Source organism: Candoia aspera, chromosome 2 (genome assembly GCF_035149785.1).
Source record: "Candoia aspera isolate rCanAsp1 chromosome 2, rCanAsp1.hap2, whole genome shotgun sequence".
NCBI lineage: Eukaryota > Metazoa > Chordata > Lepidosauria > Squamata > Boidae > Candoia > Candoia aspera.
This window is the reverse complement of record NC_086154.1, coordinates 107,629,256-107,701,344: the sequence shown is the minus strand read 5'-3', so window position 1 is coordinate 107,701,344 and position 72,089 is coordinate 107,629,256. Positions and strand designations below refer to the sequence as shown.

At 41.5% G+C, this 72,089-nt stretch overlaps 1 protein-coding gene, 1 long non-coding RNA gene and 1 other non-coding gene across 5 annotated transcripts; 2 read left to right on the top strand and 1 right to left on the bottom strand.

The window, feature by feature from the left end:
* Positions 1–2,046: 2,046 nt before the first annotated feature.
* On the top strand, positions 2,047–8,387 carry LOC134490037 (uncharacterized). 2 transcript variants are annotated; one of them, XR_010067181.1, is made up of 5 exons: positions 2,047–2,754; positions 3,009–3,198; positions 4,015–4,067; positions 5,921–6,037; positions 8,115–8,387. It is a non-coding gene; the product is annotated as an uncharacterized LOC134490037 (long non-coding RNA). The 2 variants fall into 2 exon arrangements; XR_010067180.1 differs by having other exon boundaries at positions 2,047–2,776.
* Positions 2,854–2,936, top strand: LOC134492658 (small nucleolar RNA R38). The gene has a single exon (XR_010067513.1). It is a non-coding gene; the product is annotated as a small nucleolar RNA R38 (small nucleolar RNA).
* Positions 8,388–21,782: 13,395 nt separating the features above from the next.
* ST6GALNAC2 (ST6 N-acetylgalactosaminide alpha-2,6-sialyltransferase 2) lies at positions 21,783–69,042 on the bottom strand. 2 transcript variants are annotated; one of them, XM_063293024.1, is made up of 10 exons: positions 68,343–69,042; positions 40,300–40,392; positions 36,372–36,411; positions 30,202–30,376; positions 25,989–26,154; positions 25,648–25,786; positions 25,097–25,200; positions 23,983–24,066; positions 23,398–23,497; positions 21,783–23,009 (listed from the first exon to the last, which is right to left on the bottom strand). In XM_063293024.1, the coding sequence occupies exons 1-10, from the start codon at positions 68,462–68,464 to the stop codon at positions 22,842–22,844; spliced, it is 1,191 nt and encodes a 396-aa protein (XP_063149094.1). In that variant the 5' UTR covers positions 68,465–69,042; the 3' UTR covers positions 21,783–22,841. The 2 variants fall into 2 exon arrangements, with proteins under 2 accessions (XP_063149094.1, XP_063149095.1); XM_063293025.1 differs by lacking the exon at positions 40,300–40,392 and having other exon boundaries at positions 68,343–69,019.
* Between the last annotated feature and the right edge of the window lie 3,047 nt (positions 69,043–72,089).

The following is a 72,089-nucleotide window of genomic DNA, read 5'->3' as shown; positions in this document are numbered from 1 at the left end:
TTAAAGGCAAAACTGAAATACTTTGGCCACATAATGAGAAGACAGGACACCCTGGAAAAGATGCTGATGCTAGGGAGAGTGGAGGGCAAAAGGAAGAGGGGCCGACCAAGGGCAAGGTGGATGGATGATATTCTAGAGGTGATGGACTCGTCCCTGGGGAAGCTGGGGGTGTTGACGACCGAAAGGAAGCTCTGGCGTGGGCTGGTCCATGAAGTCACGAAGAGTCGGAAGCGACTAAACGAATAAACAACAAACACCCTTGCTGAGAGACTTCTGTAAACATAGTAATAGCCTATTTACCACTTCAGCAAAGGATCGTTACCTTGTCGTGGTGCTGGAGCTTGAGCACCTCAATGATGCCATGAGCTAAACCATGAAGGGCCACCCAAGACGGGAAGGTCATGACAGAGAGGTCAGACTAAATGCGATCCCTGGGGGAGGTAATGGCAACCCACCCCAGTATTCTTGCCGTGAAAACTAAATGGATCAATATGGATGATATTCTAGAGGTGACGGACTCGTCCCTGGGGGAGCTGGGGGTGTTGACGACCGACAGGAAGCTCTGCCGTGGGCTGGTCCATGAAGTCACGAAGAGTTGGAAGCGACTAAACAAATAAACAACAACACCACTCAGAGGAGGAGAGAGTTTCCTTCCACTGAAGCAAATTAAAGGATTTACAGAGTGCTCAATTTGAGCTAGATCTTAATTTTTAGCCACAGCTGCATTCCAACTTTGCCTCTATTTACACGTGAACCTGTCTGGATATTAAGATCATCCCCCTAGACCACTTGGTTAAAGAACTGGAAACAGAAAGCAGGAATAAATTGACAACTCTTGCAATGAAGCTGTAAACACAGTAAGGGCTTTCAAGAACCTGCACTGAGAATAGTTGAACATATTCACAAACAATCTGGAGTTTGAAGTCTGAGGTGGGTTAAGTTTACTGACTGTACTGTATTTACGGTGTTTAAAAAATGGGGACTAGAAAGAACTCCAAAAGATCTGTTTGGAGTGGAATAATGGGCAATGAAATTTTAAAAAGCATAGCTCCATCAAAGTATACTAAATCATATGGCATAGCAGTTTGGTGTTCATGCTGCTTTTTCTTGCTGGGAAATCCTTGTGAGGTCCAGCAGTCGTGATGTTGTGGGAAAAGCAACCCTAACATTCATATAAACTGCTGAGATCTGAGTTAATAGAGGCCTTGAGGACTGCAGTGGATTCTGTGACAACGGTAAGCCAGTTGGTCGCAGCTGTGAAAAATGTGACTTCCTCACTAGGGATCATTAGAAATGAGATCAAAATAAAAATGTTCCCCAAACAATTTCAGATATGAATGCATGATATGTTCATACTTAGAATAGGGTTGTTGCTAAGGGAAAAAATGGGAGGAAGTGTTAATAATGCTGCTTTGAACTCCTGAACAAAAGACGGGATATAAAATCTAACGAATTAACATTTATTTATAAATATGCTTAGATTTTACTCTAACGCAGAGTGTCCTTCAGGATTAAATAAATCGCGATCCGAGAAAACTCACGTCATAATAAACAAGTTAACCTTTATGATGCCTTAAGGTTCTTTGTGGGGATTTTGCAAAGTATGAACAGGGTTACTCCCTCAACCCACCGTGACAATCTTAAAGAACATCTACTAAAAAGAGAAATGTCTGCCGAAGGTGAAGCAACCATCTACAGCTTCTACAGCAGAAGACCCGCCTTGCAGGTTTGCAGACGATCAGATATTCCTATTACCGAAATACCCTTCCCAGGACAATCAGCGACTGAACGAGCCACGCGCTTCCCGGGAGAGTTCTTGGAGTCGCGCGAGAGAAAACGAGACTTCCCTCCCGCGCGGAGGAAGTAGAAATCAAATTTTGCGCAGGCGCAACTGAACTTCTACTGCTTTCGCGGTGTAGCGTGGTGGCGCTTGGCGTTGGTGGTAAGCGGTTGAGTTTCGTTGCATCGAGTGTAATCCTTCGCGGAGTTTGTTCCTGAGAGGATGCGGGGCTGACGTTCTTGTCCTGTGAGGATGGGGCAGCGGGAGGGAAGAGAAAGTATGAATTAGTTGACTTGCGCCGTTTGCCGCTTTGCTGCTGTAGACAGAAGAGTTTCGCTTCTGCTTGCTGGAACACGTGGGCATGCGTGGATTTTAAGATGGTGTATGATGCGGTCAAGGTAACAGACCTAGACTACAAAAATCCCCGATGGCCATTAAACGGCAGCAGACAGAGTTGGAAAATTATTACAATTATTTGTCTAACTTGGAAAATCCACTGAAAATCTTTTTATTCTGTATCTATTGTCCTTCTTTTAAATGAGACCGGTATTTGGGGAAGCTATCGTTCCACAACACTTAAGGGAGATGATTTGTTGGGGGGTTTTTTTAGTAAAAGGGGGAGGCTTACACAGAACAATAGGGGACAAGCTTTTGTTCATTTTATGAATAGTTTGATATTTGCCCACTCTTGTACATTGATGCGTGGATTCTTACCACCGTCTTCAGTTTAACTCCATTCCCATCCCTTGTGTGATGGAACTGCTGCTCCAGAACTCTGTGTACTTGAAGGGTGTTAACTTGGGGAAGCCTTGTTTAGAGGGTCCATGATGCTCAGCATGTCTTAGGTATCTATTCACAAGCACGACTGATATCATAACTTATTTCCTAACGTTATAGCACATAGTACAACATGGAAACGGCTCAGGTCTCTGTGGATTGGAGGACATCACTCTCCACCAGCCAGCGTGCAGAAAGTATGCTTAAAATTCACTAGAGGTCAGTATTAGGATTAATTTGCTGCTCAAAGGACAGATTTGTGTTGGTTTAGTGACTTTCATCAAAGTGATAAAGAACTGAGCTATTGATGATACAGAGTTATCCCTGTCTGAAAAGAGAAAGTTGTTCTTTTTGTGGAATTGTGGATTCTGAAGCTCAGTGCTGGAAAAATGTAAAGGCAAATGCTGGAAAAATAAAGCTGACTCTGATTCTGTGTCTAACTGATCCTCAGGCTGCACGTGTTGCTTTGCCAAAGGAGTCAGCCCAAGCAAGGTGCAGATACCACATATCTTCACTGTAAGCTATAACCCTAAGAAAATCCCTTCTTGGAGAAGAAGGTGTTAGTGATGCATCTCTTCTGATCTACGTTCCAAGATATGCACGTGCCTGGATGCTCTTGAGAGCTGCAGTTATCAAAGTTGGTGAGTTTCAGCTGCAATAGGTACCTTGCCAGGTGGCTTTACCATGGGCTTATACCCACAGTTTGTACTGTGTGGAGACATATTTAGTGGTAGAGCACATGACGAAAGACTAGTTGAAATACTGAATTCCTGAATGACAGTTCACATTCCGCCAAAGATGTGATTGGCTCCTTCACTGCGTTTTAACCTTTAGGTCAAAAGCCCCAAAGAGAACCATTGGTCTTAGATGAGCATGAATTAAACTCCTCTAAATTGACTTTCCTCCTTATTTATAGCAGAGTTTACAGTGGCTTGTATGACAGCTTACCGTCCCTAGGCTAGAAAATATGGTTAACTCCATCAGCCAATGTTTTAACTATAGTTGGAATTTGCTATTTGCAAGTTCAGATACTTATTGGGTAGTTTCAGTTTTTTAAAAAACTTGTATGCTGCCCAGAGTCAGTGCTGTGAGATGGGCAGTCATTTCAATAATCTACATACATACATACATACATACATAAATACATACTCCAAGTTGAAAGGTACTTGTGCTGGGACCTCAAAAATTCTTGATACGTTGCCAGCAGTTTTTGTCCTAGAAATGCACTGTTGATGTGTATAACAAAATCTCTTCATCTGACACCTTATCTGCAATGTTTTCTGGTTTATCTCGGAGTATAACCTTAGGCAAGAACCTTCTCATCCAGTACAACTATCTGACTTCTCAGATGTCTTGCTTATCACAGAACTTGTAAAAATCACGTATGCATTGATATATGTTATAGATGATGACACTGAAAATTACATAATGAAAACAAGCATTGGTTCGCTCCACAGAGTATAGAGCATCTTCTGGAGTCAAGTGCACATTGCAGAATAACCATTGCTGGGTAAGTTGTTCGGGATCATGCTCCTTGATGTGGTTTGGGGCAAGTGCAGTGGGCCATAGTCAGAGTATATGGGCTGTGTACGCGTGGACTGTATCTAATTTCTAGGAACCTGAAAAATAGTGATGGAAAAGATTAATTGGGGTACTGAATTAGATATAATTTATTCTGGCACCTTCATTCCTTTATAAACCACCCTTTGAAGGAGTGTGGGAATTAATTCCATTTGACCCTCATGCAGTCTTATGGCCCAAGGTCTCTGAAGATTTAAATATGGTTTACTGGTCAAAGTTTGTCACTTTTATCTACAGACTCATCTCTCTCCAAATCTGGGCAGAATTTAGCTTTTTAATAGGCATAGCAAGGGCCTACTTCATTTAGTTCTGTCTCCATTATTCTTCCCCATCTCTAAACTCTTTAGCAGAACTCCATGTTCAATTTACATGGGGCCCAAGCAACAAATCTGTCCTGATGGCACTGGGGATGCTGTTGAAGCAGAGAATTGCCACTGTCAAATATTTGAACTATGTGAGTGATGCTCCATGCTACTGGAGAAAATCCAAACAGCCAACCACTCTGGAAAGATTTTCTTTTTGGCCTGACAGGCAGCAGTGGTCTGGTCTGGACTCTGTGGTCTTGACCCTGGTCAAGAGAACTCTTGAGCTTTTCCTGTTAGTCAATCACACGGTAACCTTTCCATTTGTAAGTCTTTGTAATGATTCTGAAGATAAACAGTTCATATTAATCAGAAGCAAGAAGTAGTGCTTCATGTCAGCAAATTTGCTGGGATACTAGATGATCATTCAAGACGATGTGTTCTTTTTGTATGTGTTTGTTTAGAGAGTCAGGGTGTACATATTGCTGTGCTGCACTAGGATTAAGAATCCTAATTCACACCCAAATTACACTTGGGTGACTTATTGATAGCTTGCTGGCAGTTTGCTCAGGGTCATGTATTGTTTTAACCACAGTTAGTTGATCAAATCTTGGTAGGTTTACACAATCCTCCAAAGTCCTATATCTTGATTTATAAACCAAGTGGTTGCATTAAGACGAAATAAATGGCACAGCAACTTTGGGATTCCCTGGTGGTCTCTCATGAAAATACAGGTAGTCCTTGTTTAACAACCACTCGTTCAGTGACTGTTTGAAGTTAACAACAGTGCTAAACAGGTGGGATTTACAACCAGCCCTCATAGTTGTGGTTCTTGCAGTGTCCCCACGGTCACATGATTGCAATTCAGGTGTTTGGCAACCAGCTCACAATGGTGACATCACAGCACCCTACAGTCACATGATCACCATTTGCAACCTTCACTGCCAGCTTCCAACAAACAAAGTCAACGGAGGTGGCAGGAGGTTGCAAATGGCGGTCACGTGACTGTGGGATTCACCTTCATGAGAGATATTTTTTAAAAATAAATAAAAATAAATAATAATGACAACTGGGGCTACCAGAACTGCCTTTGTAAGTCGGTGTGGTCACATGACTTCACTCTTTACAACTGTGTCACTTAGCGATGGAGTTCCTGGTCCCAATTACTGTCGGTAAGTGAGGACTACCTACGCTGAGTAGGTCCATCCTGGCTTAGATTTTTGAGATCAGCCAAGGTTGAATTAAAATTCTTCTTTCTCCAGCTGGATCTTAACTGCTTTTCAGTTCTGTCTGCCATTCATTCTCTAAAGCCTGTGATGTGATGTTATCCCTGTCTGAAAATTCAACAGTGAGGGAAAATTAATATCAGCTGAGGCTTTTCCATCATGTAGTGATCTTCTGTAGCAATTGTTTTGCAAATGATTAAACTGACTTTCCAAGATAAACTCAACTTAGATGCAGCAACTGTATTTTCCCTTAGAAGAATGTCAACATTTGGTGGTAACAACAGCAGTCCAACCCATCTTCTGAAGCTTTCCTGGAAGCAGAGTTCCATGTATGCCTGCTGGGAATGGGACAGACAAGATTACACATGGATGTGAGTAGCATTTTGACATGGGCTGGGTTTGGACAATTCCCTACACTAAATTGTGGTTGGCTAGTTTGTGGATCAATGTATTGTGTGAATTCAGACAATTCAGTGAGCTGGTTCGTGGGATAGCATGTGATGGCAATACAGCAGTAAGTGTCATATGATTGTACATTGCTAGTGTCATTGAAATAAAGGAAGATGTTTATGCTTAGGGTCCTTTTATTCTTCCTAACCCAGTGAAAATGTAGATTTAAATTATGTAAAAAAGATTGGGACTCTGTCTGTGTGTCAGCAAGATCACTCTCCAAAAACAGCCAGGCCAAAATTTGGTGTCTGTGGGAGTAGCAGGCAAAAGATTGACTTTAACAATAGATCCAATCCAGCCAGGAGCTGCAGAGAAAACCAAATGCATCCTGATGGAAGGAGCCATTGGAAGCAGTGGCTTGGAATATTGTCAACTCTTCCATTCTAAGCCCTTCCCATCCTGGTCATGTGACCCAGAGAGGAGCATATGCAGCAGGCCCTGTGCTTCCCAGAACACATTTGTGTGCACAAATAATACATATAATATGCTATTTTGTTACGCAGAAGCTCTGCATGCTTTCCCTACCTTGTAATTCTTTCTATCCCAGTGGGATGTTGGAGAGAAGTTTTGTAAAGGGGCTCTTAAGGCTCTGTCCATCAGTTGGATAACTCCAAAACGGAACAGGACCATTTTGGAATGACAGGAAAAACTAGCATCAGAAAAATCAAGCTAGAAAATGGGCCAAATCTGGCCAGGGCTGTGGAGAAAAGCATTCCAAAACCAAGTTCCCTCAATGTATCTTGGTGGCAGTTGGGCAGCGGCTCAGAATGCCACTGACCACTCCGAGTCAAATGACTGAGGTTAAAATGAATGCAGTTGGGCCTGCGCTTCCCAGTGCACGGATACAGGCAAACATGATGCAATACAAGGCGAGGGCATACATACCCAGAGGAAATATTAAGGCAGCCATCCTGATTAAAACCTCACACAGAAGGTGACATACATGAACACAGCCTGATCAGTCCCTGAGGAAAATGCATATAAACCCATTGCGTTACTTTATTATACAGAAGAAAATAGAGATGCTTTCTATGACCGCTGCTGGTAAAGGGGTTGGAAAGAATTCCAGAAACCATAATCTACTTGCTTTCCCTTCCTTGCTCATATTGTGGGGTCCTTAATTTAGACCAGCCTTTCTCAACGTTTTCACCCTGGAGGAATCCTTGAAATATTTCTCAGGCCTCGGGGAACCCTGCACACTCAGGCTCAAATACAGACCACAAGTTACAAAATAATTATTTTTGTTTCATGTGTAGGCCTGTGTATAAGCACTAACTGTGTCCTTAAACTAAAAATGAAGAACGAAACTTACCTATTTAATGTGAAGTTGCCCGAATTCGAAATATTTTTTTTAATAAATCGTGATCTCCCAGGGAATCCCTAGTGACCTCTTGTGTAACCCTGGGGTTCCACCGAACCCTGGCTGAGAAACCCTGCTTTAGGGTATCAAATGTTGGAAGAGAGCCTGCAGAACTGATGACAGAGCAGGTAGTACCATATTTAAATACGGCAATGCTCTGATTTAATATAAAGCAGCGCCACATTTTTGTTCCCAAACTCTGTTGGTGGGCATTTCTTACCTTCAGGGTATTGTCTGCTTTGGATTATTGAGCCTTGTAAAGTGCTGTTGTAGACTACATGTTTGGTTCAGGTGGGATGCTGGTCATATCTCTTCTCATCCTGAATGAACCAAGTATATGCTAAGTAGAAGACACTTCATACTCTTCTGTAGTTGCACATTGAAGAAGATTGGAAGGTAGCTTGCTTGGCTGAGCAACAAAGCTAGATTGCCATTCCTGATCTTGGAGGAAGCTCTTTGTGAAAAACTGGATGGGTATCCAAGGACCACTCAAATAGTGTTTATATCCTACTTGGTTGTGTGTGAATGGGCAAAAGGTTGGAGAGTGAAGCATTCATGACAATAATTTGTACCAAGACACAGTTGTTTCCTTGTTCTTTTGTTGATTCTTGATTCTTTTGTTGATCTCTTTATTCCAGCTGATCTTCTACGATCACAGTGAAGAAGTGAAAAAAATGGTGTGGAACACCCCCATCCCCCCACCACAGCTTCTTCTCTACACTTCCAGAGAGGAAAGGTTGAAAATAAAAATATAGAGGACTAAGGAATGAAAAGTTATCTTCCTGGGGTTTTCTAGGGAGTGGTGTATTCCTACCCTGCCCTGCATTTTTAGAAGGAATGTTTAAAATATGTTCCATGTCCTCCCTACTTCCTAAAATGATAGGAAAGGAAGGCATGGTCACTTTTTTTTTTTTTTTTTAAGAAAAAACAAAAAGCCATTTGTTGCTGATTCAAGTCGAGCTTCATGTGGAGCAGTGAAAAAAAGTGGGTGGCTGGGTGAGTAGAAGCCTGCCTCCCTTGGCACGTGCCTAAATGTATAAATTTTCACAGCAAATGTTGTGTAAGCAAATTCCATCCTTGAAACACATATCCATAATTGTTTTTTTTTTTTTTGCACCATCTGTAGGTGTTTGAAATGCTGTGGCATTTTTTAAGACTGTATCATTAAAGGATGTATTATGCTCAAAATGTAAGGGTTAGGCCAGTGAGTATGGCTAAATATTTCCTCAGTGTAGGTTCTTAATTTGTGATTCTGAGGTTTGGGGAGCCTCCAGAGATAATGGGCGTACTCTATTGAGGGTCTGTAAGGAGTTATATGAAAGGGAAACTCCTGTTTGTACAATACTAGCTCTGTCCCCAAAGCTGCTGGCTTGCAAGATCTCATCAGCAATGCTTGCCTGGGTTTTATATTCCAGGGCGTGCAGCCTCACTTTGCATCTGTACAGAGTTAGCAAGGGGTAGCTTGGCAGTGGTCGCTGAGCACTCTGCCCCACTGAATTGGTACCATATTCTCATATTGCCATAGAGTGGATGATTGACTAAAATTCATGTGAATAGTTGGAGTGGGACTGTTTTTTTAAATTAATATTTATTTATTTATTCAATTTATATAGCCGCCCATCTCAAGCCAGTTACTCTGGGTGGCTAACAGCAATAAAAACAATCAACAATAAAAACAATACCAAAAATATTAATAATAAAGGCTTTAACAGAAAGCAGCATACATAGTTTAGAAACAGTTATCAATACATTTTCTTGCATCAGTCTCCAAAGAGGCTAAAAGTTTTCTTGTCTGGTCATACAGGAACCAAAAATTCTTGATTCAGCCACATTTCTTTCCCCTGGAAAGGTTTCTGCCCAGGGTGCAAATGCTTTGCCAAAATCGGCATTCAAGTATCATATTACTGAAGGCATGTAATTCTTCCTGTCTCTTTGAAACAGGAAGGAAAGTCCATTTTTTCTGAGCTTTAGCTTTTGTTAGCTGAATCAAAGGTTAATGTCCCACGACTGACATTTTGGCAAGTGGTTTTTTTTATATATATCCAAAGTTCTTCACCCATTTAATCATACATTCCTTGACTTGTTTATCTTCCAGATTCATCTGTAACAACATCTTATACATCTTAGTAATAACATGCTCATCATTCGTGCAGAGTTCCATTTCAAATTGAGTTGTTTCATTAACAAATTTATAGTTCTTTCTGTCTGCTTTAAAACATTCTGACAACTGTGCATAGGTAAACCAATGGTATGTAGAACCCTCTGACTCTTAACTTTTCCCTTGTTTTAAGTTTCGGTTCACCCTCTTCAAAATTTAGCGAATCTTTATACTTTAGCCATCTTATTCCTCTCCCATTTTCTCTCCCAGCAAATGCTTCCTGTTAACAATCAAATTATAAGAACATTTAAAAAACATTTAAATTATCTACTTTTATGCTTAGTACTATTGTAACAATCTTACCCCTATTAAACCTTAAAAAACAAACTTTAAATCATTGCAGAAAAATAGAATCATACAGCCTTGAAATCAATCCACATACTTATTATTAATTTCTTATCTCACCTCAAAATAAACCAGAACATTTGTCTCCATATTATACACAGGGCATTTTTAATAAATAAATCAAGGAATCCAACTGCCCCCCTTAAAAAGTCAGCAGAAAATTTCCCACATAACAGCCATCTCGTTCGCAAAACAAACCCTAAGACAAACAGACCAACCATCTTGCAAATCGAATTGTGACTCCTTCATGACCAGCATATATTGGTCAGCTGGCATTTCTTCACAATCTGGATTCTCGCGATTGGGAAAAATGCCTCCTTGATAAATCTCTTCCTCTCCCTTCAGAAAGTCCTCAGTCAATTGATACATTTTAAAGATAAGATCCCGAACATCTTGCAGAATAGCTTGAGTAGTTTCATGGAGAATTTTTTTGAAATCAGCACTAAGCTCAGCACAAAACTCCTTAAGGTCATCCATAATTCAGACAGTGAAGTCTAGCTCCCTCTAGGTACTTAGCTAATACAGATAGAAGCTAATGGGTTAATGAAAGGCTTCCAGAAACTATTGAATGATATTAACAAAACAAAAAGTATGCAAACCAGCAAATATAGCGTCCAAGGAAAGTGAACAGAAAACTGAGAACTCACAACATCAAATTAAACGTGTAGGAAAATATTAAATCCTTCAAATTAGATACAAAAATAGTAATGGAGAGATGATTATTTATTCTCAGTCCTCTTTAAATTTTAAATGGGAAGTAAGCAAGCAGTTAAGAAAAAGTTTAAAGACTAATCCAGAAACAACAATAATAAGCACCAAGAGATTTGTTTCTTCTTGCTGTGGAAAGCCTCTCTTGGGGTACAAAAACTTAAAAATACACAAATTGGGTGATTTAGAAATGAGAAAGGCTCGACCTAATGTCCCAATAGGGCTGCAGTGTGGTCTGGAAAACGGTGGTATCCCTGACTCCCGTCTCCTCTTAACAGATTAGCGCCAACACTGTTGACGATCCTCAGACTACAAGGTGACGTTCCAAAGTACAAATGGGTTGATTCCAAGTGTTTTCTGTCCATGAAAACGCTCTAGGGCAACAGGAAAAGCCTGCCTACACCCCCAAAAGAACCCATGCTGCCAGGTCTGCCTGCTGAGCTTGCGGGCAGGCTGTTCAGTTGGCCATATTCTCCTTGGGACTCCAGCTCAATTCTGTTGGCAAGTATTTTCTTTACTTGCAGGGCTGTGAGCTGAGAAGCCAGGTTGTAAGCCCAGCATTCAGTCATCAGTTTCCCCATTTTTCTTAGGCACTCATCACTGCTCCACCTGCTGGGAAACAAAGGCCATAATTTCTTGATACATATGATTTCCTTCATACCTTCATATGAAGGGTCACTGGAAACAAGATCATGATAGGGAAGCTGGTATTCTTCAATAATACCTCCTGAAACACATCTCCTTGCTATTTCTCAAAGGATGAGCCCAAAGCTGTACATATCAGCCATAATATATGATTGAAAGTTGTTGGCGTTTGTGCAGAGTGCTGGAAGGCATTTGGCCTGAGAGATCAGAAAGAAGACACCAGGCATTTCTACAAAAATAATTGTATTTAAACAAAGCATAGAACACAGTTTCCTTATCCAGAGCCCTGGATAGCCAAAGTCCTTAAATACAAAAAGGCATATTTACAAGCTCATACACGCACGCGCACACGTGCTGAGCAGGAACGAGAGGCTGCTGCTGGGCTGAACAGAAACACAATTCTGGTAGCAAGTCCAGGCAAATTCCCCCAACATGCAATAGCTTTCCCTTATTTCGTCATCTTTTTCCACACCCCAACCTGAGGACAATTAAGCCTGACCTTCTGACTCTGCCTAAGTGATTCGTTACCATGGATACTGTTCCTCTGCAGCTAAGTTTCCAGGCAGGGGGAAAAAAAAATACCAACAAAAGTGATTTCAATTCAAACTTTCATCCAGCACCTCACATTTTGTTCCTACTCTGGTGTTTGGTTGGATATCCACTTTATTTGTATCACTAATGAATTTAACCACCAGACCAAGGTCTGCTATACAGCAAGTTCCATTCTCCACCTGAATGTTTTTACTTTTTGAGGTCTCGGTGAACAATGGCTGGTTTGCCTTGGGTGCTGAAGATGTCAGTATGCAAGTGGCACAATCCAGTGATAGATGAGTTTGCCAGTTTGCCAGTTTTAGCATTTTGTATCCAAAGTAGTAGATTTCAGATACTCATACAGGGATCCATGCTCATGATAATCTCTGAGATTCTCTTCGGCCACCCCTCCGCAGGGAGGCAAGACCCATTCAATTGGTCTGCCCCCAGCGACTGGGCCCGGCAGGGTTTCAGAGGGAGCTGGGGGTTATACCCGAGAGTCTGCTGCATGGTCCAGTGGAGGCCCTGGCTGCTGCCTGGAATAGGGAGGTGGCCGGGGCCTTGGACAGGATCGTGCTTGTGTGATCTCTTGCCCCATCAAACCTGACACTCCCAGTGGTTTATGGAGGAGCTGAGGGTTCTGAAGAGGGTTGGTTGGTTGGTTGGTTGGTTGGTTGGTTGGTTGGTTTGTTTGTTTATCAAATTTGTCACCGCCCATAAAAACTCAAATAAAAACACAATAAAATTCCAATAAAATCCCATTAAAAACCAAAACAATTTCTTGACTACCCCAGCTCATAAAAGATGTCTAGAGCTGTTAATAGATGTCTAGAGCGCTGCTGGAAAAAGACACAGACAATCAGACTGAACACAGGTCAGAGATGCTATTAAGGCCTACTTTGTGGCGATAAGTGGCGAAGTGTCAATACTCTGCCCTTATCGCATCTGCAGAATGCCATCCGGCGCCCTGTTTAAAATCACTCAATCCCTTCTTGGGAAGGTGGGCCCATTGACCCACCTACAGGGCCATGCAGAGGAGTTTTCTGAGCATCTGCAGGATAAAATCGCTTGGATTTGTTCCAAGTTAGACTCCAAGCGTGAGGCATGGTCTGTGGAGATACCAAGGGAACGTTCTTACCTAGTTATCTGGGAACAGTTTGATCCTGTTGGATCTGAGGAAGTGGGCAGGATCCTCTGGACAGTGAATGCCACCACTTGTCATCTTGACCCATGTCCCTTCTGGCTGGTGGGCTATCTTTGGCGCTTCTCGAAGGGAGCATGTGACACCTTTGCTGTGTGAGCTGCATTGGGTACCAGTCTGCTTCTGGGTCCAATTCAAGGTGTTGGTCATCACCTTTAAAGCCCTATATGGCATGGGGCCAGGCTACCTGAGGGACCGCCTCTTCCCTGTTACATCAACCCATCCCACCAGGTCATGCAGAGAGGGCATGTTGTGGACCCCGTTCGGTAAGAATTCCGTCTGGCGGGGTCCAGGAGGCAGGCCTTCTCTGCAGTAGGTCCCACCCTCTGGAACATCCTGCCCCCAGAGGTGAGGCTAGCCCCATTGCTCCTGGCCTTCCAGAGGAATTTGAAGACCTGGCTCTGCCACCTGGCTTGGGGAGGGGAGTCGTCATGTTTGAGAATGGCTAGTGCCCTAGAGTGCTTGTCACAAGGACTGACTTGGATCATTTGCCATTTGGATTCTATTTTTATTTTTATTTATAATTATAATTATTGCTGACTTGTAATTGTACTTTTGGATACTGTATTTTTATATATTGTATTTTTATTGTATATTTATTTTATCAATTATTTTGCTGTAAACCGCCCAGAGTCCCTCTGGTGGGAGGAGATGGATGGTGACAAATCTGATTGATTGATTGATTGATAAATAATCTGTGATAAGATAATGCTGTGTCCAAGATCCAGTCCCTTTAATATCTGCAGCAATGAATCCCAAAATATTTGCATGCCTCATCAGGACAGTCTGATAGATTTCTGTCTCTCGAAACCAGCTGGCTTCCTCTGGTGAAGAAAACCAGTCAGGTCCATAAAGGAAGCCCTCAAGCAGGACAGTGGTGATGATATCACTCTCCCACCTCATGTTCTCAGATAACTAGTATTCAAGAGACCTGCTGCCCCTGATCTGGAGGTAACATACAGCCATATTGATTAGTGCGGCATCCCGTTGATTAGTCTTCTGTGTAATTTAACTTTATGGGATGGCCATTCTTTCAATAATTCAGTGGAGGGAAGCTTCTGGCTTCAATGGATAAATCATCCCCTGCTGCTGGCGGTGATCCATGGTGCCTCATCCTGTGGGCTGCTCTCGCTTGCTAAAGAAAAGGCATTTTTATTATGGAGGGCTGTCATTTGAGCACAGGATCATGGAATGCCCAGTTTTCCTTAAGTGGAAAAAGTGAATTGCATCACTTTGGATTTTTCAGGAATATTTTGTATCTATCAAAGCTATCCTGATGCTTGTAATTTACCTTTTTAGACATTAAAATATTGGGCTTTTTTACCAATGAGTTTTGGTCCTCCTCTATGTTCTGCTTTGTATTAAATCAGACCAGTTTTGTTCCAGAATGCTTCATCAAGAAAAGATGGCCGGTTGTCAATATGCTTCCAGGTCTAGTACAAACAGATTGAAAGCGGGCAGGAATTGCTCAGTGACTGTGTGGCGATTTTAGTTTGCCCTTTGCTACAGGCTTAAGGTGGTTCTATTGTTGCTGCTAACAAGAAGAAAGGGTTTCTCTTGTGTTGGCAGAGCAGAGCCATTTTTGAGCATGGTTTCTAGGGAGGAGGAAGCTGGATACTGTTCTTCACTATTGGAGAGCAGTGCAGTGTCTTAATTCTCCAACTACCACCCACATCTGCTTAAAAATACTACATGAAAGTAGGAACATTTTGCAAAGCTCTGCTGCTTTCAGAACAGGCTATTGCAAGCTGATGCGTGAGAGGAAACTTGGGGAGGGAAGACTAGTTTATGGCGGGGGGGGGGAACCTTCCATAGCCCCAAGGTGAAATAATCTTCCCAGCTGTTTCTAATAATGGCAGAAAGCTTTGCAGATTCAAGCTGGAATTACCATTCCTTTTATAAAATCATTTTTATTAAAGTGTAAAAATACCAAGATAAAAAACTAAGAAAAATGTAAAAAATAAAAAGTGCAGAGAGGGGGAAAAAGGGAAGGAAAAATATAAAGTGAAAAGATATATAAAGAAGTGACTTCCCCCTTCATCAAGACAAGTACAATTTCAGTAACTTACCACTTTCTCTAACATTTCAACCAAAGATCTCTTCATCCCACATCTCATCTTTTATCTGCTAACAAATACTAAAACCTCATCATTCAATCTTAATCAGCAAAAGTCTGTTAGGAGTTACCAGAAATAACAGTGTTTATATCTTGACCTTAAGTAAATCAATCCCATTTTCCTTTCCTTTCCTTTACACAGTAACTTACCATTTTCTCTAAAAATACAACAAAAATTCTCTTCTTCCCATATCTTATATCTATAAACAAATCTTTAAAGCCTTGTCATTCAAGCTTAATCAAGAAAAATCCCATTAAGAGCTACCAGAAACAACATACTGAAAATCTTAATCTTTAATCCAAATACTGTCCCACAAGTTAATTTCTTGTCATTTTCTCTTCATCTCCTCTCAGAAACTCCTTCGCAAGTTTAACACTTTCCTTCAATATTAACACCATAGCTTATCACTTTCTCTAAAAATACAACAAAAAATCTCTTCTTCCTATATCTTATGTATCAACAAATCTTTAAAGTCTCATCATTCAGTCCTGCTCAAGAAAAACCCATTAAAAACTACTAGAAAAAACATAATTTAACCTTGATCAAATAAGTCATAATTTTTATATTCCTTCTTTTTGTTTTTAAAAATCTTGATGTTTATTCCTTTAAGTAATGCCCCAAAAGCTGATTTCTTTTTATTTTCTCTTTATCTTTTTCTCAGGAATGCTTCATAAATATAACATACCCTTTTTGTAAGTCCAAGATAAGAAAATTATCCAAGTCACTCTTCTGATTTATTATTTGTGTGCCCCTTTTAGCTATTAAAACAACCAGTTTCGTTTCTAAGTCCTGTATAACATCTTTGCCCATATCATTCATGTAGCCCGTCATTTTAAATCCATATCCAAAACAGCCTGATTCGCAGTGGTATCCTCTTCTGTCTCCTCTTTTAAACCCATTTTTATAGTGGCAGACAATTGTAAGAGAAGGTTCTGAGTACCTTGCTGCCAAATATCCTTGAATTTTTCCAGAGTTAAAATACTTTTCTCCATTCTGTTAAGTGGATCTCTTCTCCTTTAATTATAACCTTTAGTTCTTTCTGGTTGCCTCTGGAGACCAGCTTTCAAGGTCACTTTTGTTTTTCTCTAATCCACAACATTTTCCCATGGAAATATTTCTTACACTTAGATTCAAAATCTTCATATATTTTTAATAGGATTTTAAACAACCCACAGGAAAGTTTCTTATAATTAGTTTCAAAATCTTATTTCCAGTCAATTTAGCCCCTTAGTCCATTTGAAACTTTTCAGAATCAATGTTCTAATCACCCTTCTGCTCTTTATTTCAGAATTTTTTTTTTCTTTTAAGTTGTTAAACTTACATGAAACTTCTTTTGCTGAGGATTGAAGAAGAATCACCCAGTATAAGGAAACTTGCCCTTCTGAAGTTTTGTAATATCCAAAAAGCAATTAATAAGCCATTTGCAAAAGCGATTTAAGAGTGGAAGTGGGCAAACCCAGTGTCTGTTTGAAGGCTCCGAACCATGGCTTAGGTGAATGACTTTCTCCCAAGTCCCAGAGCTCTGAAACCCATTGGAAACCACTGTTTTACGATTTACTCTTGGGGACCCTCTGTAACAAGCACTTGTGAGCAATCCTGGTCCTCTCCTTGATCCAGGGAGGAGTTTGGGGAGCCAAGCCATTTACCGGCTCCTCTTTCCGCCACAGCCATTGGCTCTGCACTCTGCGGAGCCATTTTCAGTCTGCCGCTGCTTCCCCAGAAGTCCCAAAACTGGAATTGCCATTCCAAAGCTCTGCAGAATGTTTCATGTTTTGGTGATGAAGTACTTAGCTGAAATGGTTGTGATTTGAATTTCTTGTAGATTGGGTTTTTACCTTGGATGACTTTGTAGGTTTTCTAATGTAAGTAAATAAGCTTCTTGTTTGCTCCCCTGGAGGGAGGAAGTTTCCACACATGTTTTCCCTGGAGAGTTCAATGAAGTGTGGGAATTAAGAGGGGCTGCAGAAGATGACCATTTCAGCACAGCACTGATACTTACAATTCCATTTCACCTGCAGCAGGCATGTACTTTGTAACCTCCACTGAGAGCCAGATCCCCACTGAGCAAAATGAAATAGCTGGATAAATATCCCTGATATACACAGACCCCCAGCAAGTGAATGTAACCCATGCAGCAAACATAGTTCAGATACCAGTTAAAACCTTTCCAACAGGCTTGTTCGTAGCATAACATACCATAACATTACCACTTTTTTTTTAACCATGGCTAAATTATAGAAAGGATTATGAAGTTAAGTCTATGATACTTGCCAGAACAGCCTGAACTTCACTTGGTTGCTTTTCTGTTCCTTAGACTTAGGGCTATTTTCTGCAACACATTCAACCAAGTCCAGGATAGAGGTGAAAAACAATTGAGGGAAGTTTGAATCAAAACCGTTGTTCCAAATAGTTTGGGGAGATAACAGCAGAGTTTGCTGCATGTGTTTCCCTAAACCGTTCTGATAAAATAGTTGGGTGAGAAAAGGAAGAGCATTGTTCTTAAATGATCGTTGTAATTTCTAAACACTGGGTATGGAAAGCTGTCACAATGCTTTTGAAAGTAACACATGGCAGGACAATTACCGTGTTTATTCCCCTCCCTATGTTTCAGAATCAGAAGCATAGAATTTTCTTAGCATCTGAGATCTTTGGAGAATGTACTAGACGCTTGCTTGGAAAATGGCCTATGATCAAAAAGTGGCGCTGTTTGTTTCACATCAATTAACCTACCACCTTTCATGTGACTAGTGCTACTTCAGCAGAACACCCAAAGCAACCTGAACAGTTTTTCATTACCCTTTGTACCCTAAAAATTTTTTTCATTACCCCAGGTATTTTAAAGGAGCTAAGTTTATTAAATTTGTTTTCAGCCTTCCCACCAAAGTAGCCTTTGGATGCTACTGATGCAGGCATGTGCAATCAAACTTGCATGGAACCCAGAGTGTTGGATTTTGTCTTATTCAATATTTGCTGTCCATTTTATGTGTACACAATGGCAGAAATACCCTGGATCCTGTTTTGCAATGCAGTTCTGGAGCACGCTGGGTATTAGCCATGTTGATATACTACTCATTCTACAATGCAGCCTTCCACAAAAGAATGCCCCTGGATGTGTTTGCTATGCTAGCTAAGCATTCTGCAGGTTGAGTGTCTTCGTATTGCAGACTGGAGGGAACAATGGGTTAATACATCCATATGAGCCAAGACTGAAACCAGGAATTTACTCACTGGAATCTCAGTCTCTAAACAGTGCCTGATGGCCTGCAGGCCAAGCTTATCATGAGAAGCCTCGCTCTTGTGCAGTTGCAATAATGGGAATCTGGCCATGGTATTCTCTGCTGTCTTCAAAAAGCACCCTTATTGCTTGCTTCCTTTTATCTCCGTAGCCGACGCTCATAGAAAACAGCTAATGGGCATGACTGAATGCCTCTTCTGAATAGGATCTGCTCATTCCTTTTACAATAATGGGAGGGAAGCACAAATTTTTCTCCTTGCCACTGCTTTTCCCCCCTTTCCTTCAGCTTGGCCTTCTTTTTGACTTAATTTATTCAACCAGAGGGACAAAGAATTTTCTGCTCATCTCCCCCACTTTCCACCCCATGAAAAGAAACAAAAGCACAAAGATCATTCAACATTTATGCAATTATACGAAGTGGGGAAACGTTTCAGATTACAGCTATTCCCCTGGTGTGCCCACAACCCTCTGTCTGTCACTAGCCATTCCTTTCCAGCAGAACAAAGGGGACAGGATTCTGATCTTGTTGCTATTTACACTTAATTGTCTTACAGACACCAGTGTGAGGTGTTTGCAAGGTTACGTGTGTCAATCACATCTCCTCCTTTGCTTCTTGGAACCTCGTGGTGGTTTAATTAGCTTGAGAGGAAATGTTGGCCCAGGTGGACCAGAGTTAGAGTTACTCCCCCCACTTTAGGTACCTTTTTTTCCCTAAGTGCTTCGCATGCTGGCTTGCGCATTTAATGCAACCGCATTTCTAAAGGATGTGTACCCTATGAAACAGCTTGCACTCTTTGGGGATATCATATAGTTGGGATTGCGTCATGTACCTGGACAGTGCTAGATTTTTCCCCTTTTCTATTTTTGCTGGGAATTTTAAAAATAAATTCTTTATTTTGTGACTGTGTTTCTTACCACAAGCTCTGCTACTGCATCACTGCTTTTCAGCAATTGTGGGCAGAGACCTAACCCTTTCCAAAAGCAGCAACTGAATTTTAATTTTTAACGTGACAGCAGGTGAAAATGATTAAATGTAGGAAGTTGTAATATTTAATTCAATCTGAAATGATAAATAATTGTTTAATAATACTTTAATAAAGTATTACTAAACAATTATTATAATTTAAAGTATTAATGCTCTGCCCATTTGGGGGGATTCCAGTCCCACTTCCTTCGGGCGAGTTCAGCTCCAGATTGTTACTCAAAGGCCAGCTGCAGTCTTTATCCTAGGAAAAAAGTTGTACCTTCCTGATGTAAAAATACTGTTGGCTTTGACCCCATACCAACCTTTTTAGGCAGACACAACCACACATGCATGTATAAAAATGGCTTTTCTAGAGCTTTGGTTAAAGCAATAAGTGGGTTGAATAACTGAAGACATAGTTCATTATGAAATCAAGTTAGGTTCAAACTTGACATTATGACAGCATGTTGTAATAGGAATCATTCCAATTTTCTAGAGATGTTATTTAAAATGCCACAGGGGGGAAGGAGGGGCTATGGGAAAGCAGTAAAGGGAAACACCATAATGGACTGAACTTCCCACTACTGCCAGCTTTTGCTGGAGTTTAAATGCTCTTAGTAATGTCTTGTTAAAAATGTAACCACACATAAATCCTAGCATGAAACCTTGACTTCCTCTAGATCGTTTCCCTACCATCCTCTATGAGTTTAAAAGTTTGGAATTCAGAATTTCTAGCCAATTCCACGCACCACAGGAAAAAACGTGGTCACAGCATCCTGAAATAGTAAAATGTGCTCGCCCCATCACAGGGAAAGGGTCAGTTTTGAAGATTCTGCATGCGGTAACGATTCTTGCAGTGAGGAAACTAGTAAAGCAGGAGAAAGGGTTCTGAGGCAAGTCTGTTCTGTTTTGTTTCTTTTAAGTCTCAGTGCAGCTGTAGAGCAGGCCAGCTCGAAAATGGAGGACTCTGGTTGAACTCTGGAGTCAGCAGGAAAGCATATGTAAGCAAGAGTTCTTTGATGAAAAGAAACAATCCGTTATACAGAAACTAACCAAATGGGGCCCGGATGCCAACAGCAAGCAAAAAACAGAGTTCTCCGTTTGCTTCCAGAAAGGAGGGAGGAGATGCACCGGAGCAGTATCTGTCTAGCATGACCCACCTTTTGCTATAAATCAGGAATAAGAAACATTCTAAGAGATTTCTTTGAGTGGAACGACTGGATTCAGAACAGTGAGGAACAAACAAAGGATTATGGAAGTTGTTACGTCACAGTGGTTGGCAACCTGCAACTCCAACCCCCCAATTCACCTTTATGTGACCTTGGGTCCCTCCACCTGTGATTGTGTGAAACTGGCACATCTTCCTGCCATTTCATGGTAAGGAACATTTCTATAGGCAAGAGACAAAATCCCAACTCCTGCCAAAAATTTAGGGAGGAAAACATAAATCCTAGTCCTGCTAGGAGCCCTGTCCGGAGAACATGCTCAATTGTAATGAGGTGGGTAAGTGCGTTATATGTACTCCAGATCTGAGGTAATTGACCCAGCCAATTGACCCTATCAGACTTGGTCTTCAGGGAAACTAAACTAACTCCACCTACTCAGTCAGTTCTTCCCATGTCATGTGAACTCCCTGCCTTGAGAGTTCATTGGGCTTTCCAAGAGTTCAGTCTGAGGTGAAGTCCTAGAGAGGTCTTATTTTCACTGCTATGGCTCCAAGAAGTAGAAACAGGTAAGGGTGATACTCTGGAACCTGGGGGGCTGTAATGGGAAGTAGGAATAACTGAGGAACGGGGGGAAAAGCCACAACCAAAGCAATGGTCAGATAAATGAAATCTGAGTCTGGGGGAGAAATGTAATTTGAGAAAGCGTCTCAGGCATGATGACCCTAGTTCTCATGAAGATAAAGGGAGGGGAGGGGGAGGTGCATTCAGACTTGCAAGGTTCTGTTACTGTAACCTTATAATAGAGGTAGTATGGGCATTCGTAACTGGCATCCTAGTCCGGTCTACCTTGAAGGGCTGACACGTGCAAACCTCCAAAGGTGGTGGTGTGGTGGGGAATTAAAGACCAGAAAAGGGGAGAAGCTTCCAACCTCCTTTACAATATCTGGGAGGGCTAGTTATATGGCCATTGACAGATTGACTCAGGTAGTCCTACTCTTGTGCTGCCAGCACACAAAGAGGAATAGATTGTCTGGAGCAGGGGATAACTACATTGTGTGAAGAACCATGTGCCACAGTCCCACATGCTTTGCCTTAATACTTTGCCTCCTGTTCCTTTGGCCTCTTGATTCATCCCTATTTTCTTTATTCATTGGAGAGGGCTATTTGCTTTGTGATATTCTATGGGTGTCAAAACTTCTGAACCATTTAAGCAGCAGTGACACTCAAATTTATTGCTACTTTATATATAAATACATTTAATAAGAACACTTGAATTTGTTAGGTATTCTGCACAAAACACTGAATCTGAAACTACCTCTGTCCCAAGCCATGGTTTGCCTTCAGAGAAGTTCAGGCTACAGAAACATTTGCACAACTTTCTTAGCGCAGATTTATTTTGAGTGGTATAGTATCCAATGGCCCTGCAACAACCAGTTAGAAGGCTGCTCTCTCCCACTGTGGTGGGACTACTCAGTACCATTGCAGCTGATTGTGAAAAGAGAAGTGGGCCAATATTTGTACATCTAAAAGGATCCCTGAGCTCAAACTTAGGAACCGTGGGTGGATGAAGTAAGGATGCAGCATGGTAGGTATGTTCCAGAGATCTATATAGTCCAAGACCGATTTAAAGTCGGGGGTAAATTGCTGTACTGTCTTTTGGAAGGGGGAAGATGTCCCTTTCTTGTTAGAAACAACTATTCCAAAGTGTCCATTGCTAGGTCCCATTTCACTTTATCAGAACTTGTTTGCCTTCAATAAAGCCATTTTTCCTAGATGCATGGCATGTATAGTTTGTGAATAGGAGCCCAGTTCTGATGGTTGTGGCCGCCTGCATTTAGACTGTATAGTATTGACACCTGCAAGCACAGTTCTGTGGTCCTCAGCACCAATCTGCTGGACATGTCCTAACTGGGGGATAGTGGAGTGATACCCATATCTGTAACACTGAGTCAGACTGATGCTCCATGATGATCAACCATCTTACCTCCAAGCATATGAGAATAATTGCATACATGAATGAGATTGTCTTTGAGATTCCCTGGTACAGCAGTAATGTTGCTGCATCTCTTGGCTACATCATAGTAACAGTAGATGAGTCTGTCTTTATCAAATGAGATAAAGGTTTTCACAGGGCATTTGACTGTTCCAATGCTATCTAAGATAGGCTTGGAGCTTGTTGAGGATCAGTTTCATTTCTGGAGACCAAGGAATGGTTCCTCTTGACCAGGAGAGCTCTCATGCACAGGGGGTCAAGGGGAGATGCACCTTTGTTCTTTCCCACAGAATTACTTATCTTCATCGCTGATACAGCTTCATGATGCCAACTCGGTGCAAGCTCTTCCATAGCTCAGCTTCTAGCAACATATCATGATTGGCATAGAACACCAAGGGCTTTTTCTCCTGCTCATAGTAATGATCTGAGAACAACCTGTAATTCTCTGTGATGAATCCATAGGCACTGACCTAAGGGAGGAGAGGAATTGAAAGAATGAGTGAAGGACAGGCATGGACCAAGAGACATTATTTTGTGCTGGCTGCTTGCATGGCCAGGAATTCCCTTGGAGAAACGTAACAGTAGCTACATCATATGGAATGACAGCCAGCATGTAGCAGGCATCTAAATGGCACATGGTTTGGGGTAACATACAAAAAAGCAGCTTGCCCGCTTCCTCCAAAGCACACATGTGGAATTTGTGCACCTTGTAAGCAAAACATGGGTCTGCCATTTGATGCCTCCCTCCTTTCATTGTTTTTCATAAGGAACAAATTCATCCTCACAAGTAGTTTTAAATCTTTACTGCCTGTTAGTGAGCTACCAAGAATTGGAAAATGACTCTGTGCGGGCTATTACCTGATCACAAGTGTGCAGAGCTGTTAAAAGCATAAGTGCTCCAGTGCTGGGCATGTAGAGATGACCAAACTGAGTATTAATGATTTCTGATTTTAAAAACCTGGGAACAGAAGAGACATTACAGCAGAGAACTTTACTGGAAAAATCAGGATACTTTGATACTTTGCTTCTTTCCTTGGTTTCCATATAAGAATCTGGCAAATACTGTAGAAAGGTTTCACATTTCTCCCCGACATGCTAGGTTTTCAAACTGACAAAATCTAATGTGGGGTGTTTTCAAATTCTTGCTTGCCTATTTGTATTAATGCTAAAAAAAAATTTAAATGTCATTCGGGTTTCCAGATCAAAAAGAGCAAGAGTTTTGAACAAAACCCAAATACTGGAGGCCAGAAGGGCAAACTGGTATTTAATACACCCTCTTTGCTACACTGCACACCAGTCAGCTAAATATTCAAAGCCCTTTCTCTGCCTTGCCCCAGCCCTAGGAATGTGAAAGGTACTGTTCATACATGAATGGCCACTGAGTGCATAATCGACAACTCTTAATGGCAAGTTTTGTTGCAATCCAAAGCTCAAAAACATCACCTTTCTTTTAGATAATGCATGAATTCCGGGTGCAGCATCTTGAACTTCCCTGCAGATGCCTCAGATCCAAAGTATTTCTGGGGGCTGTGGAAAGAGATGAAAGGAAAATACTTTAGTAGCCCATCTGTGATTAGGCAGCTCTCAATTAACTCTGTGACTGGGAAGGAAATTGAGCAAGTAACCTGAATAATGGTACTCAGTGTTGGATCTGAGACAACAGGTGTCAACAGTGAAAAAAATTATAAAACTCCAAATATTCAAGACACAGTTTGGAGCCTAGCATCAAGAAATCAAAGGGGGCCTCCAATGCCACCCACGGAGGCCTTTGCTCTGACCCATCAGGGTATCAAGCCTCCCTGATCCAGTGTTTTCTCCTACAAGATTGATTTATCTCCCAGAGTTGGGCAAACCCTGTCTCTCCACATGAGGGTTAGGGATGGGTGATGGTAGCAGGAACTACCAAACGACTGCCAAAACCAGGAGGCAGGACCAGAGTTTGAAAAAGGAGAGGGCTTCTAGAAGAAGCTCGGAACCTCCAGACTTCTACCCTGTGGACCTCAGTAATTTACTACACACTTGTTTTCCCCTGGAGTCCGCATCTGCTCCAACTGCAACAGCTTAGGAAGGGGCATGGCAGGCTGCAGAAAAAGAAGCCATTTGCAAAAAGCCACCTCACCCATCTAGAAACATCTGATGGAGTAAAGAACCTTAGGTCACAGAAGGGCTGAAGAAGGATGCAATGTAATGGATTAAACCACCCCTCTGGAGTGCAGAATCCACTGGACAGAGTTACATCTCAACAATAGCAATACCACTTGCAGTTGCTATTAATTAAGGACAACCACAGCTGCATGAAGCAATATGAAATAAACCTAACACCCTATAATCCTTAGAAATGTAATGTTTTAAGAACATACAGTGTTAATTTTTGCAGAGACACTGGTTGTATGAACATCTTTCCTCAAGAGGATTAGCTAGTCAGCCATAAGACTATTCAATAAGCTGCCTCAGTAAGAACCAGAAGTTTAAAAACATTAAAATAATGTTCCATGAGGATCATAACCATGGAAATAGGAAGAAGAGGAACAAGAATTGTGCCAGCAGTATTACTTACTTATCACCCTTGTCATAGCCCTCTGGGACAGGGCTGCCCAATATGGCAGACCGAAGCATGATGTAGTCTCGTATGTTTGATGGAATGAAAATGTACTGTATGTCCTACAACCAACAAAAAAGGACATGTAAGGTTTCTAAAGGGAAAAGGGAAAATATGTTGCAGTGAAGCATGTATACAGTAGTTCCAACCAGTTACGTACAGTATTCCCAGGTAAACCATTCCATACCTCCGTCCCCCAGTTTTTATTCTTCCTACAATAAATACTTAGTTGGCACTGTACAGCCATAATTTGGCTGTTTTTGTAAGCCTTCTCACATGCTTAAGTAGTTGGCATAATTCAGAAAATCTTTGTATTGATGCTATTTTGGCATCAAGCCCACCACCTGAAGGTCATATAAGATGTTAAAAAGTGAAGCTGGAAAGACTCATAAAGCACTTGTTCTGCCCTCAACTTTCCTGGACTGAAAAAGTATTCACTGGCAATAATCTGCAAAACCAGCAGATTAGTCTTAGTCCAACTGAAAAGTAGAATGTAGTTGTGTATGTACTTTTCCCTGTGGGATCTGTGTGAAGCCATATTCTGCATAAGCAACAAGGGAATTCTTCATCGTGTTGACTGTAAAACCATAGAAGGAAGTCTTAGTCCCAACATCTTCCTCAAAACCTTTGGTGACTGCCCCATTAAGCCTGTAAGGAACAACAGAAGCAAAGCTTGATGAATTTATGGTTATCAACAACAAGGCACAACTTAGTAAATAACTGAAATGCCTGAGATTTTCTTCTGCAAGTTTAAGAACATGAATCTTGTGGATCCTTTTAATCTCCATAACCACCCAGAAATTGTGCCCTTCTTCCTTCCAAAGGAAGAGGGTTGCTAATGTCCATGTACCTGAAGACAAAGTCATGAGCATCTATCTTCTTCCCTTGGCGAGACCCATTCAAAATCCCTCCATTCCCAACCACGGCACAGCAGATGCAGCAGTTAAGGAACTTGGTTTCATCGACCAACTGGCTGTGGACAGGCTCACTGAGAAGTTGCACCGTGGATGCAATAACTGCAGATTAAAACAATGCAATGATGCAGGTTAAGAAAAAGCTCTAGCAACAACTCCAGCAAGAGAACGAAACCACTATCTCTAGATTCAAGGCAACAGGAGAAATATGCAGAGTGGAGCTACATGAATCAATGCTCAGATTAGTTATTATGAGACAAGCAAAACACTCCATTTTTCACAATGGGCTGAACAGATATCCCAGTGTTTGCAAGCCTTGACCAATCCACTTTAGGAACTCAAAGTTCCAGGATAAAAAGAGTGCTTTCTCTTCTCCTTTCTTTCTTCTTATTTGTATAGTGTCCTTACATGATTCTAGTTACCACATTTGAAAAAGGACATGATGGAGCTGGAAAGATGGCAAACCATGTTGATCGGCCGGGTCAAATAACCTCCTTATGTGAAGATATTATGGGAGGTAATCTAATACATTTGGAATGTATCACTTTGGGGATGGTTATCTTAGGCTACTTTTTTATTTACACAGCTAATTAGGTGGAAACTAATTTATAATTCAATTAATTAATTTATAATGTAAGCTTCATAGAGGGCAGTAAGTTGGCCAATCCTGCTGTCCTACTTCTAGGAACTGAATAAATATTAAATAGACCCCCTTGTACACTCCCCAACCCACACTGTACCCTCTCACATTCTCCCCAACTCGGGTTGCGCCTCTTGCACACCCCTCCCCAACCCACAGTTCTCATGCACACCCTCATGTACCCTCCCTGACCTGCACTGTGCCTCGCACACACCAGTGCATCCTCGCGGTGCTTCTCACACACCCTCCCCAACCCACATCTCGTGTGCCCCCTTGCACCCTTGCCACACCTCTTGTGCACCTCCTTGCACCCTCACACACCCTCCCCACGTCTTCCCCTCACTCCCTCCCCCAGCTGGCAGCAACCACTTGCCTGCCTGCTGGCCTGGGACTTCCTGCCGTTTCCCCACTGACTTTGGTTGTGGGAAACTGGCAGGAAGTTGCCTCGCCTAACGACCATCACATTCAGTTAATGATGGCAACCGGGACTGCAGGGATTGCCATCGCTAAGCGATGTGGTTGAGCTTTATGACCACATCACTTAGCAATGGAAATTCTGGTCCCAATTGCTGTCGTAAGTCAAGGACTACCTGTAAGTCAAAACCCGAACCTTGAATTGAGACCTGAAGCCATCTGCAACCAGTCCGGTGACTGCGAGAAATGTGTAATGCGAGATAGGTGTAATGCTACTAAAACTATCCCTCTCTGTTAATAAGTGAGATTATTGCATTTTGCACCAATTGCAACTTTGGAGTTGTTTTCAAGGGCAACCTCATGTAAAGCACATTAACGTAGTCTAGGCATAATGATGTGAGTCACAGTTGAAATGAACATTTAATCCCTATGCATCCCTACAGAACATCCATGAATCTATGATCTCTACAATGGAATGTTTTCCTATACTGTACAACATATTTTAGACATGTTTAATGAAGACAACACTAATTCTACCAAACAAGACAAAAGATATACTGATGTTCACTATGAACAGTCTTTTTCTGTCAGAGATTTTTTTAAGGCTGGATAACAATCTCTGATAAATTATACGTCTCAAAAATGATTAATGGTTTCAGTCCTGCTTCTAAAACATCAGACACTGATCTTCATCTTTACTGCTTTAATAATTCTTTTCGAGTTAGCATGAGGTCCTGTAAGGAGTGATGAAGAGTATTTATTTGCTCTTTCCGACTCTTCCTTGGCACTGGAGCTGCCCACTTTTTCTTGTACACCAGTCACGAAGTAACATTTACACAAGAAATGCCAGGGAAAGTGGCAATCCTGGGAATGATCCTTTACCAGGTTCTAGGTCCAGACACCCTGAGGATTCTCACATGTTCTTCCTAAAGCTCTCTGCAGCCAGTTTAATCCTACGCTACTTTGCTGCTGCTTCCATTCAAAGTGTGTCCCTTGTTTACTTCCATCTAAGAGATTCAGGGCATCAGCCAGAGATACTTGGCAAGTAACTAAGAGTGGGCATGAGGCAGGGAGCAAGATACTGCAATTCCCAGAAGCCACTGAGTAAAAGCAACAATAGAGGGGGTTGTGTCAAAGCCTTTTTTTTTTCAAGTTAGTCATCCCAAAGACACTGGGACCTTTGATACAGGCAAATGTCACAAGATGTGGAGTGTACCAGCATTTCCAATGACTTCTTCTCCCCTCCCAGATCTCAGTCTTTAAAGAAAAAAACCAGATTGCATGAACATTATAAAAATGGTGCTAAGCAATCCAATATGTTAAAACCTTTGGATGCTGTAACTAGGTAGAGAAAGAGGATTCCCCAGCCAAATGAACTCATACAGGATATAAGGAAAATATATTCCCTCTTGGGCACAGAACCTACAGTGGTCACATTCCAAAGGTGTGATGTATTCCTAACCATAAGCAGTGCTCCCATGATCAATTTTGGGTCAGACTGGCACATCAAAACATTAGAGAATAGCAGGATGTGAACTAAAGCAGCCATCCTCAACACGGACACTCTGTAGATAGGTAGACTTCAATTCCCAGACCTCCCCAAACAGCATGGTCAACTTCTGGGAGTTGGAGTCCACACATCTAGAAGGATACACGGGATAAGATTACGAAGAGAAAAGCAGATACTATATGAATTTGACAGCAAATAGTCCTGTCTACTGCGGGGGTTCTCAAACTAGGGGTTGCAAGCAATTTGGGAGTGGGGTCACAGCAAATATAAACCTGATCAGGCTTGTGCAGGCAAAAGGGAGTGAAGCTTCCTGCTTTGCCTCCACAAGCCATCTGTGGACTTGCTCAGGTGGGAACTTTATTTGTGCACCCTCACAGTGGGAAGCTGAGGTATTGCCAGCCCTCTGATATGTGAGAGGAGGGTTGAACATGTTATTTTCTCATTTTAGGGAATCATATACAGAGAGTTTAAGAGCTCCCCCAATTTCTTGTCTGGCAGCTCTATAAGCAGCAGCATCCACAGGGGGATTAAAACAGGCAAGATGGTGCTCAAGCAGTGTGATCAAAGTGCTGCTCCTTTATACAAGCAAGTGACATCAACATTTGTACAAAAGGTGTAGGGGTTCAATTGTGCCACTACGGCAGCCATCTTGCCTGATTTGGCAAGCCACACCCACCCATCCCAGACACCTCTGTCTACTAGTCTACAATCCCCAGAATTCAATGGTCAATACATTAGCAGAGCATCAGGTTGAGAACAGATTGCCATGTCCTTCTGATCCTTAGCTGGGGCATGAGCTGCTACTCATATGAACTCCAGTCTACCTTGCCCCACTACTATTTAATCCACAAGGAGTTCCACTGAATGCATAACTCACTGTTTGTACATGTGTTCCTGGATTTAAAAGAGGAGTTGTAAGTAAGGCAATCAAATCTGGGGCTACAGCAGGATGCTAAACCGTATCCTTTATACTGCAGTCCTTATGGAAATCTGCCTCAAGCTGCAATTTGTCTTGAGAGAGAGATTTTTGGTTAGGGCTGCATGGAAGCAAAAAGCATTAACTACCTTTTCCTGCTGTCCTGATCAGGGACCCTTGTGGCTTCTATTTTAAGAGAAAACTACATCCACGTGCAAACACGGATGTCAAATTTCATTAATTCAGAGAGCAGTTTAACTCTTTAGTGTAATATCTGATGCACATTAGGGTGGAAGTCATTTGTGATCTATATAATTTCAATGGAAAGGATGTATCAATTTAAATTTTTTTAAAAATACATGGTTTTTAATAAGGCAAGGTACTTAAGTGACAAGTGTCAAAATCCTTAAATGGGGGTGGAGGTGCCCTGAAGAAAATATACACTATGCAGCTCCTGGCTCTGTGTCTCATAAACTTTGCAGATCCAGAGAGGGAAGTTTATCTTGAATCATGAAGAATGGCTTGCCTGTTAACCATTTTGACACTTGTTACAGCAATGAGCTCAGGTCAGCAATAAAACAATGTGATCCAACTACATACACCCAAGAAGACCCGCTGTGCATCAAAGCCCCCTGTCTTCCGCCACTATAGCTCTATGCGGTTCTGTACCTGGATATGGCACATCATGCCAACCATATGGAACGTTGCGGTCCTTCAGCCTCCCCCAAGTCTCAGAGGTGAAGTGTTGCTCCCACACAAACACAGGGATATCAAAATCAAACTGCTTCTCAAACGTGGGATTCTGCTTCACTTTGGATTTTAATGACCGGGGGCACGATCTGGACTGAGAGAGGTTAGAAGTGAGTAAATTTCGAAGGTAGGAATCATTACAATCTATCTGTAGTTCTTTGGAAAAACTACTTTCACAGGCTATTCAGAGCAAAGGGCATCCAGCAAGCCAAAATACAGCATAGCATATTGAGATTATAATTCACAAAACACCCCAAATGTAACAACTTCAGTGCAATTCTTGGAAAATCCAACTCTTGGTTCAGAATAAATTAAGCCAATTTTAAAAAGACAGATTCTACTCTGACATGTTCGGAATATTTGGTGTTGTCCAGGAGTTTGGGTTTTAATCTCTTGGCAATCTCTTACTGATCTTAAAGTAGGGTATCCAGAAGCAGCATCAGGTGTTAGAATAGTCTCAATGTGCTTAAATCATGCAAAAATGCACCGGAACAGTAGAACTAGTTTATTAATGGTTTATCTTTGTGCTATGGCTGTGCTAAACCATACTTTGTTGAACAAATGACATTGGAAGGATCATGCAACACACTGAGTCATCACCCAATAAACCATTTTAGTTTAGCATGAAGTAAGAATGCAGATATCTACTGCTGACTGGAAAATGTTCTTATACTAAACTCCAGTGATGACTTCTCACGTATATGTTAAAATCTCCAGGGGACGGTAGTTGTCAAGGCTAGGCCAGAGCATGATACCCATACTTAAAGTTAGTTAATTTGCTTAATTAACTCACAGTTAAGACCGTTATTACTCAAGTGCAAACAAGAATCTTAATCCCAGTTCATTCAATCTTGGAAGTTACTAAATCAACTCTGACAAAAACATTCAACTTTTCTTCAAGGTTGGCATTTGGTCTAGTGGTGAAGGTGCTGGGCTAGAAACCAGGAGTCTCTGAGTTCTAGTCCCGCCTTAGGCCTGAAAGCCGGCTGGGTGACCTTGGGCCAGTCGCTCTCTCTCAGCCCAACTTGCCTCACAGGGTTGCTTTTATCCCCATAAAGAGGAGGAGGAAGGAGTCTGAGGTATGTTCGCCGCCTTGAGTTATTTATAAAAATAATAAAGGCAGGATAAAAATTTAAAAAAAATTAAAAAATCTATTCCGAAGGATTGGGAAGTAACCAATGTGACTTCGATTTTTGAAAAGGGATGGGAGTTAACAGAAACATAGAGGTCAATAAGCATCTCTTCCATGTAAAATAGAGGAAAGTATCATTAAAGAGCGTAAGAAGAAGCCAGCTGAAAATGAACTGTAAGCAACTCTTGCCTTAAAATGTTGTCTCATTAAATTTTGTACATTACTGTAGATACCAAGAAGTCTTTGACCAATTCTCTCACGCAGGGATCCCAAGCAAACTTAGCAATAGGAAGGTACCCTCACAGACCAGTAACTGTTTAAAGAAGGAATACATGGGCAATTTTAAATGTTAGAGAAGTTCAAAGTGGGACCCTCTCCCCTAAAGTTCAGTGATGACTTTTATTTCTAAATGACTTAGAATTAGGGATGAGCAGTGAGATGGACAAATGTGCTCCTGATACTAATAAGCTCAGTGTAATAAAATAAGAAAATGGCTTGTGGAAAGCTTTCAATGATCTGTTCAAAATCTACTTTATTTATTTAAAAGGCTTACATGTCTGCCCATCTTACCTATCATAACCTGGGCAGCTCACAAAACAAGAGAGAGATCAAAAAGCCAGAAAGCCGCAACAAAAACTCCCAGCGCCCCAAATGCAATGCTCCCCCACATGTCAGCATTCAACTGTGCTGGGCTCTAGCCTCATTCTACCCCAAGGCTTGCGGGAAGAGCCAGCTCTTCCAGGCCTACCAGAAGGCTAGGAAGGTAGGGGCCTCCCAGAACTCAGGGGGAGGGGTGTTCCATAGGGCAGGGACTACTACAGAGAAGGCCCACTTTCTAGGCCCACTAGATGACACATTTAAAGGAAGGGATCTGGACTGCACCCACCTTATTTGATCTGGTGAAATGGGCAGATACTCTTAGGGAGAAGCAGTCCCACAAAATAACCTGGCTTCATGACATTCAGGGCTTTAAAGTGATAACCAGCACCTTGAATTGCACCCAGAAAGAAATGGGAAGCCAGTGCAGCTCCCACAGAAGCAACGTAATACATATGTGCAAAATGTGGAGCGTCCAAAACTGTGTGCACCACCACACTCTACACCAGCTGTGACTTCTGGTGGACTTCAAGAGCAGCCCCATGTAGAGAACACTGCAGTAATCCAACTGGGAAGTGACCAGGGCATGAGGAACTGAGAACGAGGCCTCCTGGTCTGGGAACAGACACAAAACAGTTGAGTTAAAAAGGTAAATGCAGTTAACTGAAAACAGCTACAAAGTGACGCACGTTGGCACACTGAAGCAGTCTCCACATTCATAAATAAATGGGCTTGTGGTGACTAAGCAAGAAAGGCCCCTTAAGAGTGATGATGTAACTTCCTGAAAAGAGAGCTTAGGATCCTTAGGAAGGAAACTAAAAAACAGCCAATACATTAATGTATTTTTAAAAATCCACAATGAGAAGGAACTTGGAGTACATGGACAGTTCTGGTCATTGCAACTGAAAAGGAGTATTGCAGATTGGAAAAGTGCAAAACAGGGTGGCCAAAATGATTAGGAGGCTAGAGTTAACTTCTCTGCAAGGAAAGACTACAGTGCCTAAAGTGCAGCTGGGCAGCATTTGTGGGGCTGAAGTTCCCAACTCAACTTCCAAACCTAGCCACCTACAAGAGGCCACTTGATAATGCTATGATATCACTGGAAAGGGTGAAGCAAAACTATTTTAGTTTGGGGCTGCTGCTGCTGCTGCTATTATTATTGTTATTGTTATTGTTATTATTATTTGCATTTTAAAGTTGGGACTGATAGTACTTTGGGAAACAAACCAAAACTGCTGTAAAAATTTGGCATCAAAATAGCTAGTTTCCAGCGCTCTGATTTTGGACTCTTGCAAGGATTCTGCAGGCTGTTAAGGTGGGAATAGAAAAATTTTGATTCTCCCAGGCCTCCTGTTTCTATTCTCAATCCTAATTTTGAAAGAAAAGAAAAACCAGCCACTTTGCTAGCAAGTTTCAGTGGTGCAACAAGACCTTGGGATGCTGGCTTTTTAGTTTGGAACAAAAGTGGGGAAGGTGGTGCTAATGAGCTGACAGTGCAACCCGTTTGCTCCATGCCTCATTTCATTCTGTTTTACGTATTTGTAATTTATTTTATTTTCCTTACCAGTTTTGACTATCTTTGCTGTTTCCTGAAGATAATTACATAGTCCTAACATCCTGAGCATCTTGGAATTTAATCCAAAGCCCTCAAGGAGAAAAAACAACAGAATGGGCAAAAGAAAAAAAAAATGGTAATAGAACAAGTCAAGGCTCTAGACGCTTCAAAATCATCAAAGCCAAAAATCAAGTTTATCCTGGGCAAGAAGTTTGTCAACTAAGTCTAACAAAGCAAATCCTACCTGCTGTATTTACACCTTAAATGAAGAGAACCCTCTGAACTGAGATTTGGAAGCTGAACTCAAAAAGACAGCTTTTAGAGCTCTCTTCATGAGGAATTCAGCCATCAGAAAGAATCCCGGCCCTCATTAGCTTCCCCCTCTGAAATTGCTGTTATTCCCCCCCCAAACTCCGTGAACAAGTCATGCAACCTTCAAAGGAATTTACAGCAGACCTGATCGTCAAACACAAATAAGCAAATCCTGATGGGTGTCTTTTCTGCTTCTCTGCCAAAAATCTTTTATCTTAGAACAAGAACAAAAACAATTTATATATTGCAAAGTACACAAATACAGACAGAAGTTCATTTCATTCTTAGAAAGCCAGGTGGAAGAGTTTTACTCCCTGCCAAACCGTGTGAGAGCAGCCAAACTCTCGGGCAGAGTCTGTGATCACAGAATCTCAATCGAGTCTTATGTTTGCTTTATGGGGACAAGGACGTTGCCATCTGTGGGGGCAGGAGAAATGATTTTATGCAGCTTTTAATGGTTCCTTTTAAGACACCCAGAGAACATTGATTATGGGCTGGAGTGGTGACTTCAAAATGTCAATCACTAAGAATGACCATTATTGTATGTCAAACTGGGACCAGAAAGACCAGGGTTGAAGTCCTTGTTCAACCACAACATTCACTGGGTAGTAGGTTTGAGACATTCACTTTCTCACTCCATGCTTGAGGTGGTGATAAACTGAAGGGTGAGAGCATTTATAAAAGACTTTGAGCCTTTTCAATGCTGATTTCATGGTTCTGAAACTCTCTCCCAGGGAAAAGCATTCAATATTCCATCTGCACTTTGCTAAAAATGTTGTGCTGGGTTTATTTTGCTACTGCTGGTTTTAGTTTCCAGACTGATTGTTTTGTATACATGTTAGAAAACTTTTTAGGATTATGTTTATAAGCTACTGTAGAGAGTAAGGAAGATGACCTTGATGGAAATATGCAACATCCATCACCAGGGTGACAAGGGGTAAACATTTTTTTAAGTCCACACCACACAGATAACATTTCAAAGCTGCTCAGACACTTCCCTAACTTCACTGAACTGTAAGGAGGTGGTGGTACAGCACAATCAGACTTACAAGATTGATATCAACCCCACTAGGTACATTAGGTCAAGAAATCAACTCCAGAGGAAGGATAGAACTATTTTTACTGAAATTGGCTATAATAACAGAATCTTGAATATCTCCTTCAAGGACACCTTCCCTACTCTCTACAGCTACCCTGTGAAGGATTTGTCTTGAAGGATTTGTCTTGCATATAGATTTTCTGTACCTTACCCATCTGTTCCTAGACAGTATTTCCCTTGCAATTACAACAGTGGGAAAAAATGTAAAGTCTAGGCTCAAAACCTACTGCAACCACAGAAACACTGGTTAAGCCCCTTTTTGAGGCAAAGGTACTGCTTGGTCTCTCATAATCAGAGGCCACCCTCCAAAATGTACATGGGACTCGGGACAAAGAAACCACAAGATTAGGACAAAACTAAATCTGATTTCATTTTACTTTAATTACAATCACACTGAATGAATACATTTAATGTACTTTTCTCATATGCTTTTAATCATTTCTTTCTTCCTTGTGTGCCCCTATACCAGGTCATTTCTTTCCTTCTGATTCTCTATAATAAGACACAGGAATAGGAGTAACCCTTGCCTTGCTTATTTGTTTTTTTTTCCCCAAGCGATAGGGTAGAAAAATAGGTAAACAAATGAGTTACATTAAAGCATGTTGTGAATAGGAGAGTTTATCAATGATTAAGAAAGGACTTTTGTGTCCAGTTTATTATAGTAGACAGAAACATATAGAATAGTGGCAGGAAGGAAATAATTAAGTGGATAGTGTTTTAAGGGGGAGGGAGGTTGAACTAGAAAATACACAGACACACACACATACACAGTACATACACTTACTTGCTTTTTTTATATATATAAGGGGAAGGAACAATTGTATTAGTGATTAATACATGTATTAATGGAAGGAATTATAGAAATAATGCAATCTTGGTTTGATATAGAGTAAGGGTTTGATTATGGAAATTGCTGTATATTCTTGCTGTTGAAAATTGGAAGTCACCTTTGTATGTAATCTTTAAAATTCTTTTTTCTATTGTTTCACACTTTTTAGTTTCTTTTTCTTTTTCTTTTTGTTTGTAGTTTTTTGTTTTTCTGTAGTTTTTTTCTTTGTTTCAAATACAAAAAAATTTTTTTTACTCCCCCAAAAAGAAAGGACTGTGTCCAAGCTTAGTCAGTCAGACTTAGTGAAATCAAGAGAAAACTCGTTTAAGTCCTGATGATTCCAAAGATTTTTTGTAAGTATGATTACCTCTGAATGCAGCCCTACATGCAAGGGCCTGAGAGGCCTGAAGTCCTTAATTTCTTTATTAAGTGCTAGACTGTTGGAGGTACAGCAAAGGAGCGAAAAATGGTTGTTAATTAATGCTTCAAAATGGTCATTTGATCATTATCATTGAAACAACAGACTGACAAATAAGGTATTTAAGATGCATGATATGTTTGTTACCTTCTTCTTAGGGTTAGTCACATCTTTGGTTGAATTTTCCCTGAAAATAAAGCAACAAGAAAAAGCTGTAAAAATTGCATTTCATTGTCCAAAAACTATGGATTCTGTATTCACAGACACAATTAACATTTTCTGAGGAACTTCTACTTGCTAGTAGAAATGAAGAGACCTGCATGTAAATAGCAATACTAGATCACAAGCACTGGCTATAGACAGACAATCTGAGAGAGAGTCCATCACACCAGTACAGTCTTGTTGCCTTCTTCCCCACAATGGTTATAGTATAGAATCAAATCACTTCAGCATCTGCTTGCATTATACTTGTGAAGATGAAGCCTGTGGCAGTAGTCATCTCAAACCGAGGTGAGTGATCAGAACATTCAACCAGAAAATGAAACATTTTGCAACTGCACTTCTATGAGGATGGAAAAGTTGTCAGTTCTACTGGCATTAGATTTCTATAAGAGGCTGGGGCTGTTAAATCCTGAAGTTAAGAGATAGGGAGTCCAGAAATTAGAATTGTTTAGTTTGAAAAGTTTAGTTATTTATTTAACATGATTTATATACAGTCTTCTTGTTTGAAAACAACAGCCAAATCAGTTTACATTTAAAAGTGATTCATAGAAAAATAATAAAAATAAATTAGCATGTGAGCAATTAATGCTGGATTCAGACAAAGCAATAAGAATCAGAGCTCAAAGAAAATGGCAGAAAAGACAATTAAAAAGAGGTTAATCAGAAAACAGCATTTAAAAATCCTACAGCATGAATTCTGGAAGGGCTGCATGCTATGGGAATTATAATGCATAATATACCCTGGGTTACAATTCTAGTTTGAATGAAGAACAAAAACCCAGGATTCTTGGTTTAGATGATATGGTGATATGTTATACAGTGGAAGGAAGGAACAAAGCAAGACTGAATGGATTGCATGTACAAGTCAAGCATTCCCACAATTCTGTTCTATCAGTTTACATCAGGGTTTCTCAACCCTGGTGACTTGAAGATGTGTGGACTTCAACTCACAGAATTCTCCAGCCAGCAAGTTGAAGTCCGTACATCTTCAACTGGCCAAGGTTGAGAAACACCACTTGAATATGGCTGTACATTACCTATGTCCAAAGCAGTGTTTTCCAACCTTAGCAACTGTCAGTGGTGGACTTCAACTTCCAGAATTCTTCACCAGCAGGGCCATTATTGACAATTCTGGGAGCTGAAGTCCACATACTTGAAAGTTGCTAAAATTGGGGAACTGGGGTCTAAAACCTCTAGACCTTGACAGAATTCTGCCAACTGTGGTTGCTACTGTCCCTGATGTATGTACAGTGTCATTAATAGTTAAAAAAAATGAAATAATGATTTTGCATACACACAACACACACACACACACATATGCATACATGCATATACACACACAGGGTACAGGTTTAGTATACCATGGATACAATGGACAAAATTTTCTTCTGTACTTCACCCCAAAATAATGGATAAAGTCCATTGTATCTGAAGTAGCCCAGGTGATTCATGTAATCTATGTTTTCTGCAACAATTCAAATAATTTGCATGAATTATTTAAATTGATGCAAATAATATAAATTAGGACATTTGCAGATGTACCAGGTATTCAGGTTTATCACAAATCCCTTTCCTCCCTGTGGAACATTAAACTGAAGGTTTTCTCTGCAGAGGGGTGTGTGTATATTTAAAAAAAAGGAAAGGGGGGGAAGAAGTCCTCAAGGACCACCTTTCAATCAATACTGCACTTGCAAATTTTCATATCATATTATACAATTAAATTATTAATAACTCAGTTTGCTTAACAATAGAGGAAAAAGTAATTACTTATATTCACTATATAATGTCCAAACTTCCAAGTGATGCTCCACTTGCTCTCAGCAATAACGTAATTGCTATCCACAATGTTATGTTTTTCAGTCCATTGTGTAACTAATGGAGAATGGGATTTCAGGCTTTGGCAACAGCATTGGTCAGGGGTTCCGCCTATAGTCCCTCTTTGGAGGATTCCTCTGCTTCTTTCCCCCATCACTGGTGCTGGGGAAGCAAGCACCAAACGCTTTCTTTCCGTGGATGGATCTTCAAGGGCATGTGGCTTTGTGTGTGTAAACAACACCCAGCAGTCACAGAATCATACAATGGGAAATGATCTTGCAGGTCACCTAGTCCACCTCCATGCTTAGTGCAGGAGTGGCTTGCTTTGATGAACTGGGGAGGTGATTGGGAGGCCTCCTTCTGTCATTGGAACTAGAAGGCGAAATTGGCAAGCTCTTGTTGATTTCGTTCCAGCTCCCCTGCTCATTCCAAACAGATGCCTTCTCCCAGCAGGTGGCTTTAGTGGTACTGGACTCTAGCCCAGGAGAACTGGTATGCACCTCTGGACTGGGAGACAATGGGGTAACTGGTTTTCTTCTTCTTTTTTCATGACTATCAGGAAGAGGTTTGGGGTTTGCCCACTTCCATGCTGTACTCACCTGCGTGAACATATGTACATGCATACACACACAGGGAGGGAATATGATTTCTTTCCGCTGTCCTTCTTCTTTCTTGCAGTCTTTTCTTTCCCCTACTGTCCACCTCCAAACTCCTATCCATTTCCTTGCTTTTAGGCTATTTCCATGGGATCAATCTGCTTTGCTCCCAGTCACTCATGCCCTGGTCACTTCCGGAATAGACCACTGTAATGCACTCTACATGGGGCTGCCCTTGAAGAGTATTTGGAAGCTTCAACTGGTGCAAAATTTATTTATTTATCAAATGTGTCACCGCCCATCTCCTCCCACCAGAGGGAATGCAGTGGCGCATACAGTTATGGGTGCCCCTAGAATGGTACACATTACAACTGTGCTCCTCAAGCTGCACTGGTTGCCAATTTGCTTCCGGGTCCAATTCAAGGTGCTGGTTTTGACTTCTAAAGCCTAAATGGCCTGGGGCCCGGGTGTTTGAGGGACTGCTTCTTCCTGATTACCTCTACCCATCCCATCAGCTCAGGCAGGAAGAGCATGTTACAGGTCCCATCTGCTTAGAAGCTCCATCTGACGGGACCCAGGAGGTGAGCTCTTTCTGCTGAAGCACTTGCCCTTTGGCACATCATCCCCCACCCCCCCCACCCCCGAGTTGAGATTGGCCCTGACCCTTCAGATGGAGCTGAATCCAGGCCAGGGAGAAACTGGTCTGCGGCTTCAGCCTTTTAAAAAAAGGTCCAGAGCATTCTGAGAGTGAGTACGAAATACGGTTGGATAATTTAGCGTAATACTGAAGATTTCTTTTCTGTTGGACCACCTACAGGGCAATGAAAGCATGCCTGGCCTCCATAACATGCTTTGTGTAGTCAGCCCAGCAGAAACAATGGTTGGTCACCTGTTTATAGATTCCAAGGATAAACCTGAGTCCAGGGTTTCTCAACCAGGATTCTGTGGCACCCTAGGTTCCGCGAGAGGTCACTAGGGTTGCCCTGGGAGATCATGATTTATTTAAAAAATTATTTCAAATTCAGGCAACTTCACATTAAAAAGGTAAGTTTCGTTCTTTATTTTTAGTTTAAGAACACTGTTAGTGCATATATACAGGCCCACCCATGAAACAATATAATTTTGTAACTTCTGGCCTATATCTGAGCCTGAATGTGCAGGGGTTCCCCGAGGCCTGAAAAATATTTCAAGGGTTCCTCCAGGGTCAAAAGGTTGAGAAAGGCTGAGCTAGAAGAAAACAAGGAAGAGGGCAACAGGAACAGTGGAGTTAACTGTGTAGGAAGATCACAAAGAAGGGTTAAATTTAACATGCAATACTGATTTTAGCTAACAAGTCAGTTCATTAGCTGCAGGTCCCTGCTATTCTGGAATGATATGTTTGAGAAACCAACTGAGTAAGGTATTTTATCAGAATGAAATCACATTTCTATGAGAAGCCTAACCTCTTCATGATGGTTGTTCTGGTCAGGTCACAATTTCTGTTAGCTTGCAATATTTTTGCTTCTTCTAAATCCCTTGGTTCTTGCTGACATGTTCTGGAAAACAATAGGCAAACGGGAAATCTTAAGTTAAACTATGCCCAATGGTTTGCATGATGTTAATAGCCACTACACAGCCTAGAACAATGGAGTATAGCTGTAGCCGCTGCAAACAGTGCAAAGGTTAAATTAATGGAAACAGTAACATAAAATAAACGCGGTGGCGCTGCGGGTTAAACCGCTGAGCTGCCGATCGGAAGGTCGGCGGTTCGAAACCGCGCGGCGGGGTGAGCTCCCGTTGCTAGGCCCAGCTTCTGCTCACCTAGCAGTTCGAAAACATGCAAATGTGAGTAGATCAATAGGTACCGCTTCGGCGGGAAGGTAACGGCGTTCCGTGTCATCATGCTGGCCACATGACCCGGAAGTGTCCTATGGACAACGCCGGCTCTAAGGCTTAGAAACGGAGATGAGTACCGCCCCCTAGAGTCGGACACGACTGGACTTTACGTCAAGGGAAACCTTTACCTTTACCTAAGCATATTGTTAAATTTCTAGAAAAATGGACATGCTATTCGGTGGCTGCATACACTTCTGAACTCACATTTCACAACTCCCTTATCAAATTATGTTTATATATCACCTCCCCACAAACTATGAGTAAATACAACTCAGAACAACACTTGATTACTCTGATAGTGGCTAGCAGCCCATGAAAATATGCCATAACTTATTTGCTAGAGTTTTAAAAACACTTTGTTAATGTCTAACACACTTTGCTGTGTCAATTTCACCTTCACAGAGGCTCCCTAAAGATTGTTGATGCCGTCTATAAAGTGATTTGGCCAAGGAGGGAATTGAATTTGCCAGATCAAAACGAAATACAGGGCGCTTCCACCCAAAGTCATTGCAGTCTTCAGAATCCTCTGCTCCAGAGCTGTGTTCCCATGCTACTGTCTCTGATCAGCAGCCAAGCTAATTAATTTTGGCTCAGCTCTGGAGCATCTGAAATCATCTTTCTCTCTTACAGACACACCTTTCCATTTGTAACGATGAAGCTTTGCAGAACTTGTGAGCATTTTGTTGTTCCCAGTGGCAAGAACTCTTCCCTCACCCCATTTCCTGAGCAGGGCCGCAACTAGGGGGGGGCAACCAGGTCATGTGCCCTGGGTGCCGCGCTGGGGGGGGCGCCAAAATGAGCACTGGGGGGGTAAAATGAGTGCTGGGGGGGCGCCAAAATGGGTGCGGAATCCACGTTTGCCCCGGGTGATGCAGACCCTAGTTGCGGCCCTGTTCCTGAGCTTCAACTGGTGCAACATCCTGAACATGGCTCTGTAGAGGGAGAAGGTTGCTTGAGAGCTTCACAAGTCTCCCTTCATATTAACATCTAAGACTTTACTTTGGAAAGAACCAGGCAAATGTAGACCATTCTGCTGATTCCATGTCAAAACACGGCCAGGATTGATTTTGGGTGCTTTGCAACTCTTTGACGATCCTGGCAAGATGCAATACCCTACACAAAGGTGGAGTGAATTTTGCATGGGGTCTTTTTATACCTCTCTGCCAAGGGAACAGCTGACTGCACAGTCCCAGGTTGCCTTTTAAAACACACACACACACCTGTCTCGCATGTGGTATGTGTATGAGCAATTCCTTCTGGGTGGAGGGGATCTCAGTCCCTCCTGGACTGTCTCTCCCTCTCCCTAGCAATATTTGGCATCCTGCCTGTTGGCATTGTTTAGGCTCTTATCTCCACTGAAACAACATGCAACCCCTGTTACAGTCAGTGGAGAAAACACTTGATTGTACAATTAGCAGCATGGTCTCTTTCATCATCACAGCTTCCAGTAAACTTTAAATGTGCAACAAAGGAATGGCAGCTTGATGGCCACCCTATTATAGAAAGTGTTCAGATGATTTCTGCAAGCAACCAGACAAAAGCACATAGTGTGTTTTGGACATACAAGCAGAAGAGCAACTAATTTATTCAATTTCCTTTCTAAATGAAACAGGGAAAAGGGGATTGGGTGACACTCACTGAATAACGCTTTCTGCAGTACCCTACTGGTCAGCTGGAAAGAGGCCACTGACTGGCTTGTGGCGTTGCTAGCCTATTCTGTTTCACTGTTTGCAGTAGTGATGACCTTTGTACAGCTGGCTTCAAAACAGTTTGGAAAGATTGGACTTCCTGGGGAGGCATGCTGAATTGAAGATGTCTCCCTGAAAGCGGAGCTGATGACCATATCAAAAATGGAGGAACTGGTGAATAGACCGGTTCTTCAGAACTCTCCAGACAAGGAGAGGATGGGAGATTGCCCACGTATGCTCTGGACGGCTGCTCCTCACAAGAAGACCACAGGATAGTGGTTTTCTGTAGGTTTAAGTGCCGGGAAACAAAGGGATTAGCCACCTTGCTCGCAACCACAGTGGAGCCCTTTAAAGGACACTAAGTTCTGAAACTTCACTTTCTAATCACTTTCAAAAATTGCTTACTAATCATCTTAAAGCTATTCGACACCTTCAGAATGACAAGTTTGAAAAGTAACTGGGTGAGTTTAGCTTCAACTCTAAACAAAAGAAAAATTAATTATAAGCTTAAGAACTTAATCTGAAATAAACAGCAAAAAGCTAAATGAGATTTTGATCTAAGAAAGTGATAAATGGATTCAGGGTCCAGTTAAACTCAGAATATTGACTTTTACTATAAGATTTTGGAATTAACTATAAAAATTAAATAGCTTCTCATGGGAAGCAGACTTATTTTGGCAATCTTAGGTTCATAATAAAGATAAGCAACTTATGATTTTAGAAACTGGTCACTAGAGGGGACTAAAGATTATAAGTAGAAGGGAGAAAAAAAACCCACAAGCCTGTTTTTGGTGTCAGTCAGTACTGGGACTTACAGAATGACACAAAACATCGTAACATTGGAAATATTAAAGGAGATCTTTAAAGAATGGAGCCAGAAATTCATTGATGTCTGACTCTGTGAATAGCCTATATCCAAAAGATGTTAATGATGGAATGTCAGATGCGGAGCAAATTTTGTCTGACAAGACAGAGAAAGTACTGAAAGTGGAACTACAAAGGACACTTTATTGGATATACAAAAAAAATTGGCTGAAGTTTTAAAAATTAAAGGGGAAATAGAAATGATAAATCAAGAGAATGACTCGGAAAATGTTTTCTTATTGGATCTACAAAAGAGGATTGTTAAATCCTTGAAGAAGTCTGTGCGATGGGATAAAGAAGAATTGAAGAAAAATCAAATCCTATGACAATATTTGAACGAATTAAAGATTAAGACTATTAGAAGTAAAAGGAAAGAATATAAAGTTGGTTAATTTGATCAAGGTTAAAATAACATTTTTTTTTGTAAAGTTCTGCCAACCCTCTGGACTTTTTGCTGACACCAGGATTGAAAAGTAGATGTTTTATGGATTTGCTTATAGATAAGGGATGGGATATGGGATGAAGAGATATCTGCTTGTAACTTTATGGGGGGGGGGGGTGAAGAGTTACTAAATTTGCCTTTAGTTGTTGTAATGAAGGTTAGAAGTCACATAGCAGAATGAATCAAACATTTTCAGTTGGAGCACAACAGCTTTAGAAGAATAGGAATTAATGAAAAGCTTATACCATTTCTGGGGTTTGGGTTTTTTAAAAAAAAATGAAGAAATAGATAATGGGGATCTTAAAGTAAGGACAGGCATACAGTACAATAACCCCTTTTTTGCTCTATGGCTATTGTCTGCGAGTATTCACCACCAGCTGATTTTTATCAAACACTGACTGAGTTCACAAGAACCACATGCACAACACTTCAGGAACAATCTGAAGCCCATCCGCTTTTTTAATTATCTCAACAATTTACTTTCAAAGGTGAGTTTCCCAGCCAGATGTTGCAGATATGAAGGAAAGAAGCATGTTATTTATTTATTTATTGGCAAAAGTATTTATATGCTGCTTCTCATTGCACACATTCCTGGAGCAGTTTATAAAGCAGTACTGTGGAGTAAAGAGATAATTCAATCCATCCCTGAAAAAGGATGTCTTAGAGGAATTAACAGTGTGAGGCTAACTTACAGGAGAGGTATAAAATGTCAGAGGGCCCATCTACAGCAGTCAGACAATAAGCCAATCTCTATGCCATCAGCCCCAAATGAAATTTGCAAGCCATGTCTATCAAACCACATCGAACCAAGCTTTCTGTCCTGTACAACGACCTACTAATACAGGGTGGTACACTTAAGTCACAGACTTGGAGGTCTTGCCTATCCTTTCACTCTTCATCACACTGATAAGGCTAGAAATGAAGGGGAGATGTTGATCCTGATTCAGGGAGTCTTGCACCCCCCAAGGTACAGGCCTGCAGCTGTGCTTGAAGATCCCTCTCCTCTCTATCACCCAAAATAATTAATATTCTCAGCTCAGGCATCACTGATTGCCTGTAGAAGAAGAACACAGACCTCAGACACAGAACTGGCAAAGCTGGCAAACTCTGTCTGGCAGCACTACTGTGACACACAAACACAACATCCTGAGAAGCAGATCAGGTTCTCTGGATCTGAGATTCTGCATTCAGCAGAAATACTAAACCCCAATGCCTGTGAACAGAATTCTTATGTTCAGCTGGGCAGCATTTCTCTCTCTATAGTATTAGTGTGAAGTAGCTTGTCTTAGTATTTAAGTCCTTTTCAGCTTTGGTGAGACTTGATTGCTAATAACAGATGCTAATTTATTATTCAGTAGCCCATTCCCTGACTACTGATATCAGAGCCAGGGGCATTGGTAGAGAAATTCAACAGTGTCGAAGTGGTAGGTGCCATCAATTGATCAAAGCCCTGCTCCTTTTTAATGTGTGCTGCATATATCCCATGCACATATAAAGAGGTGAGGCTTAGATAACCCTGGTTATGCCCACCAGTCTGTCTCTGTTGACTATCCCCCTCCCTCCACTGATGCTTACCTGATCAGAGCTTACTGGTATCGGTGGGCCAGCAACAGGGCCTACACTCCAAGTAGACACCCATGTATTTGCACACGAAAACTGTAAAACCACTGTGCTTTAATGTTAATAATAAAAAATTAAGGGCATTTCTAAAATAAATTTCTCCACAAATATGTTATGCTATTAAAGAAACATGAAATCAATGAGTAATGAAAATAATATTTCATTTTGTAGGCAGATAGAAGCTATTGCCTTTCAAAACACCAGATGAGAGTTGGCTTCATCTATGATACTAACGCTGCAATTATACATAGGTTTACTCAGATGTAAGTCCAGACATTTTTCAATAGGGTTAACTCTCAAGAGTCTGTAGCAGAGTTCAGCACCTAACCAACAAAATCCTCCCACAAAAACTAAACAGGAAGGGAACTGATTAGTACTTGGATAGGTGAGCACTAGGCAGTCCTTGGGTTGTAGACTAGACTTGGAAGTCAAAAGAATTCCAGAAGGTGGCAGTGGGAAACTACCTCAGTATTGCTGTCAAGGGAACCACATGGATATCCACAGCCACCAGGAGCTGAGTTTGTTTGGCGAGTGCCTTAACCTCTATGTTATTCCCAGGCAAGTCTATACATTGCATTCCCAATTTTTGCATGTTGAACTTATTTTGGCTTGAACATGGACTTAATTCTGCAAAAACAAAAACAAACTCTCTTTTCTTTTGTAGTCTATCTTGCAGGGATAGCCTGGCATTCTTGACATTATTTAATCCTCTCCAGGTAAAAAGTCTTGCTTAAAGATGAACAACATGAATATACTGTAGATATTGGTATTCTTGGGTGGGGAACTTTGGGAGTTGAAGTCCACACAACTTAAAGTTGCTGAGGTTGAGAAACACTGCTGTAGTTGCATGCTCAAACAAGAGCAATCAACCTCTAGGAAACTTAGAGTCAGAACTTACGTTATAATATCTCAGCAGCCTCCAGGCATTATAAAATGTCATGCTTCTGGGTTGGCTTTGGAAACAAGGAAAGCTATCTTTGTATCTCTTATTTACCCACTTTGTTGTTGTTTACTCGTTCGGTTGCTTCCGACTCTTTGTGCCTTCATGGACCAGTCCACGCCAGAGCTTCCTGTCGGTCGTCAACACCCCCAGCTCCCCCAGGGACGAGTCCGTCACCTCTAGGATATCATCCATCCACCTTGCCCTTGGTCGGCCCCTCTTCCTTTTACCTTCCACTCTCCCTAGCATCAGCATCTTCTCCAGGATGTCCTGTCTTCTCATTATGTGGCCAAAGTACTTCAGCTTTGCATTTAATATCATTCCCTCAAGTGAGCAGTCTGGCTTTATTTCCTGGAGGATGGACTGGTTTGATCTTCTTGCAGTCCAAGACACTCTCAGAATTTTCCCCCAACACCACAGTTCAAAAGCATCGATCTTCCTTCTCTCAGCCTTCCTTATGGTCCAGCTCTCACAGCCATATGTTACTACTGGGAATACCATTGCTTTAACTATGAGGATCTTTGTTGTCAGTGTGATGTCTCTGCTCTTAACTATCTTATCGAGATTTGTTATTGCTCTTCTCCCAAGGATTAAGCGTCTTCTGATTTCCTGACTGCAGTCAGCATCTGCAGTAATCTTCGCACCTAGGAATACAAAGTCTTTCACTGCTTCTACATTTTCTCCCTCTATTTGCCAGTTATCAATCAAGCTGGTTGCCATAATCTTGGTTTTTTTGAGGATTAGCTGCAAGCCAGCTTTTGCACTTTCTTCTTTCACCTTCATCATAAGGCTCCTCAGTTCCTCTTCGCTTTCAGCCATCAAAGTGGTATCATCTGCGTATCTGAGATTGTTAATGTTTCTTCCAGCGATTTTAACTCCAGCCTTGGATTCCTCAAACCCAGCATGTTGCATGATGTGTTCTGCATACAAGTTGAATAGGTACGGTGAGAGTATACAACCCTGCCATATTCCTTTCCCAGTCTTAAACCAGTCCGTTGTTCCATGGTCTGTTCTTATTGTTGCTACTTGGTCGATATACAGATTCCTCAGGAGGCATACGAGATGACTTGGTATCCCCATACCACCAAGAACTTGCCACAATTTGTTATGGTCCACATAGTCAAAGGCTTTAGAATAGTCAATAAAACAGAAATAGATGTTTTTCTGAAACTCCCTGGCTTTTTCCATTATCCAGCGGATATTGGCAATTTGGTCCCGAGTTCCTCTGCCTTTTCTAAACCCAGCTTGTACATTTGGCAATTCTTGCTCCATGAATTGCTGAAGTCTACCTTGCAAGATCTTGAGCATTACCTTACTGGCATGTGAAATGAGTGCCACTGTTCGATAGTTTGAACATTCTTTAGTGTTCCCCTTTTTTGGTATGGGAATATAAGTTGATTTTTTCCAATCTGATGGGCATTCTTGTGTCTTCCAAATTTGCTGGCATATAGTATGCATTACCTTGACAGCATCATCTTGCAAGATTTTGAACAGTTCAGCTGGGATGCCGTCGTCTCCTGCTGCCTTGTTATTAGCAATGCTTCTTAAGGCCCATTCAACCTCACTCTTCAGGATGTCTGGCTCTAGCTCACTGACCACACCGTCAAAGCTATCCCCGATATTGTTATCCTTCCTATACAGGTCTTCCATATATTCTTGCCACCTTTTCTTGATCTCTTCTTCTTCTGTTAGGTCCTTGCCATCTTTGTTTTTGATCATACCCATTTTGGCCTGGAATTTACCTCTGATGTTTCTAATTTTCTGGAAGAGGTCTCTTGTCCTTCCTATTCTGTTGTCTTCTTCCACTTCTGCGCATTGCTTGTTTAAAAATAATTCCTTATCTCTTCTGGCTAGCTTCTGGAATTTTGCATTTAATTGGGCATATCTCCCCCTATCACTGTTGCCTTTTGCTTTCCTTCTTTCTTGGGCTACTTCTAGTGTCTCAGCAGACAGCCATTTTGCCTTCTTGGTTTTCTCTTTCTTTGGGATGTATTTTGTTGCCGCCTCCTGAACAATGTTGTAAACTTCTGTCCATAGTTCTTCCGGGACCCTATCTACTAAGTCCAGTCCCTTAAATCTATTCTTCACCTCCACTGCACAATTCCTAGGAATATTAGTGAGCTCATATCTAGCTGATCTGTGGGTCTTCCCTAATCTCTTTAGTTTGATCCTAAATTGTGCAATAAGAAGATCGTGATCTGAACTACAGTCAGCTCCGGGTTTTGTTTTTACCGACTGTATAGATGTCCACCACCTTTGGCTGCAAAGGATGTAGCCAATCTGATTTCGGGGTTGTCCATCTGGTGAAGTCCATGTATAAAGCCGTCTCTTAGGTTGTTGGAAGAGAGTGTTTGTTATGCAGAGTGAGTAGTCTTGGCAAAATTCTATCAGCCTATGTCCTGCTTCGTTTTGTTCTCCCAGGCCATGCTTACCTGTAATTCCAGGTGTTGTTTGACTGCCCACCTTAGCATTCCAGTCTCCTGTGATGAAAATAGCATCTCTTTTAGGCATGTTGTCCAGTAGGTGCTGCAGATCCTCATAGAACTGCTCTACTTCAGCTTCTTTAGCATCTGTGGTTGGGGCATATATTTGGATCACTGTGATGTTAGATGGCTTGCCCTGAATTCAAATTGAGATCATTCTGTCGTTTTTTGCATTGTATCCAAGCACTGCTTTAGCTACTTTACTATTAATTATGAAGGCTACTCCATTTCTTCTGTGGTCCTCTTGTCCACAGTAGTCAAACTGGTGGTCATTTGATGTGAAGTGGCCCATTCCAGTCCATTTCAGTTCACTGATGCCCAAAATGTCTATCTTTAATCTTGACATCTCACCAATAACCACATCCAATTTGCCCTGGCTCATAGATCTTACATTCCAGGTTCCAATGGTGTGTTGATCCTTAGAACATCAGATTCGCTGTTCACCACCAGCACCGTCGGCTGCTAGCCATCCTTTTGGCTTTGAGCTAGCTGCGTCATCACGTCTGGGGCTAGTTGAACTCATCCTCTGTTCCTCCCCAGTAGCATTTTGACCATCTTCTGACCTGGGAGTCTCATCTTCCGATGGTATACCGACATATCTCTGGTTGTACTGATCCATTGAGTTTTCACGGCAAGAATACTGGGGTGGGTTGCCATTAACTTCCCCAGGGATCGCATTTAGTCTGACCTCTCTGTCATGACCTCCCGTCTTGGGTGGCCCTTCACGGTTTAGCTCATGGCATCATTGAGGTGCTCAAGCTCCAGCACCATGACAAGGTAACAATCCTTTGCTGAAGATTTACCCACTGGCCTGAACAAAAATATACTTGATTTCAAGCAGCCTCTGGCTTAAAGCTCCTTCTCCACTTGTGAGTTAAAGACCCATCCCTGAGTCAGCAGAAAAGTATACTAGCGTGACATTTGCCATCTCATTGCCAATTCTTATTCTGCCCCCACATCTTTTCTGATTAACTGCCAAATGGTGCTGTCCTTGTGATGTGTGTGCAGCATGTGACAAGGAAACTGAGTAGCTGAGTCCTGCTGTCCTCCCTCTTCTACACATCTTCTGCTGGTGGGTGAAAAACTCCAACAATCCTAGAGCTGCAGCTGTAATGGAGTAGATCTGCAGTCCATTCTCAAGGAATTACAGATAGTCCTCATTTAGCAACTTTTTTGCAGTTTCGATGGTGATGAAAAAGTAACTTTGTGACCAATACTCGCATTTATGACCTTCTCAGGACCGCAAAGCAAAGGAAAGCTGAAGTGAGATCATAAGCACAGTCGTGGTTTCACTTAGTGACCGCTTCGAGTTGCTGGTCCCAATCGTGGTCACTAAAGAAGGACTACCTGAATAGAGCCAGAAAGGCCTATCTGGGCCATTGAGACCATATCTGTGTTCAGTGCAACAATCCCAATTAAACAACCCAGGCAGTAGTCTAAACCCCACTTGAACACATCCAGTGAAAGAGAGCCCACTGTTTCCCCTGGCGATTGGTTCCATCACTTTTATAGTTGGGAAGCTTTTTCTAAAGTCAATCGGAATCTGCCTTTCTGTTGTAACTCAGGTTGACTAAAGTTGAAAACCAGTCCCAAAAGGGAGCTGAACCACAAAAAACACTTACACTTTGAATTTCTCTCCTCTTCATTTCTTTGCTTCATGCAGGCAACAAATGCCAACCTCCAGATTCCTCCTTGCTCTGTTTGGGAGACTGGGTGGGGGAGCAGCATTGATCCCACTATCCCACTGTTTCAGCCTTGTACTAAAGTGGTATGGGCCATATAGCGAAAGCTGTAGTTGTTGTTGGATGTTGTCAGCTCAAGGGAGAAAATACTACTTTATCAATGGTACAGCTAAGCCAGTGTTCTTCAAACTTGGCATGCTGGCTGAGGGATTCCAGGAGTTGAAGTCCACATACCTTAAAGTTGCCCAAGTTTGAAGAATACTGAACTAAGCTGGGTTAAGTCATGCCACGCCAAGGTTGTGTTGCTTACGGACTGGAGCAACATCATGTTGACATAATTTTTAAAATGTTGCTAGGGAATATTTGTGCCATAATTAAGAGCCAGCAGTAAATGGCCCTAAGAGCAGAATTTCTACATTCCAACACAACACAAAAATATTCCCTTGTTGTTACAGTGATGAATACACACACACACACACACACAAAATGGCACAACCACTTTTCAGAAAAAAAATTAAAAGAGGGATACTCTTGTAAGTACCTATAATCAACTATCTCCCATCTATCAAAATATTAGCTAAGAAGTCCCCAGTTCAAATGAAACCTTCACTATGAATTCACTACTGTACTACCAGAAAGGAAAATGGGAGGTTTCCTTCCGCCAATAATTCCTGGGGAGTGGAGGGGATCTATCCTATTTTTGCTGATAAAAATAGAACTAGAAAAGAAAGGAAAAGCAAAAGAACCAAATGCCTACTGACTTCCTGTTGTAAAACCTGAATGTCTTTGAAGATCAGCTTGATTAACCATTTGTTGCTGTGTAAGAGAGCTGGTTGTCTGTTGAATTTAACTCTTTTGTAATTCCTGAATAGGCTTATTTTCCTTTTTTTTCCTTCCAGATTTAGTTCCCACTTCTCTTTTCTCCATCCAGTTTTGTTCTCCTGGTTCTCCTTGCTTGTATTTCCAGCACAGCTAACATTTCACCTTCTCCTGTCACTATCCTGGTTTAACTGTCCTTTTTTTAAAAACTATTTGTTTGGGACTTTGTTTGCATTCTGCTGGGATCAAACTCAGGTTGTGGGGAAAGTTTTGATTACAATACTGCCGCCTACCGCTCTGCACCTCACAAGGGTGTGGTGGCTCAGCGGTTAAGACACCAGGCTTGTCGACAGAAAAGTGGCAAGTTCGGCGGCTCAAGACCCAAGCACCATGTGACAGAGTGAGCTCCCATACTTGCCCCAGCTCTTGCCAACCTAGCAATTCAAAAACATGCAGATGTGAGTAGATAAATAGGTACTGCTTTGGAGGGAAGGTAACAGCGTTCTGTGACTGTCATGCTGGCCATGTGACCGCGGAAGTGTCTTCGGACAACGCTGGCTCTTCGGCCATGAAACAGAGATGAGCACTGCCCCCTAGTGTTGGACACGACTAAGCGGGAACCTTTACCTTTACCTTGTTTGCATTTGTGTGTTTCCATGTACCAGACTGGTTTGTGAGAATACCTAACATATGCAGCTAGGGATAAATTAATTTTACAAGTGGGGAACCTCATACTTACAGGCAATCAATTTTAATGAGTAGTCATTCATTCAATTGGCCCTGTCATTTTGGGGGGAAGCGTGGCTTCTGGCAAGTGTATATACCAGGGCTACCAATTCTGGGCTGCAAAAATTGAGATTACCATTAGTTGACAGCAAAGAAATACAAAACACACACACACACACACACCTGTAGCAGGCCTGATAGTGTAATCATAGTATATACCCATGTATATATTTGTATACACATATTGTATACTAGTGTGGCACATCCACATATTTGCGGGGGGGGGGGGAGAGAAAATCTCCAGGTCTGGTTTCAGCTGGAGTTGATAATCCCAATTTGATAAGGTGGCAAAGCCAGACACTACACCGGACTTTTATGTGTGTCTGTGTTAAACTTGCTGTGTTATGGCTTAACTGGCTACGTTAAATTTTGGCTCAAGCCATACTCTCACCTGCAGCATACCACACTGCGAGATGAGAAAAGAACGCTGCTCTACTTTACAGGAGTAACATTGGGATTATGAAGGATGCATGCATAAAATTGCCTGAGATGTGACTCTGCTGTTCTACTTTAACAGAAGTACAAAAGATCCCAAACCAAATGCCATTTAGAAGGCAATCTGCTTAAAAGGGGAATACTAGTGACTTCAATGGGACGAGCACCCAAGTAAATGTGCACAGGACTGCAGCCCCAGCTCTTTACTACTATTAAAGTGTTTTGCATTAATTCTTGCCTAGCTGACAGTACCGTTCCTCAAACATGAGGCCATTTGAGCACTTTAACTTTATAAGGAGAACAGCTCACAGCAACTCCACCTCCTTACATGCTAGATGGGTTACATGAGAAGATCCAGAGAAAGAGGCACATTTTGGGGGGAAATAGATGGCTGATTACAAGGCAACTCTCAAGCCAGCCTGCCCCAAGTTAGGAAGGTACAGGAATCAGTCCTCATTCTCCTCTACTGCTGGAAGCAACTGTGAGGATGCTCGTGGGACAGCACAAGGGCACTTGGAGGGCTTGTGTGATGAAACCAAAGTTCTGTGAAAGTGAGCTGAGCTGGCCTTAGGACTTAGCTTCTCTGAAATTTTGCCTAGGAAACATTCATTGCCCCAGTGTTTAATAGGCCTCTTGAGCTGGGTATGAATTCTAGCCCCAGTGATGATTTACTTTGGTAACTAAATATGGATGCTAGGGTTGGGCTCACTTATCACACTAAATCGCTGTTTAAGACATGATTTATTAAGTAAGCTACATTTAGCTGGGTTCACACAACACACTAAACTAAATCAGACAATCCAGTTAAGGCTTCGCATGATGTATGAACTAGGCCTATTCACGTCTCTGTGCCAACACAGAAACTGGCATCTATAAAAAACTGCATGTTGATCACAATGATGCTTTGCTCCCTTATTCCTGTCAATAGCTTAGCTTGGAATCCAAATATATTGCACAATTTAGGCCACTTTGTTTCATCTGAAATCAGTGGGGCTGGACTAGTTTATAAAGCTGTATGTTCTGGTTAACTGGTTCTGTACTTTGACCTTAGTGATCAGGTAACTGCTTTTCACACAGAAAACTTCCATCAAGAATACTGTTCCTTACAAGATAAGCCATGTCTAGTTGGGTAATGGCATGAATTTCTCATATAAAGCTTCAGAGATGGTTAAGTTAGCATTTCAAGGTTTCAGGATGGAAGCCCATGCAGTGGAGGGCAAATATAATTTTCTTGTTTCTTAATGTATAAATCTCCATCTGGCCATCACAAAGATTTTCTAGACTCTGCCTACTTGGTCTAGCTCTGGCCATACAAACGTAAGACAAAAGGTCAAGTCCTTGAGCTGCAACAATTAGAATGGATTTCAAGAAACGCATCTCCACAGGCCCAGAGACTATAAATATAAAGATTGAGAATTATTCAAAGTTAAGGAAACTTTAAAACTTGGTTGATTCCCCCAGATCTAAGCAAGGTAAACCTGACTGGATGCAAAAACAATGGAAATATCAGGACAATAGACTAGGCTGTGAAGTTAAAAATACCCGCCGGAAAGGCAGTGCCAAGTCACATTCATATTTCTGCTAAGAAAAGAATATAAACATGTCCCTGTAGTCCATTAGAAGTTGAGCTCAACTAGAGAGAATATTTAAATAGTTTTAGCTCTGGAATACAAATTCATTCTATTATCACTTAGATGATAATTACAATCCCAGAACAGCAGCAAACTATATCCAGGAGATAAAATATACAAAGCGCAGATATGGAACCTATTTGCATATAATGGGTGAATCCACAATAAGTTTTAGTGGGCTTTATTTACTAGCACAGAGAATCCAGCAACTTTATATGTAATAACAAGCTGCTTATCTGAGAGAAAGTAAGGAACATAAAAAATCATCTGAATATCCAGAAAGAGTCACTTAAAAAGGCAACATCAAGTCATTGGGTCTATCTGTATATTAAAAAAAAATCACAGTATAAGACAGTACAACCAACCATTTCCACGGTTCCAGAATCACAAAAGGAACTGTGTTCATTAAAAAGGGTATAATTAAATCTATTATTGAATAGCGTTGTTGAGTGAGTAATTGGCAATGAAATAATTGAAATAAAGAAGTAAATGGCAGAGCATTAAAACGTGCCCCCTGCAAAGGTTTTCTAGTATCTGTGTGTGTGCCTTCAAGTCACTGTTGACTCCTGGCAACTGCCTTGATAAGTCCCTGCAATATTTTGTAAGTGGTTTGCCCTTGCCTGCTTCCTAGGGCTGAGAGAGGGTGATTGGCCCAAGGTCACCCAGCTGGCTTCATGCCAAAGGCAGGACTAGAACTCAGTCTCCTGGTTTCTAGCCTGGTACTTTAACCACTGCACCACACTGGCTTTTTTTCTAGTATCTAGGTCCAATCAAAATAGTAAGGCAAGAGGGTGGTTCTCAGCTGGGACTGAGCCCCCAATTTTGAAATTGGAGGCAGGGGGTTCAGCATAAATCATGATGTTCTCAATCCAAAACTCACTGTATAAGTATCTTTCTACCCCAGTCATTACTCATAGACAGTAGGAGCACTGGGGAATAATCAGGCGTACATGCAGTTTCATTCAACTTGACTATTACCAGTAAATACTAAAGAAGGCAGACCTACTTAGGGTTACCAGATACCTGAACAGGCAAAGGAGGATACAGACAATTGGAAAGGAGGACAAATGGGGGCGGGGGGGGGGGGGAGAGACATACTAACTGTTTAACTTTCTTGGCATCTGCGAAAAACTTTTTTTTTTATTGCAGTATTTTTCCAACAAATCTTTATTTTCAAGAGCATATGCTAGCAATAATACAGAATCAACGACACGCTTTTCAAATTTCACTATAAAGCATATGACAAGTCATGTGGTATACAGATTACAGCGATCATAGATTTGAAGCGGCTGGATTGAAGCCAATTGCTGGAATCAGGAAATAAATTAAATAACAAAAAAACTAGGCTGTTGAGTCTGTCAACAGATGAGGGAAAGAAAGGAGCAGACAATTTACAAGATCACAATGCCCAAAAGTTTGAATGACTACTGAAAACAGTGCAAAATTTTAAAAAAAACAAAAACCCAAGATACTCAAAAAGCCAGACAACATTTAACTTTAACCAGCCAGCTAAACTTGGACAGGCAAGTACTGCATTTCAGCTGTCAGCTTCCAAGCAAAGACTGCATCAGATACAAATCTGGGGCTTGAAGGAGGGCCCTAAGAAATTTAAATTGAACTCTCTTAAGCTTGGCAAAACTGAAATATGGCTTTAGTTGGACTCCCCAAAGAAACTGAACTAGTGATACAGCCACAAATAACGTTATAGCTGCTGGTACAAAATCAACTCCTTCCTAGTAGAAAAAGCACAGAACAGCTGCTGACTTCTTTTTGGCCAAAAAGGTCACATAATCGACTTGAGCTTTCCTGCTTCCTGCAGTATGAAATATTGCACCTAGGGGTTTAAACATCTAACCTGATCAATACTGTTACCATCAATACTGCATTTGCATATCCTTGGTCTTTTAGCAAAGACCATTAATTTTTACCCTTTGGTAACTAACTCAAAGATGAGTAGTGGCACAATATTGATTAAGACCCCCTAAGGCTTCCCTAAGGCCCAGAAGATACTGCAAGAGGCTCATGACTTTAATAGCATACAGTGGGTGGGCAGGGTCCAGCTCTGAAGTTAAAAATCCAACTGTTTAAGATACTTAATAAATGAATTAACTGAAAAAAGTAAGAGTGCGAATACAAAAACCTATTTAACTTCCTTCTATGTTGAAACTTGATTATGTAGATGGTTTTGTGGGTTAATCAGGATTGTATTCTTGTGTAATTTATATATGAGCAAGAAATACATTTTTCTCATACTGTAGGATTTCTCTTCATAGACTTTATTGGTTTCAGTGACAACTTCAAATTTGATCAGAGTTTGTCACTGTAATCAACAAACTCTATGAAGTTTTGGGCTTAATGGAATGTTTTTTACCCAGATGCAGTTCTCCAGTCAATGGTGGATTGATGAACTCTAAACCTGGCTTGCTTCTCATCTAATTGTCCTGATTCAGTCAATCCTGAAATTTCCAACTTAACTGTCTAGCATAGAGCTAAATAATTATGTCCAGGAGATTAATGGGTCTATAGTTAGTGCTCAGCACTGTCCCTTTTTAAAAAAAAAAGGCTATAATATTAGCCATTTCCCAGTCCACAGAGAACTGGGCATTTTTGTCAAAATATGTTAAAAGTGACAACACAGTAAGCGCCCATCCCCACTAATAAGCATTAGCTTTATCTAATTGTGCTGGGGCATAACCATAACTTGGACCTTTACCTCCTTTCAGTCTGTCAGTCCTTTTTATTTATTTATTTCACAGACTGAAGCTGCCAGCAATCAGGTAATGAGCCAAGAGTAAAAGACAGAATAATAATCGCTGTGCTTGTGGATGATGTGATGAAAAACAGGCTTCCAAGATTTTTACAGGCCATCTGAGGCACATCTAGGCCAAGATGACCTGTGATAATTTGTCCAAAATTGGCTGCCTCCCTAAGTAGCAACTGCCCCTTTTTGTCCTTCAAGAGAGTTTATCATGTTATTTTGGATCCAGAAGCACCTGAGTGGTACTGGGTAGCCACCAGTGAAAATGCATTGCTTTATATGTATAATAATCTTCCCCCTATATGCTGGCACATTTTATAACATTGATATTCATTTAATTTTCTGATATTTTGTTAGAGTTGAAAATTCAGTTAGTCATACCTGTTTTTCCTTACTTGGTACTCACCAAGTACATTGAACTACAACTATGACTACCAGATCTGAGCTGCAAAAATCTTGATCATCATTAGAATAGGCTGACCATATTTCCTTGAGACAAAAACGGGACATTGGGATGGCAAAAATGGGACGGGGTTAAACTTATGTAATATTCTGTCTTCATGAAAAAGTAAGATGATAAAAAAAGTTTTAAAGAGTTTTTAAGATCCATTTGCTGGCCCTTAAACAGATTACTGTATATATAAAAAGATTTTTGTTTTCATTGAAATGAAAAAGTTTTATTACATGAACATATTGAGCTAACAATTATTCTTCAGTGACAGAACTCATACAGAAATGTAGGTAGACGTAGAGGGGGACTGTATTTCACCACGATCGTACCATGAATATTTCTCTGATGAAGTAATCTTACACAGCAAATTTTGGTCTTTCAGTACCTTATCATAAAACTTCTCACACTCCATGACACAATTTTGTTTTATAACTAACATAGCCCTCATTGTCTCAACACTTAATCTAGATTTCTCCTTTGACCACATACTGTTCATAACAGTCTCCCGCTCGGTCAAGCTGCTGCTCTCCCTCACAGCTCGCTGCGGCATCACCGACATGCTCACATCTCCAAAACCTGTCCAATCACCATTGTCAGGTTTGTGGGAACTTTCAAAATTTTAAGTAATGTTTTTTTAAAAAACGGGACAAAATTGACATTTATATTAAAATGACGGGATGGTCGGGAAATGTGAAAAAAAGTACTGTCCCGTTTAAAATGGTATGTATGGTCAGCCTACATTAGAAGAAAGCAAAGACATAAAGAAGGAAAGAAAAACCATCTCCTTGTTGCCATCTAGCAGTCATCTGGATTTTTGCAGTTCCTGGGAATTCAGGGACATACAGGCCAATGCATGCTTTTGAACTGTGGTGTTGGAGGAAAATTCTGAGAGTGCCTTGGACTGCAAGAAGATCAAACCAGTCCATCCTCCAGGAAATAAAGCCAGACTGCTCACTTGAGGGAATGATATTAAAGGCAAAACTGAAATACTTTGGCCACATAATGAGAAGACAGGACACCCTGGAGAAGATGCTGATGCTAGGGAGAGTGGAAGGCAAAAGGAAGAGGGGCCGACCAAGGGCAAGATGGATGGATGATATTCTAGAGGTGACGGACTCGTCCCTGGGGGAGCTGGGGGTGTTGACGACCGACAGGAAGCTCTGGCGTGGGCTGGTCCATGAAGTCACGAAGAGTCGGAAGCGACTAAACGAATAAACAACAACACAGGCCAATGCAGCTGTATGGCATTTGATTGCAAAGGGCTAACTCCCTTAATTAAGTTGTGCAATTCATTAGTATGAGACAGGGTGATGGTCACTAAAACTTGGGATGACTATGAAAGGGGACAAATTCACTGAGGATGGGTCTGTCAACAGTTGCCAGTCTTGAAAACTCAGTGGAATCTCCAAATTCTGGTTAAGGAGAACTATGGGAGGGGGTACATCTCTATCTCCTGCTTGTAATGTGATTGGCCCCTGAGAGAAACAAAATGCTAGACTAAGACAGGCCTTTACCTGATCCAGCAGAGCTATTTTTATGTCTTAATGTAATTCATACAACCAGTACAAGACTCTGGATAAACTGTTAGGATCAGAAGAATGATTATTTGAGATATCTGATAAACAATGGAATGGTATTTTCTTCTAGCAGAGTCTCTATGACTGGGGTACATAATATGTCCACAACCATCTTCTTTGAAGTCTGACAGGTTCCCTATTTCATTTAACTTTATTGTTGGAAATACGTATTTTTGTTAAAAAATCATTTGGGACCATAGTACGCCACAAAGCAAAACACCAGACTCTACGATAATTTTAATTCCAAGACCCTTAAAGATAACAATGGTGGTGGCTGCAGAAACAACTTCAGTCAGTTTCCTGTCTGGAAATTTTTTTCAGATTAACTACACCCATTCTGGCAGTCATCTTAAGAAACTAACCTCAGTGTACCTTCAAAACTCCATCTATCTGTTAGCACAAAAATACTCTCTAGATTTTAGGTAAGTAACTTGCAGCCTTCCAAATGCTATTGGCCAGTAATATGTGCCCATAAGGCCTGGGGCTGTTCAAAGTTTGGAATTCAGCATCTGGGAGGTCAGTTATTGCTTAGCCCTTCTGTTACATGCATATTAAGAGAAACTGTGGGTTTCCTCCTATTTCCAAAGGATCTGATTTTTGAGAGGTAACTAAGTATATGTTTCATCCTGAGTTATTCAAAGGTGATGACCCTCCAGCTTCTTGCATATAGACTTTGGTTATTTAATGACTGGTTGAATGGTATAGAGGGAAGGCCAGCCAAAGTAAACCATGAAGTTGTTCCTTGATGTATATCTGCCATGTTCCTGATTCCTGTGCATATAAGGAACCCTACAGTATTCTTGTTCATGGTCATGGGAAGTTTAAAATAGCCTGCAGTAGTTCAAGGATATTACAAGGCACACCAAAGTAATTATTTCCCAACCAAGTGTTTTCCAGATAGTTTTACGGTATGGCCAATAGCAATACTGGCTAGGAATCTGGAGAACTGCAGTCCCAAAACACCAGATTGGGTAAAGCACCATGTGGCATTGTAGAAATAAATGTATATATAGCCCTGGTTTGTCACCAATAACATCCAAGGGGAATTTCATGTTTGAAGTTAATAATTATGAATATCATAAAAATTACTGCAGAATGTTCAGCTGCTTCAGCTTGGCTTGCATCATTTTTATGCAAATGTTGTGTAAAGAATGTTAATTACAACTAGTTGAAATAAACAAATTGGAACACAGACTCTGGATATCATGTGTTGCCAATATGATTCTCGGAGCTGTTCAAGTTCTTTTTCCTGGGAGGAAAAAAGTGAAGAAAGTAATGCTGCAAAAAGGAAGTCTGCGCAATTTATTTGGATTTAGCCTAGCAAACAGAGTTTTAGACAATCTGACTTGCTCAAGCATCTTCCAAACCATCTCCATGCTTTTAGGGGGACCTCAAAACTAAGGAGAACCAAAGTATAAATCAGATTTTAGCAGGATCTACCATTGAGAAAGAATGTCCACTGATGTCTGTATTTTAAAAATTGGCTAGATGTATTTCTTGATTGCATGTGTTGTTCTTAGCCTTCCCAAAATTATATGCTTTGAATTAATACTTAATTAGACACAGATTCCACTTTGATTAAGTTGCTGACTGATTTTAATGAGCACATTTGCAAGAATCACTCTGTGAACTCAACTGCTAAATTCTGATATAAATGTTTAGATCAAGATGTTTATTGTGAAGAGAGATCAGTGTGTGGGGCAGATGGAATGTTGTTTTTCCTAACTAGGTTTGTTCCATCACAATAGTTCTTAAAATTATACAGCAAATACAGACCTAAGATAAGAGCATCGGTGATGTATGTTTGAAATCTATCAAGCCCACTTTTTCATCTTTTTTGTGGTTACAAACAGGATTAGCAGCTTCTAAAATGAGGACGGCCAAGAATGGCAATCTAATCAGTTAAATATAGCGGGGCAGCATTCCACAACATAGTACTCTCCAAGTAACTCAGCCAGTATATGGAAGCTTTTCCTCAGCAGAGTGGCACAAAGAAAGGAAAGAGTCATTTGTGTTGTAAATCATATCAATTTAATAGGACAATAAAATAAAACCCAATATACTCAGGCAACAAGTCCAGGGTCAGGAATGAGTAATTTCCAGCCCATGAAAACTCTCCACCTGGTCTGCTGAAGCCTTGGTAGAAATCTTAATCTACTCCCAAAAGCTTGCGAGAGTGGAATCTATGGAAAGATTTGGTTTCTTCCCTCACTAGATTATTTGTATGCTTCCCTGCACATAGCTGTCTCTTCCTGTAAGCATAGAGAAAATGTAGTAATGCAAGCCATGGAGAAAGACATCATGTCTCTTCCTCCATGGCCAGACCTTTCTGGATTTCTTTCTGCGTTCTTGAAAGAAGAGTCCCCTCCCTGCACATACTGCAAGGTGTATATGAATGGTGTGTAAGTGAATGAAGGTGGGTGAGCCCTACCCACTATGAGCTGTGGACTTGAGCTATTAAATGTTGCACTTCAGGGCACATGTGATTCCCTGATTAGAAAATGTAGACAGAACTTCCACAGCCCAATTTAAATGGGCCTCTTAAATGGCCAAAGGGGAGGACTCTACAGTTCCTCTTACACTCTTCATTTTGGCTGTCAAAATTTCAGAGACACGTTTAAATGACTCATAAGAAGATAAGAAACACCAAATCCACATCAAAGGCATTTCAAACTTTTAAGAAACATTCCAGTCTCTGTTCTATTCTCAAGACACCAGAAGCACATTTGTGGATGTTTTAATACTACCCTATTTTAATTTTACAAAGTGAGTTCCCCCGGCACCTTATGTACCTCAGATCAAAAGATTACCCTGAAGTGTGCATTTCAATTATTACTTTAAAAAATGGTTGCGGAAGCTCTCTTCAAATGTAGCCATGAGAACCAAGTAACAAAAACAAGCTACCTCACTCTATGCTTAATACATGCAAAGACACACAGATACCTTTGCATCTTTAAAGTTCATTCTAAATACTTAACTGTGGTTTTTCTTCAGAACTGGTTGTATCACTGCAAGCAGGTAGAAATGACTGTTTTAATTTTTGGTGATGTCAGATGATAAAATGAATATTTAAAAAAAAAATGGAATAAATTTGAAAACTGGATGATGTGCTAGAGATACTGCCTATTAGTCTCTACAACATCTGGTGGCTGAGCCAAATCCCTGACTTTATATTTAAAGGGCCCAGAAGTGTCCCTGAGAGCACATTTCCAAATGTGACTAAGTAATGAGACACAGACAGATCTTGCTTTGCTACTTGAAGTACAACCCATCCCTGGTCAGATTAACATGTTGAGTTAGTTCAGTTAACAAAAATGTTACATACATCTGTCAGTTAGTAAGATAGTTCCTGCCATGCATCTTCAGCAAAAGCCTGCTTTTCTCTCGCTTCCTTCTCTAAGGACTTATGGATTTCCTCAGCACAGGAAGATTTGTTCTTATTATAGGGTAATGTGGATGCTGACAGATAGCCACTACTGTGTTCCCAAAGTGCTCAGCTGGTATCTCTACTAGGTGCCATCAAGCCAGGTCTAACCACTAATGATTGTATGGAAAAATGTCTACCATAGTGACCTGTCCATGACAATAACCCATAGTTCGTACAAGGATATTCACATAATCTCCTTTATAACTGGTCCCATCGATTCCTCTTATTTGTTGTCTTCTATTTTTTTGCCAAGCAATTGTTTCTTCTAGTCTAAGACTGGCATAGATCACATGCCCAAAGTTTACATATGAACCTGCTTGCTCATCATCGCCTCAATAGACCAGTTAGTCTTCATATTCCATCCAGGACAGATTGGCTGTTTCTTCTTGCAGTCTATAGTCCTCCTACAGCCATTGTACTCATCATCTCCAAATCCTTAACTAGAAGGGTTTTCATCTCCTTTCCCTCATTCTCTCTTAATGTCCAGCATGCATGGCCCTACATTACCACTGGAAAAACCATTACAGTTACTATTCTGATTCTTGCTGACATAAAAATATTATCTTTATTTATTTATTTATTAAATTTATAGCCGCCCATTTCACAAACAAGTGACTCTGGGTGGCGTACAAAGAGCTAAAAACAATAAATACATTAAAATATTAAAACCCAACTAAAACAAAGAATAAAAGATGGAGGGATCTTAAAATAGAAATAATCTCATAGAAATATTATGTTTTTGTTTAAGTTTGTCATTGCCTTCCTCACTTCTCCAATATGCTATCAATTTTTATCAACTGTTGAGCCAAAGAAAACAAAACTATGCAGCTCCTTCACTTCTTCAGTTAACCATAAGCTGTGAATTCATTAATAATTATGCACACACTTTCTCTTTTAAAGAAGGCAGCAGGAATGCTTCAAAGTGAAAGGTTATTTTACTCCCCAGATGGACCTAGAAAACCATTTAAGAAGCAAAGAAGGTACTGTAGGTATCTGGAGGCCAAGGCTTTGTTCTGAAGCATTTTCAGACATGCAAAAAAGAAAGGAGGAGCTGGATAGGCAGATCTCACTACCACTACCTAATAAGGAAAGGGACTTGGGAATGGCAGTGAGGCAAGTAGGAGAGAGGTGGGGATGACTTGAGGGAATGGAAAAAGGAAGCTGGGAGACCAAGATAGGGCTGCAACAACCCAGGGAGACTGCAAAAGCAATAAAAGGAGTGGCATGCCTGGCAGAAAGCTGTCCACTTGTTTGTGTGCATGTGAATGTTTTAGGAGCATTTGACAGTGAAGGTGAGGAAAAATCAAAGACTGGGATGGTGGGATCTGGTATGCTGGATGAAAGAGAGAAAAAGAGTGTGGTCCTAAGTGGGGGCGGGGAGAGAGGGGGAGAGAGAGAAAGAGAGGACCATGAATTTAAAGCACTGAGATGGGTGCTCAGCCCATACCTTCAGCAATGCAGTCAAGACTTGGGAAAAATTACTTGATAATTTCAACCATTTATCTTTCCATGACATGGACTTCTGCAGGAGTATTCTTCTACGCCAGATCCCCTCACTTACTGTGGCTGCTTTCTGCTTTTGCAAGATTCTTGTTACAGGTAACTTTTACATGTGGAACTCCATGGGGGAGGGGGGGAAGTGTTAAGAAAAAAACAAAACTAGACCTTCCCCTCTATCATTCCTCCCAGAAGAGTTCAGCTGCATTAAGGCAATGGCCCATCTAATCCAGCATCTGGTGTCACACAATTGCCAACCAGATGCTTTTAGGAAGTTCACAAACATGGACCAGCAGGCTGCTGCTAAAGAGCTTGTTCTAGAAGTAGTGGATCATTCTTCCTCAATTTGTCCAGCTACTTTTAAAACTATTTAAAGTGGTGGCCATCCCCACATCTGACAGCAACAATTTCTACATTTTAAATATGCATTGTACAATGAAAATCTCCCTTTTCGGAACCAGGATGGAAAGCAGAACTTTTGTAAGCAAAAACGAAGAATTGCTAGTAAGTCACTTCTTAGGCAAACCTCAGGCAATTATGAAATTCTGAGCCAAGCTTTCTTCATCCATCATGAATTGTTTATGGGAAAAAAATGAGAAGGTTTTAATATGAAAGCTCTGAAAGACGTAGCAAAATCTGCATGGCTTCTCCAGTTTAAAAGTTCAGGCTTAAAAAAAGAACGGCTGAAAACAGTTCACTTTCTCCTTTATTCTCCTAGTGCTTAACTTCACTATAAATTCTTAAATTTCAGTATAACACAACAGCACTGAAGACAAATGTATTCTTTTACTGTGACATTATTAGCAATAGATTTTTTTTAATATGACACTGAAAGAATGAGGGGTGAGAAGAGTAATTTATTTTTATTTATTATTTTAATTATTAATTCAATTGATATTATTGCTCATTCACCAAGCCACCCTGGGAAGCTAACAAGGCAGGCTTAAAAAGTCACAATGTAAGAACAACAATGGGAATATAAAATCCATACCATCTCGAGGAACAAAACAACCAGAGGGTTCATACCCCATCCTGCTCAGTGCCTGGGGGAGAACATCTTCAGGGCCTTCTTAAAGGCTGGCATGGTTGGGGACAGCTGAACCTTGGGGTGAGGCACTGTTCTAGAGGGCGGGCGCTGTAACTGGGAAGCCATGTCTCCTGAGTCCAACTGATGTTCAATTGATGGGACCTGGAACACACCAACCCTGCCAGTTCTTGTAGGATGGGCAGAGGTAATTGGAGACAGATGGTCCTGCAAATATCTAGCCCTGTGCCATGTAGGATTGGACATAAGGTGAGGTAGGTTCAAGTCCAGCCTTACTCAGGGAAACTCAGTGGTGAGTTTGGGGCAGTCACTATCATTCAGCCTGACTTATTTCGCAAGTTGTTTTAGTGGAGTTAAGATTGAAGGAGAGAGTAGTACACAATCCAAAAATGACAACTACTATGACCACTAACAAAATGAGAAGACTACACAATCAAGTATGGCTTCAACATGAATATTTCAGCCCTATAACAGAACCTGCCTGTGCAACCTGCATTTCAGATGGAAAGTTCACCACTTTAAATGCTGGATCAGTTGTCCAGCCTTGCTCTTTCCTTCAAGTCTTTCCTTTTCCTGGAGAAAATAAATAAGCATTAGTCCTGCAACAGAGGCTAAGAGAGGTCTGAAAAGCTACTGTATTCTCTCCCCACATTCAAAGTAGCATACTTTAAGCTTAATTATAGCAAGGTTGTTCTCAAATACTGTGTCTGGTTTCACCATTTTTCTGAGATGTATCGTGTTGCTTCTCTGTATCTTTTCTATAAAGAGATTATACATTACAGCCTTGAAATCCAGTATCTCCTTGATGGCTTGTTTACTCTAAAAGTTAAGAACGGTTTAAAAAGAGGGAATGGTAGAAGAGAAAACCAAAGTTTCCAATATATTATGAGCTTATGTGACATTTTAAAATATAGAATTCATTTTATATTGAAAAAAGAATCATGAATTCCTTTTGATTCTATCAAACTACGATGCCCTGGGGAAAGGAACAATCCCTTCATTCCCTTCAGTTTCCCAGAAAGCCCATATAGTACAATTAAACATGCTGATCCACTCAGGACTGCAAAGTATTTTTTCCAATACTGTAGATTCTGCATAAAAATATTATCAAGATATTAATGAAATAATGTATCCCAGTACTACTTTCTTGGTTTTGATAGGACACACATCTTTCTAAGATGTCATTGAACAACCAGTAAATCTCAGCATTAAGGCTTTCATGAAGTTCTTTTGGAGCCCAGCTACAGTGCACTTCATTTTACATTCCTATTAGGATCAGTCATCCATATCCATTAGCATATAAAAGAATATAAAAACAGTTAAATATATGATAACCAGGATCACATTATTTGATGACATGTTTTGACTGCTGTCATGGAAAATGTGGCTACAATATTAGTGATGTTATCATTAGAATCAGCAACGCAGAAACTTTGCGCGCCAAAGATCTGTCTATCTGGGATGTTGTTGCAAGATAGGAAGAATAAATGAGTTCCTTAGATCCCTATAAAATTACAATACAACTTGTAGCGTGCCGTAGTCCGTTCAAGCAAGGGGGACAACAGTGCACTTCAGGACAAAAGCCTCTAGGACATAAATGTGTTAGAATTTAGACATTTCTCTCCATAGTGTGTCTGGGTCAAGAAAACTAAGGAAACTGTACAACAGCATGACGAAGCCTGATAGTTGACTTGCTCTCAAAGACAGGTGCTTCCTGGCCGAACAGATAAAACTACACTGACTTTCTCCAGTACTGTGCATGCATTTTTTTGTTCTGAATCCACTCAGAGACACTTTTCTGCAATTTTGTCTAGGTTGGCCTTAAACATCAGATTGTTTTGTGCTGTTGTTTTTCTAGTTATTTCCCTCCATAAGACAGGCTGAAACCATGTTCCAATTCTTGGAACAGTTGCATTCTTAGACTGCAGCCCAGAAGGTCCTTAGGTTAAGATAGGTTAAGTTACAAGTATATTTGGTAAGAATGGGAGCATGTGTTCCATTTCCCTCCTTGGATGTATTTTCAGGAGCCAATAAACAAGTGCAGAAAGCTTTTCTGAGATCGGGAGAATAAAAGGCTCAACTGAAGGATGGGGAGAAGTATATAAAGGTTTAAACTACCTATTTTACCTATTTGTGTTTTATTCATTTATGTATATATTCATTATGTGTGTGTGTCTATCTATCTATAGATATACATAAAGAGAGTGAGAACCTTTCTTTTTTAAAAAAGGTAACACTCTTCAGAATTATATCCTACTCTGGAATGTGGGTAGGAATCAGAGAGGATGCTGCTCCCATACGCTGTCTTGGCAGGAACGAAGGAATGACTGGTTCTTACGTCTCCATGTGGGTATGACCTAACATGTTAATCATTTCTTCATTTCATAAACATTTATTTAGTTTAACTGGGAGTGTGTGTTATAGAGAATAAGTAAAGAGATGGACACTGTCATTTACAGAGTGGAAAACCAGTTGACTTGACTACCATGTCCAGAAGGAACCTCAATAGACCACTCAGCTTTTCCTTCTGAGTGATCCCCAAATATGCTAGGTCATCTATTCCACTCCTGTTAAAATTCTAAAAGTTCAAAATCTAGGGATGCTTGTGTAAGAGAATACACAGTACAACAATCACAGAGGAAAGAGGCTAAATATTAAACTCTTGATTTATAAAATACCCCCCCAAATATGTCTAAAGTAATCAATGATGTACACTGAAACACTCTGACTTCTCCTTGACATATTCTTTGCAACATTATGAGCCACATTCTATTAAATTTATTCATCATTTTCCCAACATTGAGGTGAAGGCTTTTTAGTCCATCTGCAATCTCAAGAATTAGTGGATTCTTGATTACAAGCAAACAAACTATGGAATGTATTACTTGCTCAGGGCTAGACCTGAAGTGTGAGATAACCCACTTCTGATGCTTACCACGGCTTTCCCTAACCTGCTGCCCCCAGATATGTTGGGATTACAGCTGCCAGCCAGTATGGGCCATTAGCCATGGTGGCTGGGAATTCTGGGAGCTGTAGTCCAGACACATCTGCAGGGCACCGGGTTGGGGGACGGCCGATTACAGTTACATTAAAAACGTTTTAACTTAAAAGGAAAACACGAAATAGGTCCTCCGAATTATGGGTCTGAGTACTTTGAAACTTTGTTTTCCTTCGGAAAACTGGAGGCTGGGGAAGAACTTAAGTAGCTCCACCGCTTTCCAGGCTGCCTTGAGCGCTTTGTTCTCCACGGGGTTGCTAAGTGCCTCTTCAATGGCATGCTTGTGCGTTTGTTGGTTTTCTTTTTCAAGAAAGTGAATTATACCTTGTTTCCCAGCGTCGCTCATCCTACCCAACACCAGGGGGGCTGCCCTCGCTCCCGAGCAGCCTCGTATTCCAGCAACCAACAGCGTCAGAGTTTTTCCAGCCTTCCGGATTTCGAAACATTCCCTCTCCAAGTCTTCTTACCTGGACGCACTCCTGGGGCAGATGGGCGAATCCGCCGTGTAGTAGTGTCCGAGGAAAATGACAGAGAGCGCTAATCCTATCAGGAACAAAAGGCAGAGCCTCTTCCTCCGGGGAGACCCCATTCAGGGAAGAGGACCCGCAGGGGGGAAACGCGCCGCCTGCACCGCGGGGACTCGTCCAGTCAGCTGGAGCACGCTAACTCTGACTACGGAAGAAATCAAGTCACCTCCACTCTCCAGCGACACCCCCCACCCCGGCTCCCAAACAGCGGAGCGCTTTATCTCCTCCTTCCTCCTCCCTCTTTTGAAAAGTTACGGAGCTGCGCGGCGCTCCTGAGCTCAGCGGAGAACGGTCTTCCGGAGCCCGGGTATTTCTCCGCGCCGCAGTAAAGACTGTGTCCTCGCCTAGTTTCTTCCTGCCTTTCCATCTGTTGCTCGCTGCCGAGGCACCTTCGAATGGTAGCTAAAGAGACCGAGAAGGGGGGGCGGGGGGACGCTGCGCCTGAGTAACTGGTTCGGACTTGTTTGCAGGGTGCGAGACGCGACGCTTCAGTTAACTGTGAGCCGATTAGACAGACATTCCTCCCAAAGTCCGTTCTCTTCTTCAGCGTCGACCTTGGAAGAGTATTACATTAAAATATTTAACTGGGATAAACCGGGGCTCTCCTAGAGTCACAGTTTAGTTCGGTTTTAGAGAACTGCCCACACATTGCACGAAGCCATCCAAAGCACGAGTCTCGAAGTCTCGGGTACATCCGGAAGGGAGAAGACGGCTCCGTCCACCCGCAGCGTGAATTAACCCAGCTTCTCTGCCATAATGCACGAAGGTGCGGTGGGAAAAAGGCCATGGAGAAACTCCTTTGATAGGCTGTTTAGTGGCATGGCCAATCCCATGCTACTGGCTCGGCTTCCCCAAACAAGCAGCGATTAGAAGCCAACAGCAAACAGTGGCCCCATGAGGGGCGGGCAAAGTTGAGTGGGGAAATAGAGGGATCTTCTGCCAATTTCAAAATGCTGAAAACCCTGAGCCTCCCGGTACCCTGTACAAATGACCAATAAGAGGGGGCAAAGTACATCATTTTGCCCCAGTTCGAGCTGCCGCCTGTCTTGGAGCAACAAAAATCACCGCGCCCCAGCAGAAAAAAGCTGCTCCTTCCAACCCTGTTTTTAAATCATGGGTGCTTTTGGTTGGTCGCAAAACAAAACTAAACGCCACCCTTGGGGGCTTACTATGAGGGGATACTGGGTGCCAAACCATCTTCCTTCGTGCATTTATAAAAAGGTTTGCAACCTGCGAGGAAATTATGACATGCTAGCCATTTTGCAAATGGATGCGTGCTCCCATTGCCTAAGCTAGAGTTGCATCGTTCGGAGGGAGGGGGAAATACGTTATAAACAGCAGGCCCAGGAAGTGAATCTCCATAGAGAGACAGAGAAATCTAATCAGTAAAAAACTAGTAGTTAGAATCCAAGGGTCAAGCGGCTGAGTGAAGCAACAATTTTCACCAACTGGGAAAACAGGAGAGACGTGCAAAAAACTCTTCCGGGAATGTGAGATTCTGCATGCATTTGGCAGACCTCTAGATGATAATAGATCACCTAGAAGCTCAGTAGAGCCGCCACATTGCAAAGAAATAGAAATAAACTGTTTCAAATAAACTGCAGAGGAACCTCACCCTTCAAAAAATCCATCCAGTGCTGTGCAATCACTCAGAGCTAGTGTTGTAGAAATGAAGACTAGGACGCTCTGGTCTTCATTCAGGAAAAGGTTTAATATGCACATAGGTTCAGACAAGCTCATGCTTCAAATTCTGAACCCCGAAGGTTCGGGGTCCTACTTCTTTTATACCCCCCCCCCAATGATTATACAGCATAGACTAAGTGTCAACTTCGAGATATATGATACAACTTTAAAAGCAAGCTGGGTGAGAAAAGCCTGGAGGGAGCTGGAGAGCTTCCCTCCCGTCCCTTATCTTTGCTCAATTAGCTGCTGCAGAATACACATACGTTCCTGTTGCTTATCTGCCCGTCCGGCTCTTCCCCACATTCCACACTTGCAACAGATAGCTTACTTGCAATAAACAATTGCCTGATGAAAGGGCTTTAGTTCTCTGTTGTTTCCTTGACCCTAATTCCAATTCCACCTCATTCCCCCCTTTGAAAGTATTCAGCCTTTTCAGGGCAGATTACTTTCACTAAGGTTATCATCGGGGATAGACTGATATTCCCACATGGCCAGGACTTGTGAGGTAGCCTCCTTTTTGCCAATAGTGAGATACTGTTGGTGATCGCACAGGGCAGTATCACACACCCCACAGCGATCAATCCAATTAGGGCTACGATAGCCTGGAGTCCTGGTAGCTTTGGGAACCATTCCCCAAAAACGTCTCCCAAATGCAGTCCCTTCCAGGTCTGTACAGGCACGTGGGCTAGTTTCACCATCCTATCTGTGATTTCTCGTACCACTTTTCCACTTTCATCTATTTCAATGCAACAATTTGACAGATTAAATTTTCCACACACTCCCCCTTCTTTTAAATCATGCATTGCTGTTGCTGCCCCCTGGGACATGAGGGGTTTTCCGCAATCTAGCTGAAGGTTAGGATTTAACGGTGTGTTTCTCTGTGCTTCAGCCCAAAGATTTTCTGCACACATCCCTTTTCGAAGTATCCCTCCCACATGATTACATATTATACTTGATTCTCCCACTCTTAGGTTTCCTCTACACTGCGCTGTTACCACATTGTCAAACAGCAGGGGGTTCCAACAGGGGTGCCACCCCTGCACCCACTGTTGGGGTTGAATTGAGATGTGTCTCCCTTCGGGACATTTCGGACCAGGATGGCCCACATTATAAGAACAATCAATCCCTATTTTCCACATCTCCCATCTACCAAAATTCAAAATGCAAAAAGTGTTCCCCTTAATTCCCCTCATTCTCCCCACCAGAGTCACCAGGGTGACGATTATCCACATCTTCTCCAGTGCATAGAGGGTCAGCTTCCGGGGGTGACCCAGCAGTGGGATGCAGTAAAACTTCCCCGGTTCCTGGCGGTGAGTTCTTAAAGAGTTCAATCCGAAGAGGATCAGCTGTTGGGCATACGTGCCACTTCCCCTGGTCCTTTGCTATTAGCTAATATTAGTATTTACACCTTAAAATCTCCCCCAACCAAGATCTATATGATATTGCTTTATATGGATATATATATATAGATCTTCCTTATTTACAAATTGTATTTTTCTATACCTTACAATTCCCCCCTTTTAATCTTTATCAGTTTGTTCAATTTGTAACTCGAATTGTTGTAAAATGTTTCTTGCCTCTAGATATCCTGGAGTATCAACTCCCCAGACAGTGCAGCCAGACCCTGCAAGGCCCGAGCAACAGCTCCATCGGGGGCTGTGCTGCCCGGAATAAAGGCACAACAGCTCCCCCCCAGCACCATACAGACCCAGCACCTTTCTCCGCCAACAGCACATCCAATGCCATTCCACTCTCCCAGGCCACCCCACTAGTGGCATCCAACCGTTCTGCAATACCCTTCACAACATCTCCGGTACAGTTCATGAACCCCTGTTGGCCACAATAGATGTAGTTGATCCAATCCACATCCCCGGTCGACCGTCACCCACCAAAACAGAAAAGATTCAAATCCCGCCAAAATTTGGCCTCTAGCCCTGAACTCATCCGGCACTCCCCTAGGCACTCCCACTCCGTCTACACATACTTCACTGTCAAATGATCCTC

Coding starts and splice junctions, on each gene's coding strand:
- ST6GALNAC2 (XM_063293024.1), bottom strand. CDS start 68,464: ATGGGGTCTCCCCGGAGGAAGAGGCTCTGCCTTTTGTTCCTGATAGGA. Junction 36,412..40,299: donor AGAACAACCATCATGAAGAG/GTTAGGCTTCTC, acceptor CTTTATTTTCAG/GGAAAATTCAACCAAAGATG. Junction 25,201..25,647: donor CACAGATCCCACAGGGAAAA/GTACATACACAA, acceptor TGTTGGTTGTAG/GACATACAGTACATTTTCAT.